The following is a 72,089-nucleotide window of genomic DNA, read 5'->3' as shown; positions in this document are numbered from 1 at the left end:
GAAATTTGGTTGCAATGAATCGCTGTGAATTGATGTCAAGAATGTGGGGCAGCTATCAATTGCCCGTCCATCGCTGGCGGCAATTGACAGCTGCCCCGACAGCAAAAACTGCTGGTAAAATCAAAGGGATGGTCCATCAGTGCTATAAACATTGTTCCAAAAAGCGTGTTACAAAATGTTCTGTAAGAAGAGGAGAAGAGACATATGAGTCAGAGTGCAAAAAAAAAATATTCTCAAATGTGTTTCCAAAAGTGTAAAATGTGTGCTTATCTAAATAAGTGTTTTGAAAAGTATTCTCAGAAACGATTTGAAAGCTGTTCCAAAGAGTGCTTCAAAGTGTTCTAAAAAAGAAACAATTTTGTATGAGTTCAAAAAGTATTCAAAAAGTGCCGAAAAGTGTCTGAGGATTACTCTGCAAAATTGAACACTGAAACTGTCTATACTCTAAACCTGGTTGGTGTTCCACTCCTGCAGCCAAAAATTAAACCCAATATAGTAAAATTGTGCCAGTTAAGCCAACCTCACTCTTAGCATTAATTCGATGTTTCATTTTGAATTTTCATTGTTCTGTTAGTAATTGATTTCTGTCTGATAAATTTGATTTTTGTATTTCAGAATTTGTAAAGAAACTTAAGCATTGTAAACTGCCTTCCGAGGGGCAGTCCGCAAAAGTCCAGCTTTGAGAAGGAGGGGGTGTGCGAAATCGTTTTAGTTAGTGACAAGGGAAAGGAGGGGTAAAGCTTGACCACGGAGACATGGCGGATGACCTTGAAGCGAAATATCATTTGTAGTAAGTAGAATCTGCCAGAAAGCGACGAATAGTACGAGGCACGGTCTCGCTTATCCTATCTATTACAAAATAATAGCAAACAACCCATTACAAACGATCCAAATGATGTTTTTGCTTCAAGGTCATCCGCCTTCTCTCCGTGGTCAAGCTTTAACAAGAAGAGGGACATCACGTATCTTTTTATGAAAATATTCTTGTGAAAAACAGCGTGACATGTAACAAGGAGAGGGGAGGGATCAAGGTGAAGTATGACACTTTGTGTCACGGGGGGGGGGGAGTCAAGCGTGTTGAAAAATATTGTGACATCATTTATGGAAGTACCTAAAGAGCTTTTTTTAAGGGGGGTCCGCGCTAAATATTGGTCTACGAAAGGGGTCTGCTGGCGATAAAATTTGGGAAGCCTTGCGCCACGTCATTACAAAACTTTACTGAGAAAGTAAGATACTGTGGAGAACAATATTTTTCTAAACAAAAACGTAGCAAATAAGGTAAACACACCAGTAGTGGCCAGTGCTTCAGTAGTGGCCACTTCAAGGCTTATATTTGAGAAAATAGGATTCCAGGTCTCCCAATGCAGTCAAAAGGGCATCAAATGTGCAAAAAGGTATTACACCCTGCACGTTTGAATCCATTGGGAAACATGGAATCCGATTTTTTCAAACATAAACCTTGAAGTGACCACTACTGAAACACTACTAAGCACCGGCCACTACTGGTATGTTTACCTTACGTGTCTTTCTTTCTTTTCTTCTTTTTTTTTAAATTACGGAGAACTTTACCTTCTTCAGAACTTACATTTATTTGTTAATAGCTTTAAAATCCGCGTAACCTGTAAAAGTTCACCGAAAAAGTGAGCTAAAAAGTGAGCTTCCGTGAGCTAAAATACAAATAAAGCTTCAGTTAAACAAATATTGAATTCGAAGTGTAACTCTTCAAGTTAAATTCAATTTGATGCAACTCTATTAGACTTAACATCTGAAAAACAATTAACAACAATCCGTTGGAGAAAATTAATTATTTTAATAGCATTTCGATCTGCTTTGTTAAAGCAAAAAATTCCACATAACCTAATTGCTCGTAATCAACTTAATGTAAATTAATGAAACGTTATCCCTACAATTACACAGTTGTTTACACTAAATTAGCAACTTAAAAACTGAAAAAAGCTTCCTAAAGTTTTCTTCATCGTCGAATGAAAGGCTGTAAATTTTATTTTCAAATGGGATTTACCTAACATAATGAAGTTAACTGTCGCTCAGAAACTATGCAGCTAAATAATGACAAAATTGTTGCGAAAAAATACTATAGTTGAAAGAAAACTTAACAAACACGATTAACATGCATTGTTAATGCATGAATGCTGTCAAGTCATTAGTCGTTTAATTAGTGTATAATTATTACGCACGGGTAAAGTTAATCAATTTAAGCACCGTAATTTCCTGTCTTACCAACATTCTGTACATAATCCGCAACGAAAATATTTGCTTGAAAAAGGCAACTTTCCTAAAAGTCGTAGCTACGCTTTCGTGTAGATTAACGTCCTTATGTTGAATAGTCGTTTTCCCCGGAACAAAGTTTCACACTCAGAAAAACTAAGCTTATAATTGGAAGCCCCCCCCCCCCCCCCCCCGTTAAATAAAACCTAATTTTATTTTGACGAGTAAAAGGGAGAATATTTGCAATAAATAGTTCATTACCGCAATGAAATGTTGTACTGTAGTTTTCAATTGTTTATATTTCATTTCGTATAATCAATGAAAAGCTCAACTGTTTAGTTTTTGTATTTCAAATCGTTTTGTTTTATTTTATTTTCAGCGCAACAAAACGAAAAGGCTTTAAAAATGACAAATTGCGGTTGAAACTATGTATCGCTAATAAAATATTTTTGTACATATTTTAAGCAATGTAGTCAAAAGCTCTTGGAACGAAACTTTAATAAGAATAAGTTGCAATATTCGTCTCGAAACTTTTTTTTTTTTTTTAAAGAAAACTGAGTAGGAGTTTAAAATATTAGGAGTAAATTATTTATTTTTTAAATCTTTTTTTAAAGTTGCAATTTGAAAATTACTATGCATAAAGAAAGAACAATGTATAATAAAACGTGCATTGAATAGTAATTTTATATCTTTGCCAGTAAATTTGTACTTGAAAAAAAAGTAGAAGTTTTTCTTTTTCTATTTTTTAAACAGACAAAGCCAAAAAGAAAATACTTTATTTGAAGCATTTTCCATTTAAGTATCTTTTTTTTTTTCATCAAATGAATGAGGAGTTTAAAAAATGACCAAATAAAGGAATAGACATAAAACAATAAACGAAGACATAAATAAATAAATATATGAGAAGAAATAAATGAACGAATAAAATAGTGAATGAATAACAAATTAGGTAAATGAATGAATATGAATAAATCAGTGCATTATTAAATAAAAAAATACAAATGAATAAATTAATAAATGAATACACAAGTGTTTGGATAAATGATTGAATAAGTAAACAAAATGAACTACTTTACATTGCCTCATTCACTTTGCCTCGCATGCACTTGATAGATAGTATTAAACATTTAAAATCAAAATATTCACTAAATAAGTACTGCAGTGGACATCAGTCGACATCAATTAATACTTAAATTTTTAATTGCAAAAACTTTATCATTTTATAATGACAAAAATAATTTTTGACTAGCAACTAAACATTGCAATATGTGCATCAATATTTAAAGATTGCTCATATTATCATATGATTTGATCTTCAGAAGTAACTTCTCCCAAATTGGAATAGTGTCACAACTTAGTTAAAATATTACCAGACAGGTGGCGCTAAAAACAGAGTAATATGCATGTAACCCCAACATTATGCTTCACATGCACCCCACGAAATTTAGCAAAATTATGTAAGAAAATTTCCAATGATAATTACATTATTTATTTAGATGAATGCAGAAATACAGCTGAAACCGTACCGTAAGTGACATACATGTACATATAAAGGCATCTATCGTCGCCTCAAAGCAAAAGTAAGACATCTAATCTCAGGATAATTAAAGATATCCTACTGTCACTTTGATGATATGTAAATGTTACAAAACGTTTCAATTCAGAAGTTCAATTCTTCTGGGCTATTTGAGAACCCGCTAGTGCAGCCAGAATAACCTTCTTGGGGGGGGGGGGAGGAGTCAAAACAATCCTTACATGTGCAATAACATTTTTTTACCAATGCCTCTGGGGATCTTTTTACCTCCCCCCCCCCCCTCCAACTCGCTACGCCACAGATCACACCCCCGATCTCACCAGTTAACCCTTTAATGCATCGTGTTGCCATTTGGCAACATATCCAATTCTGTCTCCTAAAATAAAAGAATAAAATTTAAACTTTGTATTTGCCAATAACCCAGAAGAAGAATCCCCCTCACTGAAGAAGCTATTAAATCAATTTTAAACTTGTAAATGCATTAACCTGATGGAAAACGAAAGTCGATTTCTTTTTTCGGCATTCTCAAATGTATGACTTTTTTTTAGTTTACTGTGCTTAAATATGCCTAATGACGAATAAAGTTTTATTACTACTTAAATAACAAGGCATTTTTACAATTTTTATCAATGTTTTGGGACATTTGATGGTAAGTTATTTGTTGTTTTATCAGTTTAATTCCGATTTTAGCAGGTGGCTGTTTAACCATGAACCATACATAAATTAAACTAAGGTTTTAAAAGCATTTTTCAAATGTAGGACTCTCTCTTTTTTTTAGTTTAGTGTGCTTGAAAATGCTTAATGACGAATCAAGTTTTATTGCTACTTAAATAACAAGGCATTTTTACAATTTTTATCAATGTTTTGGGACATTTGATGGTAAGTTATTTGTTGTTTTATCAGTTTAACTCCGATGTTACCGGGTGGCTGTTTAACCATGAACCATACATAAATTAAACTAAGGTTTTTAAAGTATTTTTCTCCTGATTTTGATGCTTAAAGCCAAAGAATATATTTTTAAGTGTTTTTGAAAAATCATATATTTAATTGTTAAGGATTTACTTACACGCAGGAACCACAGTTATTAGTCATGTGGTATGAGCTTATATATAAGAGTATTTTAATATTGAATGTTAACTATTCCTTTCAACATGCTCGCAAACATTAACTAGAAAATTGCCGGTCAAGGTATGACGGATGAAAATTGCTTCTACATTTGAGCGAAGCAATTACCTGTTTCGTGATATTTTTATGGTTAAAACTTTAACCCTAACTCCAGTGAATTAACCCTACACTCCAGCAGATAGCGTTCATTTTGTTTACCACATTTTCGTTTCTTCATTCTCTTAAAATTACAGTCTTACCAGTAAAACAGTTACGTTACCGGTTCCAGTACAGCCTTGTAAAAATAAAGCATTTCCCTGCTTCTCAAACATTACCAAAAATATTATCAAATTATCATGCTATGGCACGAGTTTCATTGTTGATGACGTCAGCGTTACGCGATCAGTTAATTCGCTATTATGTATATGAGGATAAATAAATTGTGTTGGGATATGTTTTATCAATTTTTTTAAATGTATTTTTCAGTGTTATTAAGTACATATGGCATAAGGTGAACTCCACAAAATCAAGTCAAAATAACTAACATCGCAGATTCCAAGAGAACTAATAATATAAATGAATTTTAATGCCTATTTTTTATTTAACAGCAGAAAACTTTCTCCTAAATAGTGAGTTGTTCCAAAAATATGTTTCAGCTTTCCTTTTCATTCATAAGTTACTATATGTACCTTTGGATGGTACGTGTGTGCATTGAATTGTAGCTAATGGTTTACTCGAAGCAATTTTGCTTTAAAAGTTTTGAAAAGTTATTGATCTTGTAATAAAGCTGCATTTGGGTTCAATCAATATCTGCTCTAAGCGAACAGCGTTACAATAGTAAAATAATCTTTTATGCCTAGGGATACTTCTGAAACTGTTATCAAAGTGTTAATCGACAGAGTACAGGATATTTTAATATTTAAATAAGTTTTGAGTCTCAACATTTTCTCGTTAGTGGTCTGTATGAATAGCACTGCTTAGTTCCATGCATCTCACTATGGTTTGAAAAAAAATTACGGATACCGAAGAGTACATCATTCTAAGAACGTAAAAAATAGTTTAAAAAAAATAATAATTTGAATTTTGACATCTTGAATTCAAATTATGTTTTTTGTTATCACGAGTGTGTGTATGTAGGCGTGTGTGTTTGTGTGTGGGGGTATGTGTGTTTCTGTGTAGGGGGTATGTGTATGTGTGTGTAGGCATGCGTCTTTGTGTCTGTGTGCTGGCATAAGTGTGTGGGTGGTTGTGTGTATGAATGTGTGTGGGGGGGTATGTGTATGTGTGTGTAGGCATATATGTTTGTGATTGTGTGCAGGCATGAATGTGTAGGTAGTTGTGTGTATGTGTGTGTGTTTTTTGTGTGTGTATGTGTAGGTGTCTGTATGTATGCGTGTGTGTATGTGTTTGTATGTGAGTATGTGTTTGTGTATGTGTGTGTATGTGTGCTTGTGTGTGTGTAGTTGTGTATGTATGCGCGTGTGAGTAGGACATGGATGCAACCTGGAGACGACTTTCGCTATAGGAGCAGCATCGTGAAGAGCCGGTCGACGGTGATGGTGCGGAGGGTGGAGGTGGGAAAATAAAATCATAGGACGCCAAAAACAGTCAAATGAAAGCAATAAGCAATCGTGATTGCTCAAAAAATTACAGCGTTAATACGATAATGTATTGAAACAAAACTGATTGTTATAAACATTAAACTACAAATCATTTATAGGTATTCTAAATTCTCTAACACAAAAGTGCTTCGAAACAGAGTTTGATCTTAAATTCATAAAAAAAAATTCAAAAAAAAAAAAAAAACTATTTCTATATGTGTCCTATCTTTAAAACATTACAAAATGCAAACAAAATATCCACACGTGCATAATAATGAACACGTGCAACATGATTAGCGATTGACTGAACTTTAGTTAGTGAAATCGCATCAGTACTTCCATCTATTAGAGAGAAGTTGAGCAATATTTGCTAATTGAAATGTTGAAAAATAGAAGCAATCGCTGAAACCTGTTTTTGTGCCGTCTTTTTTTATTCGATTTCAATCAGATTGGGATTCAATTCAGGAAATTATTTTTAAAACGAGTGAGAGGTATTATTTTCAAGTGACAGCATAGGAACCCCGATGGGAAGTCACTGTGATCTCCCAAAAATGTCCTTATTCGGGAAATTTTGTCCGAGTACTCGGCAAAAATTATCACTTGGTTAATTTTCATTTCGTTTAAATACTACAATTAGTAAGTTTTTGGATCATTTTCTGTGTGAGACTTTTTTTATGCGGTCCCTATCCACTGCATAAAAAAAAATATTTTTTTAAAACTTTGTTGCGGAAACAACTTTTCAAAGCTACTCGTGAAGTTTCGAACAACTTTTTCATGCGATTTTTTTATGCGGTCCCTATCCACCGCATAAAAACAGTTTTGGGTGTATGGGCTTTTGTTTGTTACACAGATGCAACAATTAAAGGGTTAAGCTCATTTAAAGAATTTCTAAGTCTAAGGGATACATCAACAAAACACAGGTAGAGTTGCACAATATTTTTCTATCCGTAATGTTCTTCGTCCGCCCAGTAATACAGCCTGGTTCTACTAAGATGACTTCCGATCAGCTGAAGCTTCATTGATTCCATTTGTAAAATAGGGGTGGGGAAAGCAGGTTTCAGTGGGTGATAGCGGTTATTGACGTTGTGCCAACATGAATTTCGCTTCTTTTCACCCAACCGAAAATGGCTTCTTTGAAAGTCTTAGACTATGAAACCAAAATATATTTGAATTTACAACACAAATATTCATTAAGCAAAATAATAATCTTTATGCATGAGTAAAAAATAAATTCCTTATCATTACAATACCTCAAAACATTGTCCGTAAAATATTTCTTCCAATGTTTATCTCTTCAAATATATTCTTGAAATATTTTTTATACTGCTAAATATGTACTGTACATGCTTTATACGGATAAAAGTTGCTTTTTTCTTATGTTCTTAACATTTAGTTATATTCATATGCATAACATTTGACTTGTTGATCTAAGTTGTAAAGACAGCTGATGAGGTCGCATCATCTACTATTTTAGAAGGCGCCGTCACAGCGAACCCATCTCTTCATACATTTTTACATTATTTTGCTGATTGTGTAATAAAACTTTCTGTATTTTTTAACGATCATCATTATATTTCGAACATGATAGTCTCTTCATCCCGGTTTGTGTAAGAAAAGAAAAGTTTTTCCTTTGCGAAATTTTACACATGCAGAATCTTGTAATGCAGAGTGGTTATAAACGAAACACAGTCGGATCTACCAAGGGCTCGTTCTAATCGACGTAAGAAATCGAAAGTTGATACAGAAGAACGTGGTATAAAGATAAATTACGGGGCAAAGTGAAGTGGTAAAATATCTTCACTTTACTGCGCCACCTATCTGTGTTCTAAAACCTATAGCTGATTCCAGCTAAGAAATAAATAGCTTTACAGATCAAGGTATATAAATAATGCAAGTCATTTTCAAAATTTGTTACACATATTGTAATATTTTGTGGTTTGTAAAAATAATTTTGTTATAATAAAATGTACAGATTTTTCAATTAGCATTTTAAGTATTAATTGAGATCAACTGAGTTTAGTACTTACTTAGTTAAGGTTAGGTATGTTTTTGGATTTGAATATTTAATTCAACTTGTCAAGTACAAGCGGGACAAAGTGAAATAAGTCCTTTCGTTTACTTATTCATGAGTTTATTGAATCACTTATGTTTTTATCATAACTTAAATTATGTACATTCCTTCAGTTATTATTTTACTTATTTGTTCATTCACTCACTTATTTTTTATTTATTCCTCGGATTTTTCTCGTGTATTAATTGTTTAATTTATTTATGTGTTCGTTTATTGTTTATTTGTTCATCTACTTACTCATTATTTTATTTATTCATTTATTTGATCAAAGTATTTTTAGTAATCAAAGAAAAAATATGTCCTTAGAAAAATATTTTATTTTTCACTTTTCCCCGCGGATAATAAAGGGAAATTTTCTACTTTTTTGAAGGAAAAAAATACTGCCATAAATGAAAAATAATATTCCAATGGTAGTTTTATTGCGAAAGACATTGTTCTTTCTTTACGCACTTTAATTTTCAACATAAATTTCGAATTTGTTCATTTTGAAAAAGATAAATTATCTATTCTATTTTTCCCACATTCCCCTACGGAAAATTAAAGCTGAAATAAGAAAGTACTAGTTCAAGTTTTCTCTGCCAGGTGAGAGGAGGCATGTAGGGGAAAAAAACAATCGAAGAGAATAAAACTTGATTTCATCACTAAATGTATTTATCGCGCCACTTTATTCACTTATTTATTTTTTCTCGTGTATTAATTGTTTAGCTTATTTTTTTATTCATTTATTGTTTCATTATTTGTCCATTTATTTATTCATTCTCTTATTTATTCATTCATTTGATCAAAGTATTTTTAGTAATCAAACAAAAAGTATTTCCTTAGAATAATATTTTATTTTTTACCTTGCCCTACAGATAATTAATTCTACTTTACTTTCATCGCATGTTCGAAACGTGCTATAGCTTGTTCAACCACAGTGAGAAAGATTTGTCTATATATTGCAGTAACTTTGAGAGGAAAATTGCCATTGATAAAGACGCCAAACAGCTTTTGTTCGTACATAACAGTTTTAACTCGTATTTCCTCATTGCATATTTCTTTTCTTTTGTTTCATATAACATATTTCAAACCTACGACAATAATGACTTACTTCAAATATATTTTAAAACGTAATAATTGTTGGTTTACGTAGTTTAATGCTTTTTATGGCCACAAAACTCGCGCTGCATTTGTCTACATAACTAGTGTGTAGTGGCGTGGTGGGCAGTGGCGCACACGGGAATTTCTCAAAGTCCAGGATCGAAGACCCACCATTCTCATATCATACTCTAACACGCATCCAAACATATCATTTTGATTTTATCGATTGTCGGGATCGGGGGCAAAAACCATTTTTAAAAAAATACTGAAAAATTTCTTAACATTAGTTAATATAATACATTTATGAATAGCAAATACTTAGTTAAAATACCAGAAAACGCAAGAGTGATTGTATTTACTTTTATCATGGTTAAGAATAAAACCAGAGAAGTAAAATTATCGTTCTAGAACAATTTATGTTCACAAAGAGTTCGATTTTGTGGGGGGAGAAAGAGAGAAAGAACTTTTCTTTTACACTTTTTTTTAAATTATTTAAACTGAAATTGTTGTTACCTTTTCTTGTAATTATTTTACGTACTACGTACATAGGACTATAGTCAATTTAAAAAATCAGGGGCCATGGGAGGGGTATAACCAATAATGTCACAAAACTACAGTTACATAATTTAAAAGAAAACTTTTCAAACTTTAACTACACACTATTAATTTATATTTAAAAAACCAACCTGTAAACAAACATTACATCATAGATGTTTTAAGCGTATTTCAATACTCGAGAAGAAACCAGTTAAAAGTACATAATAGTACTGAGTAAAACCAGAGTCGCCAGTGAGTGATGTGTGCCAAGTTTCAATGGCAAAATTTATTACAACCCAAATTCAAAATAATAGAATACTTTACTTTTTTTGAAAAAAAGTTTATTTTAACCAAATATAAGTGCAAATTAGGTATTTAAATGAACGTGCCACTTTTCTTAGATCTTAAAGTGTACATTTCATTTCAAATATACTTAATTAAAAAATAATCTTAGACAGAATAATCCAAAAGTTTATAGTGATGTGGGTTTACATTGAGTCAAAAAAAATAGAATGTTTTCATCTAAAAGTAGAAAAACATTTTCAAAAGAAACAATACCAATACTTGAATGCGTTATTTTTGCTGGATTCAATGCTTTAATCCTTTCACACACGGATTCAACCATTTATTTACATTCATCGTTACTGAAAACGTTTCCATTCACTCGTCAGTGCGGCAACGAGTTCAATTTTGTTAGCGGGCATTCGGTCTTGAACTATTTTCTGCGCAATGATATGACTGTATAGCAAATTCTTGATCGTAATCGGTAGAGTTGCTTGACCAGTTTAATACCGAAATTCCTCTTTCTGTTTTAAAACTAACTAGTCGATTTAGAGATGTGACATGGAGTAGAATCTTGCCGAAAGATAACATGTGTCAATAAATGTGTCACTGCTGTGCCTCAGATGAAGTATCATGCAATATTATTGATTAACAACGGAAGTCACACATTGTTTTATTATAAGATACATACAATTGCCTCATGGCACTCACATGTCATAAAGGATGTCTCAAATTTGAGAGAACGTCTTACATAAGATCTCTCATACAATTTACTTTTAAAAATGTCAAACCAGAACACCTTTTTCGTTTACAGATATTTCAGAAAAAAATTCATCACTGCGTATAATATATTTTCAACCTTGTTGTCGTTTTATGAGCTTCCATTTGCTCCAGGCGAGTCGTGCACGTTTCTGCTTCATGTTTCTCTTTGGTTTTACTTCGTAGATTCGCATTTGGAACTGCAGTTTATGCAACCATCCAAGTGTAGTTGGCGTAATTACGATAAATATAGATTCTTTACAACACTTTTGGACGTAAGAAGCATTTTTCAACGTTTATTTTGGACGATTCACTTTAATTTGGGTTCATCTCTGCCAGTTGTTACAATTTTTCTATCTTATTTATTTCGGTTACTTTTTAGTTGGTCAGTCCTTCTATATTCCTTTAAAATCTTACATACCGTAGATAGTAAAACGTCAATTTGAATTGAGTTGGATTATTTTTTTTTTCTAACTTCAAGCAATGATGCAATATGGAACTTCGTTTTTTCCTATTTATCACCTTGACGACTCATTTTGAGCAATAAAAGGCTTTTAAAGAGGCGCGAAATTATCCGAGCACAAACTTCATACTTATGACAGGCTATCTATTAACAGGTATGCAAAATTTTTACTACTTTTTAAAAAAAAAAATTTTAATTCACAATAAATGAATAGGTTATTCTAATTTTTTGACCCATATAAAAAATCAATATAATTTTCCAATGATTTAATGATCCATAAGTTGTTAAAATAATATCTGAAATGGTGTTGAAATTGGTTTACCTACTCATAAACAACGTGTTTAACTCTTTTTGATTTGCATGCGTTCATTTTTCCCGACTCAGGGACAAGTTTTGTTCAAACAGTTCTGATATTCTATTATTTTGAATTTGGGTTGTAGAACTAGTTCGGTTACGTAGACCTAAGTAGGGTAAATTTAACTAGAACCACCTTGTACATTTTCTCCGAATAAGATAAAACCGCACATGATTAAATACTTCTTTAAAAACAAGATTCATACAACTAAACTGTGAGTTCTTTTTAAAGATTTCATCATTTCAAAATAAAAGAACATACACATGAAAATTTCAATGTTATCGCTCTGATTTATTGCTTTTGATTTTTCTGATGCGCTGAAGCTCTTTATTATTCATATTCTTGCAAAATAAAATAACAATTTTCAAACTGACTCCTAGTTTCCTGGCGAAGTTCCCTCTTATAAACAACCCTCCGAAACGCAATATCTTGTTTGAAATATTACTTTATTATTCAGCTTAAGATAATATTTTGTACATCGAGAAAGTCGGTGTCACAATTTCGACGTAAACAAACATTAAATGTGAGTCATAAACCATTTCGCTCCAGTTCAATATTTTAACGATGTATGTTACGTGCATGTTACCGTTTTATATGAGCTCAAGATATTTTAAGTGACGTCGTAACTCTGCATCATGTCGGTCATAAAAGAAAAAGCCTGTTACTTTTATTTCATGATGAAAGTTTTACGAAATGTAAAAGACTTAATTGTGCGCAATTTATTTAAAATTCATTTAACTATCATGATGGTATTATTAAAGAGTACCTAGACTGAAAATAAATTCTGTAAAAAAATCAAGCTTTATACTCCTGGACTGTTGATTCCATATAGAGATATTGAATTCCATATCAAAGGATATAATTAAATTTTTCTATCTTTTTTTAAGTAAAACTTGTGGATTATTGAAAATATTTATAAATACTTAAGTAATAAATGATATTATTATGAGCTTTCTTTTCTTATAGAGCTATTGAATTCCATACAAATAGATCAATCTGAATTATCATATCATTTTTTTAAGTACAAATTGGATTATAGAAAATATTTGTAAATACTCAAGTAATGAATGATATTATTATAAGCTTTTCCCATATAGAGCCATTGAGTTCCGTATCAATGGAACTAATATAATTTCCATTACACTTTTTAAACGTTGATTTTTGTGCATTGAAAATATTCATGAATACTTAAGTTATGAATGAGACAAGAGTTGAAGGGGGCACTCAGCAATTAAAAGGGGCACTCAGCAATTAAAAGGGGCATCCATGAATTATTTTTTTTTTTTACCAATAAATGGCTTTACTGCAGTTTAAATCGCCAACAGAAAGAAAACTGAAATTCTCTTATGAAGCGTAAACATTGAAAATTATAATACATAGCATAAACGTATAATTGCACAAAAATTTCAGATTATTGCATACACGTGTTTCGGGGTTCAAGGAAATCTTTTTTTTTTCTACTAATGCAAAGTAAGAGAGTTTTTTGATGAAAAACATCCGACAAAAGAGCTTTTGTCAAAAACCAAAAATACAATAAACCAAATAGTTTCTAAACCCATTTGGTTAGTAAAAACCATTTACAAAACTAAAAATATAAATATACATTAATTCTATATTATAATCACAGATTTCATTTCCAATCCTAAATGCATCTGTGAATGTTAACTTCTTTGCTAAAGCTGTGTGATACGATTCGTATTCAACAGTTGACGCTTCCAAGATTTTTTTTCCCCAATATTTTTACTACGTGAACATATTTTCGGACTTGGAGCTCTTACAAGTGAGGCCGATGCTCTGGTTAAACACTGAAAAATTATTGAAAAACATTGTGCAAAATATAAGAAAAAAAGGGTGCCCCAAAAAAACGAAAGTCGGACTTCAAGTCGCACACCCTCTTATATTTTTTCTTTTAGGTCAACCCATGCGACCCGTTCCGACTTGCGCCTGAAAATGTAAACCAGCCCTGTGTACTAGGCCGAATGAGAAACAATTTTGTTTTGTAAGTTCGAAATTTCATGTTCATAAAACGTTGCCCCTATAGCCCCACATGTACCACAAAAATATTTAATCAAATTAAAAAATATTTAGGTGTCCAGCAAAAGGTCTTAAAATTTATAATTTTCTTCAAAAATTTTGATTTTTTTTTATGTATCTTTTTAAAAAATACGTATGCATTTAAATAAATATCAAGTTCATAAATTATTAGCGAAAACATTTTCAAATCAACATTTTCAAATGAATAAAAAAATAATAATATTTCTATAATGAAAAATTGAACTAAAGATTGAAAAAAATCCATATTTTGATTATCATGTAGGAGACTTCAATATTGCAAGAGAGCAAAAATTGATATTTTGCACTAATTATTGACTTTACTGTTTATATTTTTCTGCTTGATAACTTCTTAAACTTTAACCTTACTCCTTACATTTGTTTAAAAATATCTAGAAAAAAAATCATTTTTCTTAAGAAAATTACAAATTTTATACCTCCTGCTAGACGCTTACGTATTTTTTTATTTTTATAAATATTTTTGTGGTACATGTGGGGCTATAACAGGGACAACGTTTTATCAACGTGAAGTTTCGAACTTCCAAAAATATTTTTTTTTCCCCAATCGGTCTAGTACACAGAGCTGGTTCACACACAGTGCGTTGTTCAAACAGGGGCGGATCTAGAGGGGGGCCATGGGGGCCGTGGTCCCTCCCAAAGCCTTGTGATTGTAGGAATTTAAAAAAAAAAAGAAAAAATATTATGAGAAGATAACGAAATTTAACACATGTGTTTTACTGAAAAAGAAGTATAGACCTTAATTGGGAGATAAATTATATCCCTATCCTCAAAACAAAATTTTTATTTCCAAAATTTTTCTCCATCTTTTACATCATTTCTTGATTCCAACTACAGACACTTGGACGATCTCTAAATGCTGCTGTTCTCAGAGTATACATATTGTTCATAAGACAAAAGAGAGCCTAAATTTTCGTTTTTATGGCTTTAATTTCGAAACTAGGGGGAGAACCCCCTTTTCCCATGCATTTTCACAAATGCCTTAATAGGTAGCAAAGAATTGCATTTTAAGACTTTTTATTTGGAAAAAATGTCAACGGAAACTAGCTTATCCAGCCCTTATCACTTAACTTGCTTAAAAGCAACGTAAATGAAATTTTTTGGAACTTCAATTACAAACGATTTTTGATAGGACCCCCTCCCTCGATAGTTTATATCGTGATTATAGCTTTAAAAGGAGGTTTTTAGAGGAGCTCACGAATCTTCCATCCCTTTCTAAAACATGTATAAATATAGTTAAAAATCAACTTTTTAGAACCTCAAAGGCAAAATATTTCCAGGAAGAAAGGATTCTAAGCACCTTCACACTTTCTTTAATGTAAGCAAACATTACCTAAAGGTGCATTTTTAGGCTGAAGAGTTGAAGAGTTAGAGAAGAGCACCCCTCCTCTTCTAACTTCTCAATATATAATGACAAAATATTTTGGTTTCTAAGCTTTATTTTCAAAAAGTGTTTTGGGGCCAGCGCTCGAAACCTGACCTTTCTCCGTACATCATCAAAAATAGACAAAATGCATTTTTAGCTTCCTAATTTTCAAAAACTACTCGGAAATTTAAATTTTGAAACATTTTCGATGGAGATTCCTAAATCCACCCCCTCACCTAATGTCTCGATATCCCGAAAATTGAGTTTTTAAAACTTCATTTTAATAAAATTTCTGGGGAGTTCGAAGTTTGTTCAAAAATTTCGAATGGCCCCTCCCAAAACAATCGGCTGGATCCGCCACTGTGTTCAAATAGTATGAAACTTTGTTACAATTGTTGTCCCCAGTCTAAATCAAAATGTGTAATCGGAATGAAATTGTGGGAAACTGAAACAAATAGTGGCGCCATTTCTAAATTCCTTTTTTTTTTTAAATAGAAAAAAGGATTTGTTTTCGTTAAAATTATAAATTTTAGGCACCGTGCGGCATACCTAAATAGTTTTTGATTTAAATGCAATTTTAGTGTTACATGTAGTATGTGGGTTTGTAGGAGTAACTTTTTGTTTTAACTTGAAATTGAATTTCCAAAAGAAGTCTTTTTCGATGCACCCCAATGCGCAAGAACAAACTTTATGAAATCTACTAACAGATCAAAAGTATACGTGGCGCCATCTATTTCGTTCACAAAGAGTGCAGGTAAAAATTAACGGTTCTTTCTGATTAAAAATAACGTAATCACACACTTTAATGCTAAAAAATAATTTTGATGCTTCTTTCTTCAGAAATTTTTTTGACAATCTACGTGTGGCTCATTTGTGGTAAAATTGTTCAAAAATTCATTTTTATCAAGAATGCATTTGTCCGAATAATATTCATCAAAACTCGTTCTTCGTAATAACGTTTCTCAAGTCGAAATTTTTTGATGAAAATAAAATTTCTGAGCGTCTAATGTAAAATCTGTTGATCCGTCCAAAACACATTTATAACTTGTTCAAATCAAACGATGAAACGGGAGAGAAAACGCCTAATTTTTGCTCCTAAAGTGGTCCTTCAGAATACGTTAAGTGAACAAGAGATGAAAGAAGGACAACCGAAATAATATGCTTGATATGTTGCAGTTTACTTTTAATTTTTTATATTTTTATTTAATTTATTATTCTGTGTTTTTTCTCCTTCAATTTATCTAAAATTATTTTTTCCGTGTAACTTCTGCATAGTTTTCTTTTTTCGTATGGTAAATATTTCGTATAGTAAAGGTCAAAGGTGTTTTCATCATAACAATAGATCCTTCTTTGTGCATCCCTCGTTTAGCCGAATCTCCAAATAATCCAAATCAAATTTGATTTTTTTTTTTTAAATCCTATGTTCACAGGTAATTATTTTAACTTATAAAAGCAAGAACATTTTACTGTAAGTACGCTCGCAGATTCGCTTTTTATTTCGATCTATTAATGTTTTTTTCAGTTGCAGTGACGTTGTTTCAGTCAAACGTCACTCGTGTCTGAATCAAGCAACAGGAATCAATTTTTCACTAAGAAACGATATGAAAAATTATTTATACATGTGTATCTTTATGACGATTAGGATAAATGATAAGTTATGTGCATAGTTAAGGGTTTAATTTGTATAGTTGTTGAGCTGTGATGTTGCATTTCTAGTTCATGGAAAAAACTAATTCTCATATGGTTAGAACTAAGAAATTGTACTTTTGTAGAAGTGAAAACAGGGGTGCCCTCCGGGGGGATTATGGCGCAAGTTACGCCATCAAAATTTCTGGGGGAGATTTTTAAAATTTATTTTTTATTTAAATTATTTATTTCATTTTTTTCTTTTTATATTCTATTTCATTTATTTATTCAGTTTGTGTGTGTGTGTATGTGGTCTATCATTGGCACAGCACAGAACTTTTCCAATAAAATAATAATAATAACAAATATTAAAAATAAATACATAAATAAATAATATTTAAAATAATAAATAAATAAATGAAAGAGAACTAAAGTATAAAAAAAGGTAAAGAGGGTTGAGATTTTTTTTAGGGGGGAGGGAGATTTGTGCTATTGAGCTTGGGAGGGATGGGCATCCTTGAGTGAAAATGTAATTCAATTTCTCAACGATGATTTTTATTTAATATATTTGACATAAATTGGAACACACTGGTTTGACCACTTGTGGTCCCAATCGCTTAGTTACGTGCATATTCAAAACTAATAATGATCGTGCTTGCTGCATTCAATTATTTTCAGGAAGAACAGAAAAGAAGTATTCAACAATATTAAAACACTTATTTATTATACAATATGATCAAATTTAAAGTATCTTGACTTACTAGTTCGAGTAACATTAAAATTAAAACATGGATTATTGATTAATCGCTTTTGAAAGTTTCGTCTCAACAACAACAACAAAAATAAATTAAGAAATAAAAAATAAATAGAGTTATTCTGATGCTTCATTTTAATTTATCGTTTGTCAGATTATGCTTCCGTTTTATCCTCGATTTAAAGTAATAATTTGAGTAAAAATGGCCAAAATATTAATTATAGTCATTAATGTGCGCATTACTAAAATACCTTTAAGTGACTAGTTATTCGCAAATTATCTGGACAAGATCTTAAAAATGTAAATTAATGGCAAAAATACACGCATACGATCGAAAAAAATCTAGGATGAATAGGTTGCTCCAAGTCCTGGAGTCCAGAAACCTTGCCACATTTTCAAAGGGCACAGGCCCACTCGATTGCTGAGTGCGACCCGACCCAATAAAGCCGCTAAATCAGTTTCGATGCGATCCCGGGACTCCGCTAAAGGAAGGAGGCGGCAGGAGCCCATTTGCAATCTGTTTTTTTTTTTTTTTTAATAGCAGCGATCTCAAGTCTGCAAGAAAGAAACCCATCAAAAACTTAAATGCAAAGAAAACGCACTAGTGGTGAATGAGAAGCATTAAAAAGAAAATCAGGTGCTTAAAAAGAAACCCTTCAAAAACTTAAATGCAAAGAAATTTCACTATTGGTAAGCGAGAAGCACTGACATAATAAATCACACTATAGATACAAACTTACGTTTTGAAAAAATATGGTGGTTCTTGAAAGATGCCTTTTTTTTTTTTTTTTTTTTTTTCAGATTCCACTGATGGGGAATTCCATTGGGGTATCGTTTATAAACTGGATATTGACAACTGACGACAAGCCTGCCCACCACTGATGGTAGGTTACCCATACCTAATCATTTACCCTATATCTATTTTTGTTACAATTCAGGGATACAATACAGGATAAGACATCCAAGTGTTTTTTAATGCATAAGTTCAATTCGTTTGCTTTGAAAAAGGAGTTCCTTGTAACGCCAAAACACAAGCCTGCAGTAATATGCAATTCGTGCAATTAAAGTTGTTATTGCTTATTTAGATTTTCAAGCACCAAGGTATTTACGTACTTTGAGAAAGAGGCGGAAGAACTTTCCTTTTTTTTTTTTAAACTAAAAAAAAGTTTTTTTAATACCTTTCTGGCAACTCTATTATGATTGATTGAGCTATGTGCACCAAATTTTATGAAAATGATGTGAAATCATCAGCTAAAAAATGAGATTATTTTAATGCTATGTTATTATCTGAGTACTTCAGAAAATCAAACAAAAATTCAATTGCTCTGAGAAAATACACCAGAAAAATCATCTGTTTCTTGATAGGAGTAAGGATAGATAATGAAAGTTGTAACTGTAAGAAATTAAACAAGCGAAGATCTTGGAAAGCAACAGGTTTAGTTTACTCAGTTTATATCAGACGAGATGAATAACTATTGTTTTGTAGCTTTACTGTCCTTCTGCCTATTTGGGTAATGTAGTTTATGTGTTTAAGTATTATAATAATTTACACTTAGAGCAGTATCTTGAAAAAATATGTATCTTATTTAGCTGCTGGTTTTAAACCGTCATTTGTATTGATTGAACGAAACTGAACAAGACACGGTAATCCCATTAAGGAAATTATTTGAACCCCATTAAATTAATTAAATTGAATTAAAACCCCATTAAGAAAATTTTAAATTCCGCAGTAATTTAAAACCGTTTAGTTTACAGAATTTTAATCCATGTTTTCTATGTAGCAGTAAGTTACCACCCCTAAGCCAGGGCTCAGGCAGAACTACATGCAATATACCAGCCCGGTTATCACATCCTGAGACAGCAGTTTCGTTCTTATTAGAACTCCGAAGTCAGGAATAGTGAATAACCGAGCTGGAGGCATATGTCATCTCATTGAAGCTGAGAGTGCCAACAAACTGGTAGATAAAGTGAAGTTATCTTCAGTGAGATGACATATCGTTATATTCACTATTCCTGACTGAGGAGTTCTAATAAGAAGGAAACTACAGCCTCAGGATGTGATAACAGGGCTGTCTGGTATATAGCATGTTTTCTATGGTTCCGCGAAAACGTGATTAACAATAGCAGTTTGATGTTTTTTTCTTTCTTTTTTTAGAGTATTGGATAGACCGACCAGTAAATGAATAAATTACACGGTTTATAAAGTTTTTCTCAAAAAAGATATATTAGCAGTAGTAACTTGTTTTTACACATTTCCTAAAAGAAAACGACTAAAAACATTGTGTTTGTGCACTGGTTGCGGCTGTTCATTCATTGGTTTATGCACTTTTTTTTTCATTTCTACCCCCCCCCCCCCTCCAAAAAAAATCTAATGCAAGATGCGGTATTATGGCAGTTTTTCCAATTATTAAAAAATAGTTACATGTATCAATTAAAATGCTTTTACTGTCATGCGTCAAATGATACAGTGTTAACGATGTTATAAATTTTTGAAAATGAAACTGCACATTAGTATTCGTTCACGTGCATAAACTTTAAAGTGACTAACAATTCATCAGTGAATTCGTAAAGTGCTGAAGAAATATTGTCTGTAAATATTTCTTCAGACCGAAAGATAATTTAATAGGATGAAAATATGTATTGTAAAAAATTTAGAAACATTTCTGAAACTATGGGGCAGCTTCGGTGCACGTACTTTTCAGAAACGTTTCCAAATAGGTCAGATGTCACTTTCTGTACTGTAGTTTTAAAATACGCTTCTAAATATTTTGTAAACCTTTTTCTGAATTATTCAGAAACTTTTCCAAGTATTTCAGAAAGCTCTCAAAAACTTGTTTAAAATTTAGAAGCACCGTATTCATATCTCATAAAAGTTTTTGAACTATTTTCCCACTGTGGGACCTTCAGCGACCCTTCGCATTCGGTTCGCTTAGCCAAATAATGGTGCTCAAGGACAGAACTACTCCTTGTGCCCCAATATTTGGCTACGCTCTGAAGTTATTAGTCAAACAACTACTAAGAAGAAAAAAATCGCCTGAATGTTTGTTTTTATCAAAAAAAAAAATATCAAAACATATAAAAAGAAGATACACAGATGAAACAGTATTATATTATTTTTAATAGAAACAGTATATGAATAGATAAAACATATTAAAATACTATTAAACATTTGCATCATCAGATTTTTAACGAATATTTTGACTCAAAATTTTGGAGGAATTAAAAAAATATGCATATGTATATTAATATATATATATATATATATATATATATATATATATATATATATATATATATATATATATATATATTAATATACATATAGTAAGTAATGCTTTTACTATAGAAAATTTAGTTAGTACTTACTAAATTTAACAAGTTCCTACTTCGGCCAAACACGAACATTCTCAATTCCCTGTGATTTAAAATCGACTGAACTTTTTCCAGCTTTGTTAAAAATATTAATTTGATCGTTTAAAATTATAAATAAATTTAACAAAGCTGGAAAAAGTTCAGTCGATTTTAAATCACAGGGAATTGAGAATGTTCGTGTTTGGCCGAAGTAGGAACTTGTTAAACTTAGTAAGTACTAACTAAATTTCTATAGTAAAAGCATTACTTACTATACTTGTGTTTGGTAAATTTAGGAAGTACTTACTTCGGCCAAACGAGCAAAATGACTTGAAGATCGGAATGTTATAGAAACGGAATGTTGAAATTAAGCATTAAGCAAAATACAATTTTGTATGTACATTTTATTCATCTAAGCTTTAACTATAGTTCTTAATCAATGACTTCTCACAAAATATACTAAATAATTTGATAAGCTATAAAACGGAATTTTATAAATAAGGTAGATAACATTGATTTCGAACTATTGTTTCGATTTTTTTAAATTATTAAATTTGAAAATTATCTTTGTACTAATTTGTTCACAATATTTTTGGTCAAACTGTAATTTGCTAACACGAATATATTTGACGGTTTTTCCACTCGTGAGCAGGTGACATGTAATTGCCCATGGGGGAAAAGCCTATTTTCATAGTCCAAACAGGCATTGTTTGCCTTGAGATTTATTTTTGGTTATCGCGAAAACTAAGCGAAGCGGAAAATGAAGTCTTCTAAACTATATTGGAGATTCTGAGGATATTAATGCAGCAGGATGATTTCTCATTTAAACTTCCCCGTCAAAATTGTTGCTTCAAGAACATTTCCGGTGATCCTATTGATGACTATACGTGTATATTTGCAAAAGCTAGATGGCTTTAAATTTCGGAGAAGATTAATCGGCGAACCAATTTTTAACTGGAGATTGTGTGGTGTAATTTCTGGTATATCCAGAGAATTTAAAATTCAGTTGGAAACATTATGGATTCGTTCTCATCCACAATTCTATCGATTGATTTAAATGACTTCAAATTACCGGGCAACAACTGTTGTATCTAAAAGTTAATTGAATCTGCATCAACGTCTTTTGCTACCAAAACAACGCGATTACAAAAGCAATTATGATTTAAAAAAATAAATTCATCCGGGCATACACTCTCAATTAATTCACTTTTCCTCTCAACGGCAGTGTAGAAACTGTCTGGCTATTTGTTGTACTGTATATTTTGAAACAGTTCAATTTCACCGTTTACATCACGCAGCAATTGCTTAGAAAATACTTTTGCGAATAGATCATTTTGCGTTTATACTCGCATGTTCATGGTCAATTGCATTATCTCGACATTACGATATAAAAACGATTGTTTTAAACATGCGTTGATTTCATCGGAATAACTGGCAATGTCTGCCGGATGTCCCGAGACAGAATTCAGATAATTTCACTTAAAAGTTTACCGTTCCCTTTCAAATCTTGCATAATCCTATGATGTGCTTCGAATGAATGCTTTTACTCATGGACCATAGTACACTTATCCCAAATTATAACTGCACTCTTTTGCAACACTACAGCCATTCCGCGTTTTTTTTCTTTAATGTTACACATTGCGTTTGGTTTGTTATGAATATCTAATAGGCAGCTTTAAAGCTGAATGTGCTGTTCGTCTACCATATAAAAAAAAGTAGCAGCAATGCCTGACGATGCAATTGCCAGTGCAATTTTCTGTTGCGAACGTATCTTTGCAAGAATTAATGATATTAAAAAGCTCTTGGGGGAAAAAAGAAAGAAAATACATGTTTTTCGCTTAAATTCAGTCGTTTTCCACAAATTCTCCTAGAAAATTTTCGAAGAATTCAGTAGTCTTCTTGATTAAAGCCAGTTATGATTCTGGCACCTTCACAGAAGCCTAACGTAGGTTTCATATAATAACCTGGAACCTTTCTGCTTTTCCAAGAAAGCTCTCAAAGCAGTACTGCAAGCATCGCCAACGCTAAGACAGACTCTCAAGCAAGTAGCTTGAATGCAACTCGTCGGCAGTTCTTGCAAAGCTTCGTATCGAGATATCTTTTCGCTCTCATTGGGAGGAGTCAACCTGAACGGAACGTAATCGAACTAGAAACCGATAGACCTATTAAATACGTTCAGTTAATCTTGATACTGGTGGATAAAAATATTTTTCACAAGGGTGTGAAATCTGTAATTTGTAGCAATTCAGGACATTTTTGACAAATATAGTTGATTTTCTCAGGAAGTGATTAAAAACCTGTAAAATCCTGAAACGTTATTTGGAAATAATAAGCAACGTTTTGGAGTTTTTTTATTATAGTGTTTTTAGAAGTAGGTCAAACAATGTTAGAGCTAATATCGATTAATTAACTTACACCGTCATCTATTAAGAATTTTTAGTAATTTACAATAAAAATTATAAAAACTATCCTATCTGTCAAGTTAGACCAAATGACACATAGGTATGAAATTTGATAAAAATCGGTTGAGTAGTTTCGGAGTTTACCCCGAACAAACATCGTGACACGATATATATATATATATATATACATCATAAATACCAAAGTATCTCCTAAATTTAAACATGGCCTGATACATTTCTTGAAGCACGCAGTGTAAACTAGGTCTGGGATTTCATACAGTTTGAAGGAAAAAGAAATCTAACTCTAAATTATGAAAAGTACGTATTGAACGTGGTATCGACCATTTCTTGAATGACGCACTTCAAATAAAGAAAAGAAAAGTTCCAAAAATAATCCTAATTTCTCTTTAATGTGTTTTCTTTCTTTTTTTTTTTTTTTTTTTGCTTCAATTGATCGTACCGCCAATGTTTCGATAGTGTCATCACATTTGAAGCCCTGAAAATCATATGATTATTTAATCCTATAAGATCTCATAATACCTTATAGGATTAAGGGTTCGTATACACACAGCTGCAGCAAAGTAGCACTAAGGTGGATGAACCAGGAAAGGCCACTCTAAGGAAAAAACAGTTTTAATGAGTTCAATTACTGCATAAATGAAAGAAACAAACTTAATTAATACTTTGTTTTATTGTATATCATATAAATAACTTTTTAATTCTAGATATAATCACTACTTTTTAAGCTTAACTTTTGTTAAGCTCTTCCAAACGGCTTTGTAAAGAACCAATCATACAAGGCCAATAATGTAACTCAGTCGTTCAACTTAAAACTACAGTTGTAATAATCAAAATTTCCGCTTTTACTAAAACTACATTAAAAGCTCTATCATTTAAATGAAACATTAAATACTTAACATATTATAATCACAACAAACTTAACAAAACTCAACAAACGTTTCTTGAACACTATCGTATAAATAAGAATATATTAAAGGAAATTATTTAAAAATTACAGTAATGAGTATTATTTCGATAACAAATAAGTTTCCAATACGATTTAGAATGAAATTATTTTTAAAAAATTTAACCCATAATGGCCTTCTTATGGGTCCGTTCATTGTAAGGCCAAAATGTTCCTAAAAAGGCCAAACTAAGAATTGGCATCCATGACAGGTACTGTTATCGCTTAATAAATGGTTTCTAAGAGTGCGCTTTAATTTCATCGCTGCAGCATTTGTATTAAACTGAATATTTTGTACTGTTTCATGGCGCGTCTTTTGAAGTATCTTCATCTCATGTGCTCCCTCTTTTTCTAGGTTTTGATCCTGACATTCTCTTGAAATCTGAAATTATGCGGATAAAATTTAATCATCTATACTGTTATCGACTTATTCTTATAACCATATTTACAGAAATAACCTTTCCAGAAAAGAAATTTAGAGCTAATCACTAATAAAATAGTTTAAAAAGAAATATCTATTCAGTCTGAGTTAACAAGTTGAATAACGCTGACAAATAATAATATTATAAACATAAAACTTTTTTTCAACTTTCCGGGTACGTATTTATAATGAAAAGCTAAGTGTTCATACTTCCACGATTTGTAAATGTTCCTTGTAAGGCTCATGTATCCTAGCAAGGTCAACCGTCAATTTTGATTGGCCTTACAAGGAACCGCCGATTTTCATAGGGAACACTACCAATAATTTAACTAAAATTGAAACAAAATTATTGTTTTTTTTTTCAGTACGATAGCAAATCCTTACATGACAATTTACAGAAAAAAAAATAATTAAGATAGTAATAGGTAATTTACATTAAAAAAAAACAAACCTTTTGCTGAGTGTGCGAATTACAATTTTAACGTCGACAACTGAAGCCTACGAAACGAGGGCCCGCACCGACAAAATAGCGACGGGAGTGACTCTCCCCGCGACTGTATCCTTGAGTTTGATGAAGCTAGGTGTGAGTGGAAGGAATTTGTCATCACATGACAATAACTATGATTTTCTACAGTTGGCTTTCAAAGGAGCATGGCCTTTCATGTTCCATCCACCTTATGTACAAACGTGGTTTTCAAAGGTTAAATTTTCCTTAGAATTACAATGCATTTAATGCGTTTTAACTAGATAAACAAATTCAAATTTTACAAACAAAATATTAACAGTCGATGCATTTCGCTAATGAAACATATTTATTTATGTTGAAAAGTATTAACAACCATTAAAATGATCTAAGTTCACAATAAACTAATCTTTATGTTATATTCATAAAATTAAAACTAGATTTCATTGAAAGTATGTTTGATTAATACGGTTGTGAAATTATTTTCGTCATGTACTATCCTTCAACATGTTTTTAAAGTACATTTTTTATACTTTAGGCTGACTTCCCAAGCTGAAACATGCAATTGCTTTAGTTATTTAATAGCAGAAAACGGCCTATCAAGTGAAAATGTAATAACGCAAACTGAGTATAAGCTTGAGAAGCCTAAATGCGATGGAGATGGTTTGATGGAATGCAAAAATTTTTGCATTAATTTGGTAAGCAACATAGAAACAAAACTCTTCTTTATACAAAAAAGGAAATTTTAATTACACACACACACATATATACACTCATGTTTGTAAAAATTGCAACAACATGAAGGACTTATTGGAAAGGAATGAAATTCATTGCACATAATTACTCATAGTGCTGCAAATAAACGATCAAAATTACAGATCAATGAAATAAAAATAACAGGCGTAAGTTAATATCGAATTTGGCTACTCCGCGCAGCTAAGCGAGCCTGAACACATTTTGGTATCGAACCATAGAGATACTGAATGTTAAACTGGGAATAGCATCACATATGTCTTCAATCTGAAGCCAAAGTTCATCCGTACCAACTGCCGAACGAGACACATTTGTGAGTCTCCGACCAACGCAATCCGAGACAAGCTCGATGGGCGCCATATCCGGAGAACGGGCAGACCAAGGAAGTAGCGTAACCTGTCGTGCACCGAAGAGCACTTGTACGTTATGTGCGACATGTGGACGTGCATTGTCCTACTGAAACACTGCACCAGGAATGCTCTAAAGAAAGGGTAGTACCTCCGACATTGCAGAGCGTCCCTGAAGCATAGCTCACTATTGAGGTTTCCCGTAATTCGGATTAGATGGGACTGCCTTTGATATTCAATAGTGTTCTAGACCATGACGCCTGGAGCCAGCACGGTATGACGTCGGATTACACTCTGGGAGGTGATACGTTCCTATGTGTAACTTCTGGCGCGTAGACGTCCATCGTTATATTGCAGATTAAATCTGGATTCATCCGAGAAGGCGACCTGTTACTAGTCTGCATGCCATTGAACGTGTTGGTGGGCCCATTGAAGCCGGAAGTAACGATTGTTGAGGGTGAAGGGAATCCTGTATAGGGATAATTCTTACATGCAGGCTCTTGCGCAGCAGATGTCGACGAACCGTGGATGCAGCAAGTGTGACACCTGTATCCATAATTCTTACATGCAGGCTCTTGCGCAGCAGATGTCGACGAACCGTGGATGCAGCAAGTGTGACACCTGTAGCCATAGTCCAACATTGTGCTAGCGTAGGAGAGGGCCCTATACGATCCATCACAGCTAGGCGGGTGAGGTGTCGATAACTTCGTGGCGTCGTTCAGTTGCGTGAGCTGGGCGAGCCCTTCGGCTCTAATTTCATCGTCTCCTATGCATCTTTTACAAATACGCAACCGAGTTGAGGCATTACGCACGGAAGTAAATAATCACGCATGCTGATCATGCAACCCCATTCAAACTCCGTTGCTCGTTGGTATGGACGCTCTGCGTTTCGGACGAGGCATATTGAGTACTAGAGAAGCATCTACCATTTACAGATGATGATTTCAAAGAACCTTTACAGCCCTTTATATACATAGTTTACGCCGCAGTTCAGAGGGCATTTCTCGGTCCACGCATGTGCGACGTCTCTGTAATTCTATTCATTTGCATATCTTACCCTGCTATACATTTCCTGCGAATTTTGGTTCGTTTGCAAAATTACTTCTTGGTGTTGCAATTTTCACAAACGCATGAGTCTATATATATATATATATAAAAGGCTTGGAGTAAATTACGAGAAATTGTAATCGATTACGATTATGATTACAAGCATGAAAAATAGAAGATTGTGATTATGGTAACCGTGAGTATGTACAAACGTACAGAATACTTTATTTTTCGTCAAAAAATGTTTGGATTTCGGCGACCTCTGTTTTGATAATCTTAACAATGCAGAAACTTTCAGGCTTCTCAATTGTATTTTAAGATTTTCATTTTTTTTTTTTTTGTAATTTTAGGGAAAAAAAATACTTCTTGTCACTTTTGTTCTAATTGTTATACATAGGGTCGCCGAGAACAAAGGCGGGTCCGATGTTATTTTTTTCACAGGGTCCCTTCTACACTTTTTACCATTAAGATATTTTACTCTCTGCACAAGTTCAGTTCCGAAACGGGCCCCTGCTCTCCAACTAAGCTGATATGACCTCTCGTCGGCCCTTGTTGTAAGCATTTTATAGTAATTGTGAATGGTCATTCATAAATAAAAGCGTCAAAGGGACCAAACGTATTTTAACATTTAAGGACCACTATTTTTTCCCTCTTGTTTTTAAAATTTATTCATTTGTTTATTCATTTTTTATTGCATCACTAAAAGAACATAGGCGGCCCCATTTCAGAAGTTCCCCCCTCCCTTCTTGGCGATGGCCCTGCCTCTCTCCACCTTCAAGCCCATGCGTAAAAAGGAGCTGAAACTGGTGTTTTGCGAATTTTCGTCATTACAAACACATGCGCGCAAAATTTACATTTTGCTGTTAGTATAGAGGCCCGAAAGACTTTGCTGTTAGTTGATCGGCTCGAAACATGACCGGCCCACCGGGCAAATGCCCGGTCGCCAGCCGGCTGTATCCGCCACTGCATGCATACACGTTTTTTTACTCAAATATCAATAACATTGCAAAACTTGAACATTAAGCAAAGACAATCACGTAGTCGGTTATTTGCCCTTCGTGATCTCATGTAATACTTTGAAACTACAGTAGAAGATCATTATAAGGCACACCTCGGGATCAAAGTCTTTGCATTACACTGGATTTTGCGTTATATAGATCAATTCACAAATTTTGAAACATGTATTCAGAACATATCTCTATGTTTGTACTTTAAAATAAGTTTTAACTGCAATGAGTATTAAAGCACTAATTATACAAAATAATATGTGATTGTATTGTCATTCACAAATAAATGTGTTTCACTATCAAAAGAAAGTGTATTATCCTGCACTTCTGCTAGCTTCTTGGTTTGCATAACAGCTGCATTTGCAAGAACAATATGATACTTTTTTACTGTGAATACTAATCAAGATTTGAAAGAAGATGGAAAGGTGAAAAACTGTTTCAAAATTTAACTTGCTTTACTATTTTTATCTTTACAAGGCAGAACAGAGGACTTTTTTGAACTGCCAAACTGCTGTTAACTTCTGAAAAGTTGTGCGGTTTGTAGAGAATTGCGTTATATATATAGGTTGGCGTTATAAAGGTATTCTAATGCATTACTACTATTTTTTCAATCCTTACTAAACAATCTAGCATAAACTTAGTCCATTGATTTCTAAAAAAAATACGAAAAAACAAGACTTCCCACAGTGAAGAAATTGTGCTGAATTTTAAAATTTTCTTTAAAAAGCAAATCATTTCAATTATTTTGATCAACTTGTCATTGCTAAATGGAATTATTAACCTGATTGTTTATAATTACTGTTTTATAGTACAAAGATTTAACTGATAATGGGAAAACATGTGTGAAGATGACTGGATCTTCAAAGTTGGTTGCTGACTGGATGTGTGAAGCTTTGAAAAGAAGTGTGTGCAATGCAAGAGTAGGCGTTTTCATTCAAGGTTGTGGAAGTGATATTATAGACACAGGTTTTAGATTTCAAGAAGCAATTTGCTGCAAGGGTCTTAAAAGTATTCATTGCTGAACGTGTTCTAAAATCTTCAAACTACTTCTGTTATAAAGTATGAAAAGTACTTTAGTTAAAGAACATTTTTAATCAAGCAGTTATTACTAAAGCTAGAATAAAGGGTTCTCCATAGACGTCACTTTTTTTTTTCATCATATTTGACCCCATCCCTCTTTTATCACAAAATGTCACATTTCATCGTAATCCCTCCCCTGCTCTTGTCACATCATGCTATATCACATAAACATATTATCATAAAAAATGTGTGATGTCCCACAACGTTCCTCTTTTGTTTTATAGGGTTCAAAAAATGTCATATTTCTGATTTTTGAAGGACTGTAATCAATAAAGGGTAAGCAAACACACAACAACAGTTACTTTTTCTTATTAGCGTGATTCCAGTGATTAGTTTTTACCATATTTTATTTTGCGTTTTCGTCCCCTAAGTGTGCCCCTTTCAAGTGAGTAAAAATTTTACATTTCATCTTGAACTTGAACCGGTTGCTATTATTTTAATTATTAAAATATGGCTACTTAACTCAGCATGTAAGATTATCAGTTTATGTATGTCAAAATCAAAGTAAAATTAACTGCTATAAATGTAATTCATATAGGTTTTTGGCAAAATGCAAAGGTCTAAAAGTTCCAATTTTGACTACGAAAACAACTTTTGGTGACCTCTAAAAAAACCAAAGTTCAAGATGAGAGAACAAATAAAAGTGGTTTTTAACATCTTTCATATGCACCTTTTAGGGATATGAGTTTCAAAAAAATTTTAAAACAGTCGAGCACAGTCATTCATCGAATCTGTATGAATTGATCATGATTTGAACGATTTTACCAGTGGTACAGCGAGGGGGATGATCACCCCCCCCCCACACTGAAGTAGATCTTGGTGTTCGCTAGCCTTGAAAAGTAGACTGGCAGTTAGTTTAGGCTTCCAATCACAGGTTTTCACAGGTTAGAAAAAATATTCATGGTTAGAACCCCTGCCATAGAAGCAACCCAAGCTCAGCATGGGTGCCCATACCCCCAAACTCAACAGCAGCAATCCCTCCTCCCCCACAATTAATCTCAACTCTCTTATTTTAAATCTGTGATCTTTTATCATATTTTGGATAGCTAGATAATTTCATCAATATAAAACTATTGTGGTTTATCGGCAAAAAACTTGGCCAAGTGATCTTCTCTGGCTGTTTGGTCTGATAGTTTTATTACCATCAAGAGAATTTTGAAGAAACTGAAACAAAGAGCACTCAAACAGTGCAAGGTCCAGGTTATATTCTGGATGCATCAAAACTTCCCAACTAACCAACTAAGTTCCATCAGTTTGTTCTGAGTCATCAAAGATATGTGTGGCCTACGTTATCATAATGGAACACAACTCCTTTTCTGTTGGCCAATTCCAGTCGCTTTTTCTTTATAATTCTCATATTCTAAACGGTGGAGTTGTGCATGGTAGAAGATGGAATTTAACTTTTTGCCAGACTGATTTCACGTGAAACCCAAATGTTAATTCATGTGCACCCCAAGCATTAAGTTTCTTCGAGTAGCCTGCTCTTTTTAGATTATTCCAAACCGTTTCATGATGGATAATTAGTACCACCCCTATCTCCTGACAGCTTGCATATCCTGCTAAACCAGTTGAAACATTTTCATCGACTTTTTCAGTGATTGGCTGACCAGAGTGAGGCGCATCTTTGATAATGGAATTTTCGGAAGGGGATCAAGCAAACCACTCTTGAGTCTGACGTTCACTCACAGTATTCTTTCAGTAAACTTTACAAGTTTTTGCAGGGTTATCATCTTGTTTTCAATAAATACCATTACATAACATATTTCTTCAGTAATTTCACTCATTTTAAAATTGATATAACTTTTTACACAATTGATGAATTACATAAATGAGTTCACAAAAAAGTAGCCTGAAATATTACCTTTCAAGCAAATATTCATCTGACGCAATCAGATTAGCGTTGCCTGATATATATACATCAACGCTATCTAGTGACAAGAAACTGTGAAATTTTATATTGACCCAACAATGATAATTAAAATTGTTTTTTTAAATAAGCTTTGTGCTCCATCAATAAAAGTCACTTTATCATGACTTCAAAAATTGAATTACCCTCAGAAAGAATAAATTGAATCTTACTAATATTATATATGCGAAAGTTTGTCTGTATGGATGTATGGATGTTTGTTACTCTTTCACGCAAAAACTACTGAACGGATTTTGATGAAACTTTACAATAATATAGCTTATGCATCAGAATAACACATAGGGTAGTTTTTGTCCCGTTATGGGGGGCAAAACCCCCTTAGGGGGGCAATAAAACACAATTTTTGTATAAATTCTCTAATATTGGGATGAAAAAATACTTGCACATATTTACATTATATGTCCATCGAAAGCTCTGATTTTTCTGCTGAAGATGGCACCTGTTCGAAATTTCTAAGTAGAATAAAAAACGAGTTATGAGCTTTTTAGATCCATGTTCGAAGGCTTTCCTCAACTCAATACAGTATTTAGTGTATCATCTCAACTCCCTGTCGATAGCGACAATTGTTGTATTGTTGAATTTCTTTGCTTTTCGTGATTGTTCAAGGCTTTTCTCAAGTCAAATCTTCAAGTAAGATTTTTGCACAAGATTGGCAAATAATACATGATTTGGCTGATGATTTTCCATTTAAACGGAACTTTAATGTAATTAATGGTTTTTATTATTATTTATGCTGATTGAACACTTACTAATTATCCAAACAACCAGCAAATTGCCAAAATTTTTGCAGGCAGATTTCCGTAGCTGATGCATTTGGCAGTTTTTTTCAACTCGCTGTTTTTGAAACCGAAGACAACGTCATAATGTTTCTCAGCTTTCACCATGTAAACAAAATATCGCCAATCAAAGAATTTTCAAAAGACTTTTTTTACTGTGTTAAATAATCCAGCAACTAAATTAGGCAAATCCATAAACAGCACAAAAACTTCCAGTAATTTTTCTTTTTGCACAATTTCAAACAATCACCAAATTTTATTACTTATTTGGGTAACATTTCAGATGAAACTGTTTAGCGCCATTTTATGGTGACCAAAAATATCTCAGCATCTGGCGACGATATCTCTGTAACGAAAATTAATATCATATTGTTTTACAAAGTAAGGAAAGAATGGGGGAGCATCATCGAAGGTAACCCGAAACGACTTTCGCAAATTCGGTAAAATCGCACCAAGAGCCACAATGATTGAAATTTCCCGAAATAACTAAAGCAAGTATAAGGGGATTACGAGCGCAGCTACTTTTTTTTAATCACTTCGTACTTCATTAGCCATACAGAGAAGGTTTTAGACTCCATGTTAAAAAAAAAAAGTATCAACAGATTAATCTTTTTAAACATGAGAAGATTAATTTCATGTTTTTTAAATTTGTATATGCTTAAATATAGTGCTTTCGTTTCTAAATCAATACTACTTTGTTCTTTATACTTATTGCTATTTTAGTTTTATGGGTAAGGAAGAAACTCGATTTTTAATCACGTCAAAAAGATGTGTTTTAAATTCTTTCACTTAAAACAAAACAAAAGCAAGTAACGATTTTTTCTAATAATTATTACCGACTCAGGCAACGCCGGGTATTTTTGCTAGTTTAATAATAATAATCAAATGATTATCACGTAATATTTATCCCACCTAAACAATTTTTTTTTGGAACCTCAACTTTCTAGTTGAATTCATGAAAAAGTTCTCATTTTACATTTTTAATGCTTCAGAATTAAAAAAAAAAAAAAAAAAAAAAAACAGTAGTAAATTTGGATGTTATCTCATACAAATTCCAATAGAATCAGAACAGCTAATTACATTATTAGATACAGGTAGTTATCAAAATAATGGAAACACCTGTGAATAAAAGTGAAATTTTTGAATGCGCTTTGTAAGTAATAAAGAATAAAACTAGATATCTATTTTTTTTATAAATAGCAATGTATATGATCTGGTAGTATTTGGTAGTTTAACGGAAGTTCTGGAAGTTTTGGATTTTTTTCAAGCACGTCTCAATTTTTTAAAGAGGCCAAATTGTTGGAGCGTGTCTAGCTGGAGCAAATGTAACTGAAACATCTCAAATTTTTGGCGTTTCTAGAGGTACAGTATCTAAAGTCATGTTAGTATACACACATCACGGTAAGACAAGCTTGGCAAAGCAAAACAGTGGAAGGAAAGAAAAGCTCACTAAAAGAAACCGACGGGTGTTGAAGAGGATTGTAGTGTCTAAAAAGTGAACAACAGCAGCAAAAGTGACCACAGAACTCAATCACGATCTGGGTTCACCAGTGTGAGTGATTATAATTAGCAGGGCTCCTTTATAAACAGAACATTTACGGCAGAGTAGCGATTCCGAAATTTATTTTCCAAGTGTTTCCATTATTTGATAACTACCTGTAATATGTATAACAACAGAAAAAAATTAATGCATTGATGTTCTTTATGCCATGGAAATGAAAATGACTATAAGATGGTAAGAATGATTACTTTTGAAGTTTATGAGTGGGACATAAATAAGGCAATCATTTTCTACTGACTTTCTATATTGGAATCTATATTTTATAGTAGAAAAATATGTTCTGGTTTTCTCTCCTCCTTCAACAAATTGGAGACAAAATGAAATCATCACTTGTACCCCTTAAGGTCTACCTATGGATCATTAATTGTCAGAATCCTCACAATACTTTTTGAGCAGTGCAAAATAGCATAAATATTTACAAGAAAAAACAATCAATTACCACCCTCTTGGAGGAATTGGTGCCAAAAACTATTCAGTACCAATTCACATTAGGGAGAACCCTGATTCACTCTCTTGATACCATTCCCCCTCTTAAGTCCAATTCAAAAAGGACATCAGGGAAAAAACGATCACGAAAGTAAAAGTATTGCTGTATGTATCAGAGGAAAGAGACAAAGGGGAAAAAAATTAAAAACTGCCTCTTACACCACCGAAAGAAAAGTTGTTCAAACTACAAAAGGGGGCCCCATACCTGAAACAGCTTAGGGCCCCGTTAAGTCTAAATCCGGCACAGGCACAACTTGTGCATTAATCACTCCCCCTTCCACCTTCCTGAAGAGAGCAAGTCTCTGCAATGTGGAAAGACAAAGTAGCAGGTTTCTTTTCAGGTCAACTATTCTTGCTAATAAAATAGATAAAAGAATATACTTTTCCATGGAATTTTCGCTACTGCCTTTTCTGGCTTTTATTGAATAGTAATATTAACTTCAAGAGCCATCCAACAAAAATATCAATAAAGGGATTCTTTTGAGTTGTTCTAGCTAACTTTACAATGACTCTAAAAGTCTTAACAAAACTTTTTTCTAAAAAAAATGATGATTACTAATATACAGATAAACAATATTAAAGCTGAGGAACAAAAACTAAATTATTATAATTGAAAATAAACAAGAAACTCCCTTGTTATTGTTTAAGATTTGCTGCATTTCTATGCTCAAAAATAATTGAAGTTGGCGTGTTCAGAGATCGTTGATAGTTAGTATTATACTGAAATTCAGATGGATCTCAAACTTGACATGCCTTAATATTACGCAAAAAATGTGGATCAAAGTACATTTTTAGACAAAAAATTTATAACTATCAAATAAATATATTGTAAATACTTTATTAAAACTTCATGAACATTTAACGCCAACAACATTCATATTTTTTATGCCACCTTGATATTTATAAACTTCAAAATGCTTGTTTCATTTTTTTTTTTTTTTTGCAACATTCATTAAATTTACATTTTATCCAAAGTTAACAGTAGCAATAAACTTTTGCAGGTAAATTTTTGGCAAAAATAAACTTCTTCACTATTAGACATTTCAGTAAAATTAAAAATATATTTAATAGACTTAACAGTGTAGTCACAACATTGCAAATACAGTGAACAATTATGTTTCTTTGAAAATAAGACATTGAATAATACAAAAAAAAAAAGACATTCAAAACATCAGGTACAATATTCTAACAAATGTAACATTTATGTTTCAAAATGATGAGAAATTAGACTAAACTATTGTAATAAACTTAACCACTTCATCTTCAAAAAAAAAAAAAAAAACCTTTGATGCATGCAAATAATTTTTTCATAAAATACAAAATTTTTTATACTATTCTCAAAATTATATTTTTAATGAGGAAGCATATGATAGTTAAAATCGCTTACTGCCCATTATAGGTACACATGGGTAAAAATATGCTCATGCATTTACAAATGTTTCTGCAATTGTTCTTTATAAATAAAGTCTTTTAAGAAAGGAACTTTAACAACGTATCTCAATCTATGCATTTCTTCTCTCAATCTGTAGTTTCAGAACTGGCAGGTACAACAGAATTATAATGTGCACCAAGTCCATATATATGCTTATGATAACTAAAACAATAAACATGTTATTAACTTGTTGTTAATGCTTACATTTATTTGAAACAAAAATTTTTCAAATAATAAATCAATAAAAATACTATACTTAGAAATGCTTCTTTAAAAAAAAGCTGTGCAACAAATTAAACAAAAAAGGAAACAAACAAAGGGACTAATAAAAGGATTCAACTGTAGAAAATGAATTGATAGATATATCTGGCTACATATCCCTTAAAAGTTAAGTTGATAAATGAATATGTCATACTCTATCTCTTGATGCTGAGTAAACTAAATTATTACTTAACCACCGGAAAGAGATTCACAGCTACAGATACCAAAACAGTCAACTACAACTCACTGCAAAGATCTAGCTCCATATCCATTTTTCACATAAAAGCATAGAAATTGAAAAGCCATGGGCCATGCACATCATTTTAATTCCTGTGATGCTTTCAAGCTGAAGCAAACAACATATTGTATGTTGTTTGAGATTTAAGACAAGAGGGTGTTAACAGTTGCAGCACAACTATCCATTCAAGCAAAGTTCTCTTGGATGATCATCAGGAAAATAAATTGTCATACATGATATAAACGAAGTTTATAGAAACTGCATCATTTGAGAAAAAATGAATAGCAGGTTCAATTTCAAAATCACTTTACAGACAACTGACAGCAGCATTTGTTGGTCAAAATGTGGGGACTTCAACTACATACACTTTACTGATTACTTTCTATTCAAGTGAAAAAATGTATGTATACACTCAATTTTTAGTTGGTAATATTGGAAAGAAATCAATAGGGTAAATTCCTCAAATATGTTATTACCTGCTAATATGGGGTGCCTATGTTTTTTATACATGCATCTGACATCTACTGAAAATGTTGAAACTAATTGCCTGAGAGTCTGATGCTTTGAGTTGCAACCAGAAACAGTGATCTGAGTGGCAGTTGTGGAAGTTATTAATATTTGCATATTTCAGAGTTCTGAATTTTTTTTACAGTGCTACAATAATCAAGTTGCACTGTTTTTATAAATTGAAAATCAAAATTGTATAAGCAATTATTACTTCTGTATTAACATTAAGTATACATGATTTTTCAGTCTCTATTCAATTTTAAGCCTGAATAATTAACACGTGCAATTAAGAATGATAATTGAACTGGAAAAGTGCAAAATATAGCGTAGGGCGCAATATAAAGCAGAATACCCAATATGGGGAGAAGCAAATTTCGTTTTCTTTAAAAGGAAGAATTGAGAAGTAAAAGTGATGATGAAAATTTAAAAAAATGAAGATTAAATGATGCTATGCATGGCAACTGAGCAGAGTCTTTTTTAAATGTTCAGGGAATTGAACATTGAGTTTGGTTTCAAAAATGCCTCAAAAAAGCTCATATAGACTGCATTGATAATTAAAAAAAAAAAACATCACTTGTTTCAAGTATAAATAATTGACTAAAAAATGCATAAAGTTGCTTTTAAGTGTTATTTGTATGGTATAACCTCATATAAACAAAAATGTTCTGCAACTTTTTTAAAGATTGAAATTTACAGCTACAATTATTTGTTGAAGCATTTAAACTTAAATGATGCTAATCTCAGAATCCAGAATTTCACAATCAATACTTTAATTTTTTCTTTAATCATATTGGTTATATATAACAAAAGCAAAAGTTACCCCATGTTCAGTGCTTTAAAGTGCTATTATTTTTCATTCGTGTCTTAGAATCATGCAAAAGTTATGCAATCAAAAATAAGGAAATAGGAGTTATAGCAGAAGATAGAGAACATATCTGGCTTCAAAAAACATATTACCTTATAATTAATCTAGAATTCTTCATTTCTTCCCCAATAATAACACTAGGTCCAGTTGCCTGAATTATCTCAATAGGAGAACCACAGATATTAGAGAGTGCTTGTATCTACATGCAAAAGTCAAACACAATGTACTTTATATAGATAATTTCATGACAAGTGTAAATATAATAATCCAATACTTGTAAACAGCTAAATGCATTAAAGATATTTTATTTGTTGTTGTATCTTATAGCATCATTTACACTATACAAAAAATTGGTGTAATTTTTAACCTCATTTACAGTAGATCTCCAACAATAGGAATCAGTTGAGACCCCATTTGGATGATCCATAATTTGAAAAGAATTGGACTTTCTGTTTAAAAGGGTCGTTAAAGGGGTGAGGATAGGGTTAAAATTTTATTTAATTACTGTATGTATGTTTAATCACTTAATGCATTTGCTCGTGCCTGAGGGGGGCGAAGGTTAAATGGCAAATTTAAACAGGCCAGTGTCTCACACGGCCAACTTTTATCATGCATTATTTTATTTCTAATGCCTGTTTGAGATCTGTTTTGATAAAAATGGATAGGGTACATTATATATAAACTTATTTACCATAAATGGCATCACTTAAACAGTATTTTCTAGCATAAAACACATGGTGCATTTTGATGACTAACCAAAAGCTTGTTCTGAATACTTTGTTATAAAGGAGTTGTGTGGTGTGGAAAAAGTGATCTATAAATTTTTATTCAATGTTCAGCCATTCTTATGCTTGTAAGTATAGCAACTTGATTTAGTTTCATTTTGATATTTTCAAATTCAAAATAAACATGTATTCAAACTACACTGGTGTCCAAAAGTTAAGCATAATTGTTATTTATGTGAGTAATATGAGAAATATACATCGAAATAGGGGGAAACGTGATATGCGAGTGCAACACGGTTACAAAATAAGGAAACTACTCAAAAAAACGGTAATATTTACTTTTATCATCCCAAAAATAGTTCAAATGAAAATTAGGCATATGAGGAGTTTACTCTTTCTACAAAAATTTTTCTTTAAAAGATGATGCTGAAGTTCAATAGTAAGTATGGCCACCTCTGACTGCCAGGCACGCTGCACAACGATTACTCATGCTTTCTATGAGGTGATGGATGAGTTGTGGGCTTAAACAGTTCCAAGCATGCTGGAGAGCTCTTTTTAGCTCCGGAGCGGAGCTTGGCGGGGGCGAACGGGCTGCAAGTTGTCTCCCGAGCCTATCCCAGACATGCTCGATAGGGTTCAGATCAGGGGAGTTCGCAGGCCACGTCATTCACTGGATATTTTCTGATTCGAGGAAGTCATCGACCACAGCTGTTCGGTGACATGGCGCGTTATCGTCCATGAATATGAACTCAGGACCAACAGCACCTCGAAACAAGTGAACATAAGGCTCAAGAACCTTGTCTCTGTATCTTTGACCAGTTACTGAGCCTGTCTCAAAAATATGAAGGTCGGTGCGGCCATCCAACATAATGCCCGCCCACACCATTACTCCTGCTGACGCAAAGTGATGTCTTTCTCTTATGTTTTGCGCTTGGAAACGAGTCCCCTTTTCTCTCCAGATTGTTACCTGACGAGAATCACTCTGTAGAGTAAAGTGAGACTCATCACTGAACATCACATTAGCCCACTGTACCAGACTCCAATGCCGATGTTGCAAGCTCCAGTTTAAACGAGCGCGTTTATACGCTGATGTGAGAGGAATGCAAACTGCTGGTCTTTTGGCATACAGACTGACATGATTGAGTCTCCTGTAAACAGTTTGCCTCGAAATTGTTATTCCTGTGACCGGCACTGAGCGCCGAACCCAGTTCTCTGGCACAGCTGTCCCTATGACGTCTGTGCAGAAATTGCCAGAAAACGATCTTGGCTTGCGGTTGTGACTCTTGGTCGACCTGGTACTGGTCGGCGGGTAACATCTCTCGTATTTGAAAACCTCTGCCACAGTCTCGAGATTACACACTGAGGCACATTAAGAATACGAGACACTTCAGTTTGTGATCGTCCAGATTCTAGCATTCCAACGATTCTTCCTTTCGCAAACATGTCCAATTGGCGTCTTTGTGCCATTATTAGTTCTGTTTCACCAGATCCAATGTTTCTTAAGACAGCAATTGCATGAAACGCGCCTGAACTCTCTAAAGCGTGCGAGCTGTTTTATCCGCATTCCGAAACGCGCACCTAATTCGCGCATTACACCATCGACTATACTATTTTGCATAAACATATTGTTTCTTCTTCAACCAATGAATCTCCATAAGTAACTTTATATAATTTTACGAAAATTTACAGATTTTTCTCGCATTTTATGAATTATGCTTAACTTTTGGACACCAGTGTATTTACACTTTGTATATTTTTTCTTAACAACTTTTACTTTGCCACCCTAAAAATCCTCCTTCCCCACACAACTAAAATAATTTTAAAGAAAAACTCACACTATACTATGCCTATATGGGTGATTTTCTCAACATGTGAACTTTTGCCAGTGAGAAGTAAGAAAAATTCATCTCGAAACGAATTGATATTTACTTATTTTTACATAAAGACAAGACTGATTGATATTTACATAAGGGAACAAATTAATGATCAGCAATGAAAAAAAAAATAAAATAAACTAAAATTTAAAGAGTTTAAAATTTAAGTTGCATGGAAAATGTAATTGCAGTTCCCTTAACTTAAATACTTCAAAAACTTATAAAGATGATTCTAAACTTTTATTTAATTAATTAATAATGAAAAAGAAAGAAAATACATCATTAAAAATAATTTTTCATAAAAATGTTAATAAATTTTTTTTAAAAAAAATTATGTTAGAATTTTGAAGAAATATTTCTATTTTCACAAGAATTTTTACTTTTTCACATTACAAACATTTATGTATCACTCATGCTTTTTTATTGCCTGAAGTAGGACAACATTTTGAAAATACACACTAAGTATTTTTAAGTAAAAATAATATTTGTTAGTTCAAATGCAATTTTTGGATTCAATGACAGATTACGTAAAGGGAGAAAAATGACGCGAACAGGAAATAACACATGGAAAGTGAATGTATATCGAGGGGCGTTAGGTGAAACAGGATTTTTAATGCGCAAAGATAAACTTTGATTTCTCAAAAAATGCTCTTAAAATAGCCAAATTTAAATAATTTTTCTGTTACATTTCCTTGGTCAAGAGCTCCCTTCAAAAAGTATTGTTCAAAAAAAAAAACTGTCTATTAGTTCACAATTTATATGTTGCTCAAGCCATTTGCATAAATAAGAAATTGTTACTGATATATTTGCCCTTTATGTCTGGGATTTTAAGGTTTGACTATTAGTTATAACATATTCGAATATAATGAAACATTGTGTATCACATTAAGTAGCAACTTTATAAAGTTTACCTGCATTCAAAAAATCATGAATTGTAAATCACAATTAAAAGGAAAAGTTTAAAATTCCGGAAATAAAGAGCAAATGTATTGCGTAAAACATCACACCACTGCAAATGGATTGAGCACTGAGCAATACGTCTTTTTTGATAGGATGGGTCATTCTGTCAGCAAAATTTTATTTTTGCTAGAAAAGTGGCAAAAACTAGGGAAAACCTACGAAAACTAAAAAATTGCCAGTTATAAAAAGTTACAAAAAAGAACAACATAATTTCGTACGTAATTTAATTGAAACTTGAATCGAAGAAGACAATTAAGACTTAACTAGGTTTTTCATTAATAAATTTATAATTAAAACAATTTGAAGTAATGTTAGGGGAAATAGGAATGTTATAAAACTTGACTATTGTAATGCAATGTTTAAAAAAAAAATGTCCTGCTGTACAGAATTCAATTGAATTTAAATGTGCTTGAATGATTTCATGAGTAAATTTCAATAACAAAAATATTATTTAGCATGAGTTATGCATTTTTTCATATTTTTGTTTCACACCACATATTATCATAGTTTACTTCTTCTATTTTTTTTACTCTGATGGAATTGCAAAATTTGCACTACTTATCTGCCAAAAATTGACTAAAAGATAAGTATTTCTCATTTAATAATTTAAACCAAAATCAGTGAGTTATTTTATTATTATTTACTGCTTTATTCTATAACTGCACGATTGAAATGGACAGCAGGGTTTTCTAATGGACATTCTCCAAAAGAATGACTGTTTAAACTTTGAAACAAGGGAGCATTTAACTGAGCACAATACCTTGGCTTCAGTCTCCAAAATACCAAGTTTTTTAAGCAAACATTTCCCTCCATCTGCTTGGATATTTTTTCTAAAAACTGATTCTGTAGTTCAACAATTCTGAACACAACACATCAACAGATGGAAGCACCAATCCACCTCTAGTTTTGAAGGAAATTAAAGACTTAAAAAATTAGGAATCAGTGGTAATAACATCATCAGCATATAACAAGTACTTTAGAGTCTGCGAGAACTTTCTGGAAACAAACCCTGCAATATCATACACTATGTGTTCAGCAAATGTAGTCAAAGATTCGGATCAAAGATGTAATCATGATAAGAAATAATGAATAGAAAACATTCACCATTAAACATAGCATTACACTACTATTTCTGAGCAAACACCACTATTAAAGCCCTTTAAAGCCGGATGTTTTTGGTAGATTTTTTACCGTGCGAGTTAAAACCGATTACGGTTTTGGCTACAAGTTTCCACGCGATGGGCGTCTCCCCTTCTTTCTATCCTCATTGGTTGGCACAAGCCGCTGAAGGCAGGGAGGTTGAGCTGGGTGCCGAAGGTGGCTAGTAAGTTGCCAAATAATGAAATTAATATTTAGTTGAAAGATATGGAATTGGGACACAAAGGTTAAAGAATTGAGAAAATAACCCATACATTTATTTTCTGCTGAAAAAAAAATATTTTTTCTTTTTGGTTAGTTTTTTTGACAAGCATTTCTGTGTTAAGGGGTTAAAAGAGGAGAGAAAAAACACTTTCAAAGAAAAGTAGCTTTTTATTAATATTAGGATTGACAACATTTTTACATTTTAAACATATTTTCAAGTGCTACACATTAAAAGCCAATAATGGAACTGCCCTACACATATCTGACAACATCTACTGGAAAGAAATCCAGCAGATGATTGAGACACACAGCAAATATCACATTTTTCATTATTATTTAGGGAAAAATAGAACCTTTTTAATATCAATCCAAGTTCAATTAAATGTGAGTTCCTTACATTCAATACATAATCCAGAAATGCTCAAAATGAAGGTACCCCCCCCCCCCAAAAAAAAAAAAAAAAAACTAGTTGAGATGGCAGGTATGCCTTTGTGTGACTCATCATCCCAATAAAATTAGCACTACACCTACACTAGCTTGGAAGAGGAGAAGACAATAGTGCATCTAGACAAAATCATTATTTTGCAAATTGCAGTATGTTAACCTCTTTTTTTCTGAAACCTTCTCTCCGAAAAGCAAATTTGGATAATTGGAAATTTGGAGTGTTGAAGTTTGGGTAATTGGAGTTTCGAAATCAATAAACTTTAGTTAGTCATAAAGTTTCAAACAACCATACGAAGTTATTACGTAATAAAGCATATTCATTTCAAATGAGTAAAAGGTATGAGAAGACTGAAACTTTCACTGTTTTTTAAAACTATCTCCCCAGGGGTTGGAGTGGGGATTTGGGAAAAAATTAGGACATGATTTTAGTAAAATTTTAGGACAACAAATATCATTATTTCCAGTTTTTGCTATGTTGTTGTTGTTAATTTAGTTGCACACTGCACCCACTTCCCTTCCGAAGAAAGCTACAGCTTTTTTTTTCTTCCTTAAATGAAAATCAAGAGTGAATCATAAGTTTGTTTTAACACACAATATGCATGTATTGTAAATAGTTTCTAAAAACACACACAGTTCCAACATTTTACAGCAGTATTTATTCTTTACATAAGATTGAACGAAATAATTGTGCATGAATCTTGCATATCAAACATTCTTGGGCATAAATTGAGACCACTAGAGAATCAACCGCTAATTTTGAACTCTAGCACCCCCCCCCTTTTCCAATTTAAATTTCACAAAACATCATCATTCAAGGGGAAATATTTCTTTTAAATTAAAACTTTCAACATCAGGCTGATGTTCACTTTTATAAGCAGACTGTTTCGCGAAGCGGAAAAAGGCTTAAATATTGAGTAAAAATAAATCTAAAAACAAAAGACTGAAAAATAATATAATAAAACAATAAAACTAGCTACAAATTAAAAACTAAATAAATCTAGTAAGTGGTTAGGAGATGGAGATTGTTTCAATTACAATAGACATATGTTACCAACATTGCGTTTTGTGAATTTCTACAAACTCTTAGCCACTTACAGAAAATGGTACTGAAAATTAATACTGCAAAGTAATTTATTGCTCACAAAATGTATTTAAACCAAAAGAAAAAGAATGGTAATCGCAATAACTGAAGGAAATATAATGCAGAAGTCATGACAGTAGCTCTGATGGTAATTAAACAGAAATATTTAATCATGTGATGTTTTCTGCCCTCTTGCACATCCTATGATACTATAAGAATTAATTTAATTAAGGATTAAAAGATATGGTAATTGTAACATAATGTAGCAGTCTTTTATTGTAACATTGTATTAAATAAGATAGATATGACTTTATATTCCCTTTATCTACAGATACTAACTCATTGATGGTTTTGGGCGTCTTATCACGCCCTATTGAGCATGTTTCAAAAGCATTTTACTTATTTTTCTGATGCTAAATGTTGTTTATCAAGCAGTCAGAGGCGCAGGGCAGTAGCTAGTCATCGATAGATGGTAGCGCACTTGATTTACATGGCAAGTTACTTCAAAAAAAAAAAATTCACGGGGAAGAATTTCACACATCTCACTCATGACCTAGAACTGTCCCCAGAGAGTTAAAACCAAATATATACTTATAAAGTGAAACATCGCACAAAATGTTAGCGTTAACTAAATTCAAAAGTATACTACATAATAGGCTAAAACATTTAAATTTATATTGACTAACATTGGTTTCAAACAGTGATTTTAAATATACATTTGATTTTTCAAGAAAATGTTTCCCTAATAACAATTTAAAAAAAAGTTAAATCACAAGCAAAAAAGAACGATGTTGTTTAGAAGAAACCAAATTGTAACTCACTTCAACATGACCACCCCACACAGAAGTATTTGCTACATCCTCACAATACTTAATATATTCATCTACAAATAGAAAAATTTGAAATATGTAAAAGATATCTAAATAACACTAAACAGCATAAAATATTTAAATATTTCATCATTATTTTAGCATACATTTACAGGCTGTGCAAAGCTTGATAATTATTTAAATACCATGTATAAATGTATAGGCTGCTACTCTACAGACAAACAAGTCAGTCCTTTATTGCTCATTCATTTCCTTAGAATTTTTAACTTCTTTAGCTATAACCCATACTGTTAAAATTAGTGCACATGTGTCTCTCTAAAGCCTCATGTCCTTGAGAACAACCACAAAGAGTTGAGAGTCAAACAAGGTACCAAAAAATTTGAAATTTTATAAGGAACCTATTTCGTCAGATATCATCTTTGTATGACTTCAAATAAGAGTGATACTAATTAAAATATCAGTCAATATTCCTTCACTAACTTACGAGTTAAGTTGTCATAAAATGTTCAGTTGTTGCAACATATCACATAGTCAGAGCAGTTCAAAGGAGGCAAGGCGAGGCAAAGCTCCTGAAGTACGTTGGGTTTCTAAGTCCCTCTTGCCAAAAGTAATGATGTTTTGCAATGCACTTAAACTATTTTTCTATCTCATACATACCAGTTGCATGTGTACAAATAAAGTTTAGCTTCATATTTTTCTCCCTTATTTTTTGGGCTCAATTAATAATTCTTATTCATTTTAATTTTGAAGGTAATAGAAATTTTTTTCATTTATTCATGTTTAAAATGCATGTAGGAAAGAAGTTTTTTTTTTTTTTTTCATATTCAAAAAGTAAAACCATCCTATCTTTGAAAACTTGCAACTATGCACCAAATTTATTATAGCTAAACTAGTAGGCCCCCTGCTTGGTTTACTTACCTACTCCTCTCGCCTTCTATAACAGTTTGTAAAACAATGAAGGGTAGAGGACGTACAATTTCAAGATATTTTTTGAGCAGTAAAATAATCCACTATTTTAAAAGCTCCACAGGTCACAATTTTAACAGATTTCCAATCAGTCTAAACATTACCATTCTTTAATCCTTCTTTGCAAAAAACCCAGGTTGTGACCGCCTTGTTTAGTGGTAAGAGCACTCTGACTGCGGATGAGGAGGTTGTGGGTTCAAATCCCAGGCTTGGATGTATTTTCTCTCTTCTGTCTCTTCTGTCCTTGTCATTTCTTTGTGTGAATGTGTTGTTTTACAGTGAATGGTTGCCTACCCTATAAACCGATCCCTATTGCATGTGAGTACAGTGGAAGTTGGACTTCACACCAAACTACGGTACAGTTGGAAAAGTGAAGTAGGGCACCCTTAATTGCCAGCCTAGCTAGCACAAGACAACAACAACAACAAAAAGCACAAGTGTAACAACCTCAAACAAGTGAAAAAAAATGCACTAAAATAAACTTATTTATTCAAGACTTCCTGAAGACTTACATTTGAGGTACACCTGGATGAATTTAATCTTTTCATTGCTGTGACAGCCATAGCAGTTTGCACAAGTTGGGGATCATTTTTTCATATCTAACAAGTAACCTTACCCAAGTGTGAATCACCAATTTTAATGAAACTTTGCACCTCGATAGAGTGCTTAAAACATTGAAACCATGTTTTTTTTTTTTTTTTTTGATCGGCAACAAACGCCTTTAATGGGGTTTAATTTACCCCTAAGAATTGGATAATGGGGATATTTGAGGGTAAAAAACAGTCTTTTATTTAAAATTTTCATCTTTAAAAATATTCCGCCCCCCCCCCCCCCCCCACATATATGTATTTTCCTGTATGTTATCCCAGCGACCTAAAAACGTGAAGAAGTAATAACTTTTAAGTATATTTAAAACTAATACAAAAAATAATCTAAAAAATAATGATTTCTTCTCTAAATTGTCATTATAGTACGCTAATTATTTGAAGACAAAGAGTCAAGAAAGAAAGAAATGGTCTTATCTTGTGCCTGAATCTCCTATTCAGAAAATTCAAGCTATGTAAAATGAACAACATACAGGCAGGGTAACGGTCTCGGCAGATCCTGAAAATTGAGGTTCAATGCCTTGATGTTGAGGGGGAAAGCGCAGATAATCCGCAGCAGCCTATAATCCACACATCATTAATTTTATACTTTTTAAACAGATAATCAGTGGATTATATGCAGAAAAATACAGTACAATCCTTTTTTTTAATTTCAATCATGTACATACAAAAAAAAAAAAAGTTAAAAATTGTTGTCTTAAAAAAGTGAAGGAGTCCTCACACCCTCTGGCCCCTCCCATGAGCCGCCACCGACTTCACAGGAATTCTACACCTTTTTCAAACAATGGATTTTTTTTTCCTGGGCTTACAGGCTGTGATAAATCTAGGACGTTTGTGAATGATATTTCCTTTTACATGTGTCTCAGACTTTCTTGCTTTCTAAAAAATCCTATTTTTAAAATAATAAAACTATAGGAAAAAATTACCTTCTGATAGCACATCTCCAGTTTCAGAAGAAGTAAGAAATGGAATATAATCATCTTTGTGACACAGCAAAAACTTAGACGTTTGTTCACGAAGTTCTTTCACGGTTAATTGCTAGGAAGATAATGTGATTTTAGTCATATGCTTAGGAGTTAAATATTTTATCATTAATATAATTAGGTTAAAAAACTAAGATGGTTTTAGAAAGAGAAATAAAGAACTTTTAAGAAGTAGAAATTTAAGCTCCAATTAGAATTAAAAAAAAAAAAAAAAACTAACAATAGTGTCCATAGAATGTAACCAAGTTGTTTAAAATCTGTAGAAGCGTAGTGGTTAGAACTTCCCAACTTAATTGCTCAATAAATTTAAAAATACACGTTGCACTCAGTTTCCCACAAAATTATTTTTAGCAAAACTAAAGTAAATGTAAAGTTTCAAATATCCTAAAACAAAAATTCAGCAAACCACTAGAAACTAATCTACAATTACCATTATTTATTTATGTAATTGCTAAAAAACATTACCTTTTCATAATTCCTAAAATTCTCACAATTTTGCAAATATAGTATTCTAGTTGAAAGACTTTTGTGGGATTTTCTGTTCTTTAATTAAAGTCCCTCATCATTGCTGAGTTTAATTTGGTGCTAATTAATTTTTAAAATTCATGAAATGGTAAAAACAAATGACTATAAAAATTTCACTAACATTCAAGATTCTCTAAAACTAGCATGAACAATTGATATCCAACATTCTAACTCTTCTAGAGTCAAAGGACAACTTTTAACAGTATTGTCTATTGTGAGCTAATACCAGATACAAATTCAAAACTAAAAAGAAAGGTCTCAAAATTTTTTTGGATATTACACTGTTATCTGATGAATTAGATAAATAGTTAATGTTGACACTCAAAAGAACTTGGGCACAACATAACCCAAAATTATAAAATGAATGTTGAAGAATGTTTAAAATGATGAAAAGCATAGCACTGAATGAAAAGAAAAGTTTTAGAATCATTTTGGAGTAGTCATACAGTAGTTGTCATACAAACTAGATGAATTTCTCATATAAATTACAACAGCCGAGATATGTATGAGAACCAAGTAACCTAAAATTTTTTAATCTTTAATTTGATTCTACAAATAAAATGAAGTAATTATTTTAAAAAAAAACATCATTTTAAGAATATAAAGAATACTAAAAAAAATAAATGCATGAAAAGAAAACTTACTTGTAGTTTTGACACTGCAAGTTGGTGTGCAATAGCTGTGTACAGACTAAATATGAAAAAAAAAATAAATAAATAAATAAAAAATAAGCTAACAAGTATGGTACAAAAATCTGGTTACAAAAACATAGAAATACAATTAATAAATTACACATATTCACAGGGTTTTGTATCCTATATAAAATAGAGTTTATGTAATTTTGTTCGCTAATTTCAAAAATACAATCACTTTGTGCTTAGGACCCTCACATTTTTAGATATTGGCAATAAATTACTCAAAATATTTAAATATTATATTTTTCCCATGCATAATAATGATAAAAAATTTATGTCATAATAACAGAGATATTAAATGGAAAACATAAATTTATCATAATGTGCATGTGGAACTTTGTATGCTAATTTAGCTTTCAAAACATGAATTAAGTCGCCACAAGGTTGCGCTTTGTTGTTGTGAGAGTCATCACTTCCGTTAAAGCTGTCAGTGCATTACGGTTTTTATTTATCTTATGCATGACTTATACCCCATTGTTTGCTTTTATTAATTTCAATATCATAAATTTATCGTGCGTTTTGGTTTGTGATTGTGGAGTAATGGCAACTAGCAGTAGGTGTGTAAATTCACTTGATTCTTTCTGTTACATATGTGGTAAGTACACTTTGAAATCTCAGAAACGAATAATGATGGCTTTGATAAAATATGCTTATGAACATTTTGGTTGCAAAATAGGGGACCTGATTAAAAACTGGACTCCCATATTTGCTGTGGTACGTGTGCTGTATTACTTAGCTGCTGGTTAAACAGAGAGAACAGATGCATGCCTTTTGCAGTTCCTATGGGTTTAGAGAGTTCCAGTAGATCATGTAACGGCTTGCTACTTTTGCATGACACATATTTCGGGTATAAAAGGAAAGCAAAAGAAAACAATAGCATACCCAGATCTTCCTTCTGCAAGAAAGCCAATACCACATGATGAAACTTTGCCTATTCCCATACTACCTGAAACCGTAGGAGATATTGAGGAAATGCCAGTGGACGATACAACTAATGTAAACTATGAACCATACACATTTCAAGATGAACCTCACATGATCAATTAACCAGAATTGAATGATCTTGCTAGAGACTTGGGACTATCTAAAGAAAAATCTGAATTGCTTGCTTCTCGTTTACAAGGCTGGAACTTGTTGGCTTCAGGTATCCATGTTACTTATTTTTATAATCGTCATGAGACATTCATGCAATATTTTGAAATGACAGAATCATTTAGTTACTGCAGAAATATTGATGGATTGATGCTAGCCATGAGCCACAAACACAAGCCAGAAGAGTGGAGACTGTTGATGCATCAGTCTTAAGTTTAAAGGCTGTAGTACTACACGTTGGTAACATTTACCCATCTATTCCCATTGCACATGCAGTGCAAATGAAAGAGACATGTGAAAGTATGGATTTGCTTTTGGATAAAATTCAATACTTAAAATACAAGTGGAAAATTTGCGGTGATTGTAAAGTCATTGGACTTATGTTAGGTTTACAATTGGGTTACACAAAAGTATCCATTTTTTTGTGTGAGAAGGACAGCCATAATAAGGATGAACATTATATGAGAAAGGTTTGGGCACCTTGTGTACATTTCATCACCAGTCAAAAAAAAAATGTTAAATGCAAACAGCTAGTTGCTCCTAAGGATAGACCTCACATGATCAATTAACCAGAATTGAATGATCTTGCTAGAGACTTGGGACTATCTAAAGAAAAATCTGAATTGCTTGCTTCTCGTTTACAAGGCTGGAACTTGTTGGCTTCAGGTATCCATGTTACTTATTTTTATAATCGTCATGAGACATTCATGCAATATTTTGAAATGACAGAATCATTTAGTTACTGCAGAAATATTGATGGATTGATGCAAGCCATGAGCCACAAACACAAGCCAGAAGAGTGGAGACTGTTGATGCATCAGTCTTAAGTTTAAAGGCTGTACTACTACACGTTGGTAACATTTACCCATCTATTCCCATTGCACATGCAGTGCAAATGAAAGAGACATGTGAAAGCATGGATTTGCTTTTGGATAAAATTCAATACTTAAAATACAAGTGGAAAATTTGCGGTGATTGTAAAGTCATTGGACTTATGTTAGGTTTACAATTGGGTTACACAAAAGTATCCATGTTTTTGTGTGAGAAGGACAGCCAGAATAAGGATGAACATTATATGAGAAAGGTTTGGGCACCTTGTGTACATTTCATCACCAGTCAAAAAAAAAATGTTAAATGCAAACAGCTAGTTGCTCCTAAGGATGTACTTCTCCCTCCTCTTCACATAAAACTTGGGCTTATCAAGAATTTTATTAAAAGTATGGACAAAAAAGGCAAAGGGTTCAAATACATTCTGCATAAATTCCCTCGAATAAGTGATTTTAAAATTAAGGAAAGTGTTATTGCTGGACCTCAAATTTGAAACCTCAATGTCTAAACCGAACAGAATTAGCCGACTGCTTTGCATTCAAAGATGTAGCCACAAACTTTCTTGGATCTCACAGAAAGCCACATTACAAGTCCCTGGTTGACACCTTACTGTCAACATACAAAGCTCCAGGCTGTAACATGTCTCTTAAAATACACTTTTTTGACTCTCACTTTGATTTCTTTCCTGTAAATTTAGGCGCTGTTAGTGATGAGCACAGCGAGAGGTTTCATCAAGACATAGCGAGAATAGAGAAATGATATCAAGGTAGATGGAATCCAAATATGCTGGCAAACTACTGTTGGGGACTCATTAGGGAAGCACCACAGGACATTTACAAACATAAATCAAAAGCTGTAGTGTTCCCATAAATATATTTATGAACATAATATGTTACGTTATGAAATATAATATGTTATGTTATGTAATATAATGTTATCTTTGGTTATATTATGTTATGTTTCACTGTCAAAGTGCAAATGGATACAATAAATGTACATATACTTATGTTGTTCAGAACAGTAAACACCATTATGAGAATATAAATAAATAGCAAATATCTCGACATCTGTTGGTCCCAGAGAAAAATTATAAGTATATTTGAAATCAGCAGTTAAAAATGCGATAAAAAATGTGTTTTGAAACCGGTACAAAAATTTAGTTAAATTTTGTAAATATGTGTTATCAAACTATTGTTCTGGCATAAAACAAAAAGTATTATTTAAGTTTCATTTTCTTAACCAAAATCTGCTTTGCATCACTAAATTAGCCCTTTTTTAGAAATAACCATAACACTAAAACAACATGACATACACGTACAACAAAAGTATTCACTATCTAATATTGAATTTTCGAATAAGATACATACCAGTCACCATCAGATGGAATCTGAAAGTCAATGAATGGGAAAAATTTTATATTAGAAGAGTATATTGTGAAATTGTGATTTAATGAAAAGTTTGCAATTGAACAGTTCAAGAAAATTTCACCTCATGTATAATCAGTTTCCTGTCAGATAATTTCTGTTTTATTTCTTCTGCTTCCACGTTACGCATACCACTCAAATTAGCAACCTCTTGTTCTTCAATTGCTTTAATTCTTTGGCGCTCCATCTCTGCCTTTTTGTTCTAAAAACATAAATACATATTACTCACATGCATCAGTATAAATAAATATACATGCATATATATGTATTGATGTGAAGGTCAAGGAATAAATTGAAACTTGCATTGAAATAGTAACAAGAAAAAAATCATTAACTGTTTAATTACAGTGACTATAATTTTTTTTTTCTTACTACCCAGAAAAAACCCACTTTGCTGCAAGAAAATGGAGATAAGAATGGGTCTATTTAGATTATATTAGGGACATAGTAGCAATTAAACACTTTCGGGTTTACAAGCAGATACTAATGTAAGTCATAAATGTGTCTAACGTATGCTAATCCGAAATAAAGGAAACAAGTTTGTTTTTGAAAATTTACCAGTTACTTACCATATAAACATGCACTGAAACATGATACACATATCAATCCAGAAAAAATTTCTTTTTGGAGCTACAAATACAGCAGCAAGAAGAAGCAAAGCAGTTGTACATAAAGCAGAATATAACTGTTTTTTTTCTTTCTAGTTTTTAAAAACATTTATAGACTGAAAAAGGTTTAGTACATTATTTTTTGCATAAAACAGTAGATGCTATTTTCTGCCCGCCATATTTACTCACACTCATATACACAAGTACTACCCTGGACAGATAAATAGTAATGCTTACAAATTTTCCTTTTTTTTCCCCTTTGTATTTTTAAGTTCTATGTTATTTCAGTTTTATAGTAAATATGCTTATTTAGTTTCCACTGAAATAAAGCATTTGTTTTACTAATGGCCAAACTTCAAAATTCAATATTTTATTGATGTTGCGGGAAATCAAAAATTTTTTCTAAAATACATTTTTTGTAAATATTGCCTTTAACATGCCAAAGCAGTACAAAGATACACTCATGTTTGTGAAAATTGCAACAACATGAAGGACTCATTGGAAAGGAATAAAATTTACTGTATATATTACTCATTGTGCTATAAATAAATGATAAAAATTACAGATCAATGAAGTGAAAATAACAAACGGAAATATAATATTGAATGTAGCTACCCAACGCTGCTATGCGAGCTTGTACACGTTTTGGCATTGAATCATGGAGGTGCTGAATGTCACGATTGGGAATAGCATCCCATATGGCTTCAACCTGTAGCCAAAATTCATCCATACTAACTGCTGGACGAGACACATGGCCGAGTTTCCTATCAACGCAATCTGCGGCATGCTTGACGGGCGTCATATCCGGAGAACGGACATGCCAAGGAAGTAGTGTAACCTGTCGTGCACTGAAGAACACTTGTACGTTACGTAAGACATGTGGAGGTGCATTGTCCTGCTGAAACACTGCACCAGGAATGCTCTGAAGAAACGGTAATACCTCCGGTGTCACAGTATCCCTGAAGTAGCGCTCGCTATTCAGGTTACCCGCAATTCGGACTAGATGGAACTGCCTTTGATATTCAATGGTGCTTCAGACCATGACGCCTGGCATTATGCCGGTATGACGTCGGATTACACATTCAGGGAGGTGAGGTTCCCATGTGTAACGTCTGTCACGTAAACGTCCATCGTTGTAGTGCAGATTAAATCTGGACTCATCCGAGAAGGTGACCTGTTGCTAGTTTGCACGCCATTGGGTGGGTTGGTGGGCACATTGAAGCTGGAAGTGACAATGGTTGAAGGTCAAGAGAATCATTGCATGCCGGCCCTGGAGCAGCAGACGTCGATTAACTGTGGATGCAGCAAGTGTGACACCTGTAGCCATACTCCAACTTTGTACTAGTGTACGAGAGGGCGCTATGCGATTCCTCACAGCTAGGTGGGTGAGGTGTCAAGAATCCTGTGGCGTCGTTCAGTTGTGTGGGCTGGGGTGAGCCATTCAGCTAATTTCATCGTCCTATGCCCATCTTTGACCAATACGCATCACAGTTGAGGCATTACGCCACGTGCGGGCACTGATTTCTCTATATGTAAGTCCACCCTCACGCATGCAGACCATGCGGCCCCATTCAAACTCCATTACTCGTTCATTGTGTTTTGGACGAGGCATATTGAGTACCAAAGAAACATTTACCATCAGCAGGAAATCATACAATGATTCCAAAAAACCTTTGCAGCCCTTTACATACAGAGACTGTGCCGCAGTTCGGAAGGCCTAACTCAGTCCACACATGCGCGACGTCTCTGTTATTCTAATCATTTGCATTTCTTATCCTGCTACAGATTACCTGTGAATTTCAGTTCATTTGCATAATTACTTCTTGGTGTTGTAATTTTCACAAACATGAGTGTAAATGCGCTTGTCATCCAAAAAAATTCAGAAATAACAGAAAAATCATTTTTTTTTAAATTTCGGGTTCTTTTACCATGACTCGAAAAACAAATCTTTTTTTTTATCCAGAACAAACCTATTCAGCTGTTTTTTACCCATGTGAAAGAGGAAGAGAGATGGATATAAGAATTGACCTACTTTTTAGGATCTATTACCAACTAGAAACCTTAAAGTCAGGGCAGTCCGAAGAACTGACGGTGTAAAATGGATTTTTGTTTGATATTTTAGTAACATATTTTAACTGTGGGGTTTTTCCTACCAGCCGCAATTAACCCAGAAAGGAATCGAGGGAAAAAAGGTCAACTTTGAAGTCACTTTCAGAAAAAGGAAACTGTTCTCTCTTACCATACTCAAACTCGGGAAAGAAAGGATGGGAAGCAAGAAAAAAACCCGGGATTCCACTCAAAAATATTTGCATTTGCTGAAAAAAAGAAAATACAAAAAGACAGGAAAGTTGCCACAAAGAACAAGATCTTTTCATTGATGAGTCAGCATATCTTTATTTTTTTCTTTTTTTCTTTTAAACATAAGTATTTTAAGAACGAAGAGGTTCAGCTAATTTCTTTACATAGCTATCTTAGTTATTTATTTCAAATCACAGAACAAATCTGTAAAAAGAGTTCTTTCAATCAGAATACAATTTTCGACACAGAATATTTTGTTGGTGTTTTTCAGAAATACTTCTTTCAATCAGAATACATTTTCGACACAGAATATTTTGTTGGTGTTTTCGGAAATACTTTTTTCAATAAGAATACAATTATTGTATTCTGATTGAAAGAAGTATTTCTGAAAACACCAATTTTTTTCTCATTCCACTACTTAATGGAATACTTTATTGAGACATATTTGAAAGCTAAATCCTTTGAGCAGAACACAATGGGAAAGTATATGTGATTGGAGCATTAGAGCCATTAAGATAATTAGACTACATATTCGACACTTTATTACGAGGCCAGCAAAGATTTAAACGTAGATGCTTTTCATAGGCAGCTCATATGAGAAGAGGGGGGGGGGGGGGGCAACTGCCTTCTTACTTCCAAAAGTAAAGGAGACTTTCCCCCTCACTTTCCAGAGTTATAACTTAATGATTGACTTCCAAATACACTTTTTGATATTCAAATTCTCCTAACATTACTTTTTTCCAGTCACTACTGGCAAAAAATGCGTTTCAAAATTAAAGTCAAGCAAGACTTTCAAGCCACAATTTGAGAGATAAGGCCATGAGATATGTCTAGCCAGTTTGTCTATCAAGAAAGAAATTTGATGACATAGTAGTAGATACAGTATTTTAAGCAATTTTGCAAAGATTAAAGCAAGAATAATTCCAAATTAATATTCGAGTTCAATTTTAGAGATTTGCTTTAATTTTTTAGTCAAATCATGTGTACCTTCTCAATGATGTCACATTCATTGAAGTACCATAGCTACCTGGTTCTGAAAAAGGGAAGAAGGGGTACCAAATTATAATCTATTTGTATGGAATCTTTAGGTTAGATTGGTTCTGATTGGTACAAATGGTAAATAGTAATCTTGAATCTTACCCTCCTTTTTTGGGCTTTACTCAACTTTTGTTTTGGTTCAACTTTTGTAGCTAAATCTGTATCATCTTCATCTGTAACATCAATGTTTGACTTTGTAGGTTCCTCTACAGAAAGGCTCTCTTTATTGCCATCTTTAAAATCTTCCACTTTCTCAATATTTTCTGAAGCAGCAGCCTGCTATAGACAGATATATTTTGAGATTTTAAAAAAAAACTATGCACACAGTAAAAATTAATTTTTCATCATAACAAAGATAATTTAAAATAAATTGTATTAGACTACATAAAATTACTAGTATTACAAATAGTAAATCTTAAGAATTAAGTTTTTCTAACATACACAAAGAGGAGTCCAAAAAGAACTCTACAGAAACATAGTTTTTGTTGTTGTTTAAGCCTTTTTTTGTCATGCAAAATAAAATGACACTTAACTTTTAGATTCCAATAATTTTGAAACTAGGAAAAATTATTACTTCAACAGGGTTATAGGTAATTGGAATAGTTTGCTGAAAGCAGCTGTTACTTAGGGTGAATAGTTTTGAGAAGACTCTTGATCATCATTGAAGGTTGGAAAATCAACTTGGACCATCCTAGCTGGACCCAAAACCTGTTTCAGGTCTAAGTCCTGATAAGACAGACATGAGAACCAGAACAGTTCTGAAATGAAATGAAAGAAGTAGCACACTAAACTGCACAAACCAAGCACTGCGACTGGAAGTCTACCTGACGTAACTCTTAACTAATGTCTCTAACACCAGAATTTGCTGACTAGTTTTTTCAAAATATCAGTTTTTTTTTTTTTTTTTTTTTTAAACCTGAATCTCTTTACATTACAAGCTCAAAAAGAAAAAAGGAAAATAAATTAATTACTTCAAATACTTTTAGTTCTTCCTCATGCTTAAGGTCTAAATCCGCAAGCATTTGAGCAATTTGTGCAGTTATTTCCTTCTTTTTCTTCTTATCTCCTTTTGGAACAGAATGCTTCATGTTTTGTGTTAAGGCTACAAAATAGAAAAGAATAGTGTGAATAAAATTGACAACATAAATGAGTACATATTGACAAATAATAGATAGTTATAAATCTTTCATTCAAATTTTAAGAAAAGAATTTATGTAACACCAAACCAATAATTTTTAATCATTGTAAAATATACGCCTTTTAAAATTTTGTTATGAGAAATAAGACTATGATGCATAAGTCAATATCAACAGAAAATAAATTATTTTCGAATAAAAAAAAGAACCAACTTCAAAAAACAAAGAAGGACTAAAAAGTAAAAAATTAATAGTCATAATTACATACGATTTCCTACTCAAATGTATAAATCAAATTTATTTTACAATTCCATTACAAAAATCAACTAAACACCCAATTATAAAATAAACACTGATTTTAATACTATACGATAAATTATTTTAATACATAACTAATTATATATGATCTCTTAATTTTTAATAACCATTTGAAGTTGGGGCCTTCTATAAACTACTACCTAATGTAATTGAGTAGGTTTAGTTTTAAAGACTTTTGCATTTTGTTAAATTAGGGTTTAACTCAGGATTTGGTAGTTTGTCAGTTACGATAGGTAGTAGTTTATAGGTGGCCCAGACTTCAAATGGTTATTAAAAATTAAGAGATTGCATATAATTAGTTAGGCATTAAAAAAAATTTCGTATAGTAATTAAAATCAGTGTTTATTTTATAATTGGGTGTTCAGTTTAGTTGATTTTTGTAATGGAATTGTAAAATAAGTTTGATTTATACGTTTGAGTAGGAAATTGTATGTAAGTATGATCAATTATTTTTTACTTTTTAGTCCTTCTCTGTTTTTTGAAGTCGGTTCTTTTTTTTTAATCGAAAATACATTATTTTTTGCTTTTTAGTGGTGTAAATATAAAAATAAAAAATAAGTACGTAGAGTACAGTATGTACTACACTTCTTACGTACAACTCGAGTGAGAAAGCGTCAAGCACAGGAGTCTGAAAACAGCTAAGATGAGTAAAATAGAGAAAGAAATAGAACACAGCCTCTCGGAGACTTCCGAAGACTGTGGAGAAAGGCTTTTTCAAATGCGCAATTATTTACATAGAAAATTGTCTTCATCATCAGTTTGATTTTATCAAAGTATACTTTCCGGGAAAAAATCACAAGTCACTAAAAAGCAACAGAAATTGCTTTAACTTTGCTTATAGAATTTGAAGAATTTTCTTGATTTTTCAAGGATTCCATCTTCAGATACTGACCTGATGACCATGGGATCATCTGGGAAGTATGTAGCTTTTCAAACGAGAAAAAAAAAAGAATTTTCTAAATTGGTCTATGCCTGTTTGAGTTTACGGGGGGAGGGGGGGATATACATAAAAATATTCCCACACATTTAAAACGTTTTTTTTTTTTTTGAAGTCGGTTAAAAAAAAAAATCTTAATGTGTATTACATTTTATATGATTGGCACTAAAAACCGATCTTTGTTCCTCTCCAAGATTTATTTGTGCGCTAATTTAAATAGAATCGTTTAAATGTCAATGGTTTTTCTAACTATTTTACATTTCATAATAATACGTGTCAAGTAACTCGTGAAAAAAGTCCGATTTCTCTTTACTTGGCCCTGTTATAGATCAACACAAGAAACAGAGTATCTACTGTGATTAGGGTTGCCAGACGTCCCGGATTTCAAGGGACAGTCCCGTGTTTGGAAAAATTGTCCCGTGTCTCGGGGAACTTCCATACGGGACGGCTAAAGTCCCGTATTCTAGCTAATAACAATATTTTACAAAACGAGACATTCATTTAAGGGAAAAAAACAAAGTAAAACAAAAAATGTGAAATAAAGAACAATAAGAAAAATCATGTAGCAGCAAACGGAAAAAATATTTTCGTTTTAATTTAGTTTTTGTTTTGGCGGCAGACCACGAGGAGCCGAATGATTGCTTCCTTTTTGCTCATTGACTAATGTTGGAAACATATCTCTGCGCATGCGTTGTCAATCGTAATGAAAATGATTTTTATACTTTGATCGGCGACATTTTGTAAGATTTAATGCTCTGTTACGGTTGAATTTTTCAGATTTATCATGAATAGATGTTCTACGGCAGAGAGCACCCCTTAAAAATGCACCATATTGAGTAATTGCCCTTAACCTCAAAAATATCCCCCCCCCCCCATTCGCTTCTAGAAGACTGTCCCGTATTTACTGTTCTTAAATCTGGCAACCCTGACTGTGATGTTGTATATATGAAGTCTAAAAATACTATTAGAGCAATAATATTAAATGAATTTCCTGTTTGCTTCAGAGGAGTCTTTATTCAAAATTTGCAACATGACTACTAATGATTAACACAGAGGGAATATTTAGGGGGGAACTCCCTCAAAGCAAGAACTCCCTGAAAAGGAAAAATACCCCTCAAAACATCCCCCTCGCCCTTAAGGGGGCACTCCTGATTAATATTAATGTTTTATGGTACTTTCTTTAACACTGAGTAAAGAAAATACCTTTGTTTTATGTCACTTTCGTTAACACAGGATTTTATATTTAATCGTTTAAAATTGAAACTAAATGAAGTTTACTGTTTTTCGCCCATAACTTTTTTCTAAAGAACAAATATGGTGAAGCAAAGGTTTGGGACCTAAGTTAGATCACGCCTATCCATTAAATTAAAAAAACCACAAAAATTGTTTCACTAAGTGAGACGTAATGAGTTTACGAACAACAAAGCGAGAGTATGAAATTTAATGAGTTCCCTCAATTTCTACAGGATCCCTCATGCCCGGACTTAAAGACCAGTAGACGACCTCGAGAAGTATACCGTTTTAAACAGAAAAAGAATTTTTCTAATCAGTCCAGGCGTCTTCCAGTAATCGGGGAGCATAGTACATAAAAAAACTCCAACGAAGTCTGTTAATTAGTATTGCCAAAACTGTAAATTAATCTGATGGCGTCATGAAACATTAAATCTAGAATATTTGTTAAACTTCACATATTGGACACCAGTTACGGTACATTTATTAAGGAATATAAATTTAATCGTCGGCGACGGCGGGGGAGGGGGATTTTTGTCTTCAATTCCCCTTGAACTTAACACTAAATATTTTTCAAAACTGAAAGATAAAAAAAAAACCTTTAATGACTAAATGTAGTTATTTATTAGCAAAAAAGATTTTGGAACTGATGTGATATACCCCACCCTTGGCGACTTTTTCCTGTTGGCGCCAAGAAAGCGTCGCCGAGAAAACGATGTATGACGACATATGTCATACATCGTTCTTAGCGATGCTTTTTTAGCGCCAACAGGAAAAAATCAGATAAAAAAACATGATCAAAGCACTTCAGAACACAATATATATAAAAACAACATAAAAGCACAACAAAAAATATCATGAATATATGCTTCAAAAATGTACAGGGCCGGGGTTTTGTGTAAACATATTAAAATACAATGAAATAAATTATTGTATTAATTACAAGTCGAAATTAATGCATTAATTTTTTTTCATCATTTCTCAGGGATACGAGCCCTCGGTCTCATAGTACTTTCGTAATGAGACCTCGGCTCGCCGGCCCTGCCTCGGTCTCATTACGAAAGTACTATGAGACCTCTGGCTCGCCAGGACCTCGCTCCGCTCGGTCCGTTATCCCTCCGACTGTTAATATACATTACAGTCGGAGTATGGTCACAATTATGTATATTTATGTATATTATGCATATTCATGTGTATGTACACCCAAGGGTGGCTCCTTCCGTTCAGTGTACAATAATGACACAGTTTTAAGTGTGAAATATGCAACATTATTGTGCAGATTTATTAATAAAATTCAGCATTTTTAAGAGTACAACCGAAAGAACTTTCAATTTTTAACATAAAATTCAGTACCGAAAGGAGGCACGTTAATGTCTAAATAATTCGTGGCATCGATAAGAATTAACTTTTAAAACAAAATAACCGTACTATTTCTGTAAAATTAATTTACATACAGTAAAAATAAAGTTAAAAACTACAAGAACCCCTCAAGGATTGTAAAAACAAAGAATTTTGGAAGTGAGAGGTTTTTTTTTGAATTCTAAAATAAAGAACTTACCTTTTTATATGGTATAAATATTCACATTCAGTCTAAAACAATACATCATATGACAATGGCACGTTACAGATACACACCACGTTGGAGTTAACTTTTAATTAACCTTCAAGTTTGAAGAAACTGGCATTTTCTAATGTTTTTACTTCAAAACACAACTACTGAATTTAAACTAACACAAAATAAGCATTCCTGTAAGGTATATTGCACGAAACAACACCACGTATCTCTCCTGCGTGAAACCCAAACAACCCAAGTAAACAAGTTTGAACAGATCTGTAAGATTGCCTTCGGGTAGCTAAACACAGGTTAGTTTGGCCAGGGATGCCATGCATAAAAAATTATCGCCTCATTGGCGAGAAAAATATTTTAATTTTGTGCAAAAAAATCGAATGTCGCCAAATGGGGGTGTATATCACATCTGTACCAAGATTTTATATTAAACAAATTAATTCAACTATTTTCGTAGCAAAATACATTTAATTTACTGATTTGCCACATGAGTAATAAGGGGCCATTCATTAATTATGTAAGGATGAATTTGGAAATTTTTGGCCCCCCCTCCTCTCATGTAAAGGTAAGGAAGATCCCTGCCCCCCCCCCCCAGTCTTACGTAAGATTCCATTTCGGTTTTCAAAAATAACGAATCTTACATCACCAAAATCGTTGTTAAATTCACTATTATTGAATTAAACCTTTTTGTGTAAAGAAATATTTCCTAGGATCTAAACTGAATGTTTTTTCCACATTTCTTTGTATATGATGCAATACTAATTAAAAATAAAACATGCCGTACATAGTGTGAATCTTTTATCATATTTTACACTAATTCATTCTTTGTAAAACAAATAAAAAACAGCTCATCCTAATATGTTTTTTACCTTCCAGACGCAAATGAAATATGATCCCTGCCAAACCCTTGACCCAGTGATTTCTAATATAAAATAGCGACTTGGAAAATATTACGTAAGAATGGGTTTTACTCCCCCCCCCCCAAAGTAAGGGTATGTAGAGATTTTTTCAACCCCCTCCCCATCGGGACCCTTACGTAATTAATGAATGGTCCCCTAAATGCATTACTAAGACTATAATTAAAATTAACAGCGGGGCCGTGAAAATCAAACATCCGATGTGTGAGAATTAAATGTTGTTCAAGGCAAGATTCCTCTGTCAAAAAATGCACCGTTCACGCCAAAACCACGTGACCTGTGTGTGACTTATCGCTCAGCTGACGAAAGCTTGTCTACGTAGCCACAACGTATGAAATTTAAAGTTTTTTAGATTTCTCCGGAACCCTTCATCAGATCCAGACAAAATTAACATGGGACCATTTGGAAAGTACACCCTTCCAAACAAAAAAAGAATTTTTCAAATCGATCCAGTATAATTGGAGTAAAATGAAAACATACATAAAAAGCTGAAAGACGAAATCATAACCTCTTTTTTTGAAGTTAATTAACAAGCAAATTACATCTAAGTTATCACATACTATAATGTAATATTTCTTCAGAAATCACTATAAAATAGTGCATGGGATGCTCATTGATCAAAAACTTAATCAGTATTTTAACTATGAATAACACATACATAATGTTTAAAGATTTGTCTACTTATAACAGGGGTGGAAATTGAGAAAAATAAGTCAGTGGCAGACCGGGGCCCCTCAATGCATTAAGGTTATCTTGGCCCTCCCATAGTTAGTGCTGGACTAGGCCTTTATTCAAACAAAATCTGATAAAATGAAAAATGCTGTGTGCTGTGGGAAAATAGAATTTACTTACAGAAATTTCAAAAATAAATTCCTAGTTCCAAAAAGAAAAATAAATAAAAATATTCATATGTTGTGACACAATCAAGTTCGGAACCCTCATACAATAGTCAACCCCAGTGGCGTGCATGGGGGGGGGGGGGGAAAGGGACACCTGCTGGCCCGTTCCCAATATTTTTAAAACTAGGGGTTAAATATAGGGGTAAACAATATAGAAGGGGGCCCGGAAAAGTCATTTGTAACAGGCCCAAAAATTTCTGTGCACACCCCTGGTCAATCCCCATTTCTTCAGTACTAAGTGCTATTAAAGCTTTAAAAAATAAAAATAAAATAAAAAATATAAGATAAGTTTTCTTGACTTTTCCTTTGTAATTTTCCCCCCTTCTCACATCAATAAGAATTGGGAATCAGGGTATATTGGTCAGCTTTTCTACTTTTTACCTCTTATCTCATTGAAACATTAAACAAGCAATTTGATTAGCTACCATGTGAGTTTCATTAAATATTTCTCATCATCCCAAACATTTTTTTTAAATGTTCAGATTAACTTTTTTGTGTCTTTATTTTTTAACAGAACTTTTTGAAATGAACCATAGCCCCAGACCCAGGTTATGTTGGTCCACATTATAAAAAGAACTACTGTTACAATTTCAATGACTGATTGGATAATTATTTCAGGCAGAAAGAGCCCTTTAATGCCATTTTGGGGTCTTCAAACTTAAACTTGAACACTTCAGTATTTTTTTGGCGTTCAAAAACCTCCCTATGTTCCCTCTTGGTTTCTCCCCCAAGTTTTCTCGAGATCTGACGTTAACTTTGGATTTGTATATGGTACATCTATACATACACATATATTCTGTTATTCATCATAAAAAAATTGTAGGGTAAATAATGCAACATACATTATATCAGAGTTTCCCAAACTGTGGTTTGCTGACCCCTGGGGGTCCGCGGTGCTATCCAGCTAAAATGTTAAACATAATTAAGATTGAAGGATAATTACGATATATTTTAATTCAAAAAGAAAGCTCGTTTATGATAAAAAAGTTCTTGTTTAAATACATGCAGGATGCAGCAGCCCAGAAATAAGGTGATTAATTTTTGGTCCTAATTGAATTTCAAATAGAAACTTACATCCATAACTCAAAATAATAATGTAAAATATGAAAACCAGACAGGAGCTCTGAAAAATATACAGAACAATAAATAAATAAATTTAAAGGAAAAAAGCATAAAAATATACAGTTGGCTCTCCGTTTAACGACTTTCAAGGGACCACAAAAAATTGTCCTTAAGTAGAAAGCGTCCTTAAATAGAATGCTTTTAACACTATAGTGGACCATCTGGGACCGTGAAAAGCCGGCGTTAAATAGAGAAAGTCATTAAATAGAATGTCATTAAACAGAGAACCAACTGTATTTTAAAAAAAAGACTTAACTGTGAATTTAACTTAACTGAATTTAATTTAACTTAACTGATAATTACAAATTTGAGAAAAAAAACTAGTTTATCTGAACTTAAATCTTCTATCTGAACCTCAATTTATCTGGGAAATTCATTCAGATTATCTCGTATCTTTTGAATTTCATCTTGTCCCGTCTCACTCCACTTCAAAAACCTTTTAACACGATGGAACTCCCTTAACAGACGGAAAATTTTCACTCCTGTTTTTAACAAGGCAATATTCATGAATTTGAATTCTTCAGAAATTAAAATTTTGTGTGTTCCTCTTCGAATTCAAATTATTGAGAGTCGACTATAAGTATTCTTACCTTGCAAATCCTTTTTTTCTTTCCGCTGATTAGCTACAATATCTTCATAACTTTTATTCTCTGCCATTTTCCAATACTTTTTAAGCAATAACTATATTGAAACGCAGATATTAACCAACTGAAGAAAAATTTACTCCTGTTGTATCAATCTTTCAACGCAATCCCGCCTTCAAACCAAAACGAAATTAACTAAGTATGGAATAAATCAAGAGAATAGAGTTTCAAGATCAATATTGATAAATTTGCAGCAGAAAATTGTAAATGTTTCCCATACTTTCTGTTTCTCTAATAGGAAAAATATAAAATTTAAGTACTTAGAAAATTCCACCGAAAGCCGGTCTTTTCATACATAAACTAAACAATACTATATTACACTACTTTCCACGTTTACGCACGTGAAAAAAAGCAGAGCTTTTAGTTGTGAGCTTCTCCTTTTCGTTTATTTTCCGATTTCCGATTCCGAGTCACAACTGACTACAACTAGCCCGATTGGTAGAGTGTCGGATTCGGAGCCGGAGGGTCCTGAGTTCGAACCTCGATGGTCGAAGATCCACCGTCGTCATTAAAGGGGACTGGGCAACGTTAAATATGCTCGTGGTCTCAATGTCCTCCAAGTCAAACGATACCTCTGGGGTTGCTAGCACCAGGTAGCTATTAGCTCCTGGACTAGTTCTAAATTCTCATTAACTGTTCGATCCGGTGATGGTGCTGCCACCTATCGGTACATAAAATAATGGAGGCATGGCACTTAGTATGCAGTCCTCGACATAAATACAGTTGTAGTCAGTTGTGACTTTGAATAGGAATAGGAATAGGAACTGACTACAACTGTATTTATGTCGAGGACTGCATAATAAGTGCCTTGCCTCCATTATTTTTATACCGATACATGGCAGCACCATCACGACCGGATCGAACAGTTAATGAGAATTTGGAACTAGTCCAGGAGCTAATAGCTACCTGGTGCTAGCATCCCCAGAGGTATCTTTTCACTTGGAGGACATTGAGACCACGAGCATATTTAACGTCGCCCAGTCCCCTTTAATGACGACGGTGGATCTTCGACCATCGAGGTTCGAACTCAGGACCCTCCGGCCCCGAATCCGACACTCTACCGATCGGGCTACCACGGCCCCATTTTCGTTTATTTTAATGTTTTATGACAACGCTGTGCTACATTTTTTCATATCGAAACTCAAGAAAAACTAACTTATGCAAATGATAAGGATAAGGCTGCTATGAATTTGCCTACGGCTCATATATCCTACCATTTGGGCTACATTCGGAAACACGCACCGGTCACACCGGTGCCAACGCTGGCGTTCGGAATCGATCGAGTCCCAATACGTTTTCACGACCGCTTGCGGTGGCAGCACATCATGAAGGTTGCGTTCGATGAGCACGACCGAGAGCGACCGGTTAGTTAATCACGTGACAACTATGGATCACGTGCTCCAATCAACCAATCAACTGCTTAGAATGGTAACCAGTGAGGTAACCGGTTGATCATAGAACGCTGCGGTAAGTAACCAGTTACTTACTGGTTAACCGGTGAGGTTCGTCGAACGCACCCAATGATTTTCCCTTTTTTCCCTTTTCTAACAAGAGCCAGAAGCCAGTTTTCCCTACCCGGCGATAAGGAGCGACGACGAACAAGCATGCATTTGTTTACTTTTACTGAGAGCATAGAACGTCTTCCGTTTGCAATTGATTATAGTTAGATTACGTTTATCAGTTGCTTTCACAAATATTCTTTATTTATCAAACAAAAATGAACGTTTTTAGATGCATCATTAAAGTTGCTGTAGGTATGTTAAGAGTCAAATATTTAAAAAAAACTTTAAACTTAAACATTCAACTGATGCTATCGGACGTGTGAGCTGAAATTGAAAAATGAGACTTGCAAAGCAAAAATCTAAAGATTCAGGTCAATGGTTGAATCTACAACATTTCTACTAATTTCTGCCTAACAGCAATGATAAAATATTAATAACTTATACAGTGGCTCCCAAAAGTGTTCGTACACCTACGACTTTCAATGAAATATGTCCTTATCCATTGGTTAGAACTAATATTTCGAAATAGGTATTTTATTATAAGATCAATGATCTATTTTTAACAACACTACATGAAAATTTTTAATAAAACATTAAAATTTAATTTTTTAAAAATCAAAAACCAAAAAGTGCCGGAAATTTTATCCCACAAAAGTCTTTGTACACTTTTAAAAAATGTCAAAAAATTAGTAAATAATCTAACCTTTTACAAAGTTATTATTTAGTAGAATATCATGCAGTAGAAACAACAGCTTTTAAATGTCTGGGAATAGATTTCATTGTTTTTCCTTTATTTTTTTGTGCAATTTCTTAGTAAGTGTTCAGCCGCACTTCGAGTCTTACTGTTTCTAGTTCGCTTTTCGTTTCAATGTGTATTTTCGTAATCTAGCCACCAGATATCTCCAAATATGTTCCATTAAGTTCAAATCTGGTTATTGAGGAGATATTTATAATCTTCTGAGGACAAATTTTGAGGCACCAAACGCAAACGTGTGCTTCTTATCGTTATCTTGATAAAAAACAAAGTTGTTTCCAAAAACCAAATTTTGGGCTTATAGTTTAAAATTATTTTTTAAAATATTTAAATGAACAGCATGATTCATTATTTCGTCAAAAAATTCCGAATTTCCAAGTCTTGATGCTAAGATGCACCCTCACACAAGAATACCTTCACCGTCCTGATTAACTGATCCAACTAAGTTCTTAAGATTAAATTCCTCATTTTTTTCTTCCATTTACAATTATACAACAATTTAACCCAAAATGTTGAATTTATTTTCGTCTATAAGTAAGACGTTATTCCAAAACTTTTTGAGCTTATTTATCATTGATTTTACGACAGAAAGCTTAAGCTTACTGTTTTTCGCACGAACAAGAAAATTTCTGCAGGAAGAGGTCCCATTTAATCCAGCTAATCAGAGAACTTGGCGAACAATTTTAGATGAAAATTAAACGTAAAATGTTTCATTCAATTCTGCAGAAACTTTTTCAGCTCTGAAATGTGTATTGTACCTGTGATCATGCATTGTTAACTTTGCCAGTTGACCTTTTCTTACCTTGTTTTCGATCTGATTCTTGTCTTTAAAGCATTTTATCAAGCACTTCACTATAGAATGATATCAATTAACCAATTTAGAGACATTACAAACCAATTTACAGCTACTGTGAGGGAAAAAAATCAAATTTTGAATCGTGTTTGTTGTTTTCTACGTATACATGCCATTTAAAAATAATAAGCAGAATATTAGGGAATGAATACACAAAAAAATTAAAGGCAAATGACTTTACAGTGTCATTACAGTAAAAAAAAACACATAATGATAATTTTAATTATGAATTTATTCGAAAATATTTCAGTGAACGATGACTTTTGTGGCACATTTTTTCTCTGTCTCTTCGTTTTTTGACAAGTTTCAAAAATAAAATCTGGCAATATTTTGAAAAAAACTACTGGGTTTTATTCAGAATAGCATAGGAATGGTGTGAAAAAAAAATTGGACTTCAAATTCGAATTCAGTTTTTCGTTATTTTGGTTTTACTACAAAATTTCTAGGTGTACGAGCACTTTTGGGAGCCACTGTATGTATTTTTAAAATTTTAGTAAGTTTCCAAATCACTCCGTTGATAGAAAAGTGACACATTTAAAAATTGCATTTCTTCGGTAAGAGCAATTTAAAAGTTTTGTAATGGAACAGCGTATTGATCAGGACAGTGAATATGAATAAAATATTTTTTTTCTGTTATTCTTTCAATTATAATGTATTCTTTAAAAATAAACCTGCTTTAGGGTGCCTTTTCATTATCCTTACTCGAAAATGCAAATTTTTGAATTATGCCACTTTTCTGTCAACGGATCAAAATATGGGTTTTTGTGTTGAAAGTAAACTTGGTGTTGCACGTAACAATTTAATTTTTGTATTAAATCTTGAACAATTTGTTAAACACAGTATAAATGAGATCACATTTCAAAGCCTAATTTTACTGATTTCATTTGATCAAAAGTCATTTTAATAACCAAATAGAAAATGTTTCATTTCAAAAATGTTTTATTTTTCACTGTGCCCCATTAAAATAAAACAATAAGTTTTCCACCTTTTTTTGAAGGTATAAATTTTTTGCCGATAGCAAAAAATAACGTTTCAATTCAAGTGTTAATGTAAAATATATTGTCCTTTCTTTTTGTACTGTAATTTGCAAAACAAATTTCTAATTTGACCATTAAAAAAAATGTAAGTTAGGTATCTTTAATCTATTTCACGTTGTCCTACATTCCCCTACTTGATGCGCACACTTTGATTTTTCTGAAGCAGGGCAAAGACTTGAAACTGCCATCCCAACCCATGTTCTTCCTGGTTTCTATATTCCAAGTCTTAGTGCAAAAAAGGAAAAAAAAAGACATAGTATGAATTTATGAATCATAAGATGAATTTAATGCTGAGTAAATTCAATGTGAATAATTTATTGCTTTACAGAGAAGATAAATACTAAAAGTTGTAACCTAAAATCATAGTTTTACTCTGTCTAATGCTGTTAGAAGATAGACAGAAATAGCAGATGGAGAGATCTTTCACTGCATTGCTGTTGTCCTCCATCCCAACTCTTTAATTAGACAAATTCTGTAATTAAAATGAGGCGTCAATTTTTAAAATCTTGGTGGTAGAGGTAAAAAATTATGTAAGTGCGACACCAAAAGTTTAACAAAAAACTAATTTAAAAAACTTCAATTTGGATTGCACATTTTCAATGGTAATCTATGTTCTGATTTGATGGTAAAATGTTTTGTAAGACATTCCATCCTACTATATATAGCATAAAATGTAATGCATTTTAGTCTAAAACTTAATTTTATCAAAGTGCCTATTAAAAATAAGTTTCTAAAGACAAAAATATACACTTGAGGTCCATTTTTTAGGTGCTTCATTTTTTCTAAAGTGTTATGACAGGCATCTGAATTAGTTAAAATGAAAAAAATGTTATAACTATGATATTCATAATATTACTATGATACTTCATAATATTAAGTCCAACAAGATATTTAAAAAAAAAAAAAAACGTAGGTAGCATGTATGCTTTTACTTAAAGGCTTGTAGCTTTTACAAGCTTGAACTAAATTGTTATTTTTTATTATTTTCATACATTCTATTTTTTTTTTTTTTTTGAGTATAGTTCTCATATTAATAATTGTGAAACAAGGAAACAAAACTTTCTTAACAAAGTGGCTCATAAGTAGTGAAAAATGGACATTGTATTTACCCATGGGCAGAGTTAAGGGAGCTAAGCCCCGTTTGGCAGCTTATTAGCCCCCCTAAATAAAAAAGTACATGAGGTTTAAAAGCTTCTTTCCACTTTTTTTTCCCCCAAAAATTATTCTTTTCTTGCTATTTCAAAGAGAGTAAGATGACTAAAAATAACCTTTCTTAACATCACCAAAGAGAACTTTAACATGTGTTATTAGGATTAGTTCTTTTAGGTCTTCAGAGCCTGCCATTCATTTCCTTAGTATCCCCAAAGATAGCTTTAGAATTGCGTTTTTAGAGCCTCAAATTTTTAAAAATTGTAGGGAGAGCTCCTGAACTTTCCTATCTCTAATCATGATCCATTCCTTAAAAGTAAAGCTCTAGTCTAAAAATTCTGAATAGTAGATCCTAGCACGATATGCAATATGATTTTTAAAAAATAAAAAAACATGTTCGCCACTTCTGGCGACTACGACTTGAATTTTTGGTAGCCATTTTCAACGAAATTGTCACATGATGGCGGATATCGATCAGTAATCTAGAGCTTCAGTTGAAAGTGCCTTTTTAGGCTTTCAATTTCCAAAAATTTCCAACAGAGAGTACTGCTGTGGGAATAAAGCGAAGTATCTGCAGAAATGAGTTTTTGAGTTATTTGAAGAAAAACGCCTTTTTTATATAATATATACTTAGGGAAATAAGATAAATAAATACCTTTGTGCTGAACAGTAAAGTAAGAAATAACAACGTCAAAAAAGCACAAATTGCAGATTACTGCAGACACCTGTTTCGGCATTACAGGGAACGCCTTTTTCAATGCAAAAAGTAATGAGCTTATGAATGAAAAGACATCTGACAAAAACCAATGATGGCCGGATGTCTTTTCATCAATAAGCTCATTGCTTTTTACATTGAAAAACGCGTTCCTTGTAACGCCGAAACACGTGTCTCCAGTAATCTGCAGTTTGTGTTTTTTTGACTTTGTTATTTCTTACTTTACTTTAGGGATTTTACGCTTTTTTCGTGCTTTATTTCCAGAGGAAATTAAAAAAGTGAGGTTGTACAATGAAGCAAAAGTGCAACAGATAAGAAAAATGCAAAAAAGAAATATTTGCAGATGCTGGTCTTTACCTTCCTGCGGCAGAGCACCCATTTACTTCCCTAGCATCTCAAAATATAGCCTAAATTTTCATTTTTTAACTTTCAATATCAAAAAATGAAATAAAATAAAATTCAAGAAGATCCGCCCGACGCCCCCCCCCCCCCCCCTTCTCCTAATAGTATACAGCACAAAATGCATGTTTATAACTTCTTCTTAAAAAACTGCTTAGTACTAAAGAACCCCCGAGTGTAAGATTTTAATTTCAAACATTTTATAAAGAAGCTGCGTATATCTCCCGCTAGAGATGCAACGAATGTTCCGCTTTGGCCGAATACCTAGTTTACTATTCCTCCTCTGCTGAATAATGTACAAAAATGGATTGTATTATCACACACTGAGAGTTTTCTGTATTTTTATTTATGCTAATCATGTTCAATGCATGATTCAAATTTTAAGGAAATCTTGTTATAACTATTCTGCATTGCCAGTATAAAATGTATTCATTCATGAATGACATTTAAAAATTTCTGTATTGAAATATACAAAATTTTCTGTTACAGTCTTCTTCTTTTTTTTGTGGCATATTAAGAAAGTTGCTATTTATCTTGTCTTTTGAAAAAAATTCATATGTATGAAAAATTTCAGTACATAAAATACAACCAAAATCATACATGAGGCAGAGTTTAGTTTTTTCTCTCTCTGAAAAAAATATGTATATAAATTGCAGAGGTGTGCACCTGGGGGAGGGGGGAGGGTCATGACACAGACTGCCCCATTAAAATTTTTAGGAGGATTGGGGATGTTTTGAGGGGAATTATTTTCATTTTTAAGGTGGGGGGATTGTGCTTTGGGGGCGGGGGTCTTCACATAATTTAGGGGGGGGTGCACCCCTAAAAATTTAATACAAAGATATCAATGTACTTTTAT

General features: G+C 32.8%; 3 protein-coding genes across 4 annotated transcripts in view; 2 read left to right on the top strand and 1 right to left on the bottom strand.

Moving 5' to 3' along the window:
- Positions 1–19,233: 19,233 nt before the first annotated feature.
- On the top strand, positions 19,234–29,720 carry LOC129231750 (uncharacterized). Its single transcript, XM_054866109.1, has 3 exons — positions 19,234–19,339; positions 25,968–26,127; positions 29,393–29,720. Exons 1-3 carry the CDS (start codon positions 19,293–19,295, stop codon positions 29,603–29,605), a joined length of 420 nt encoding a protein of 139 aa, XP_054722084.1. The 5' UTR covers positions 19,234–19,292; the 3' UTR covers positions 29,606–29,720.
- A 5,528-nt stretch (positions 29,721–35,248) lies between these two features.
- On the bottom strand, positions 35,249–65,109 carry LOC129231587 (deubiquitinase OTUD6B-like). 2 transcript variants are annotated; one of them, XM_054865945.1, is made up of 10 exons: positions 64,771–65,109; positions 57,026–57,156; positions 56,157–56,333; positions 52,175–52,312; positions 52,054–52,073; positions 48,716–48,761; positions 47,490–47,601; positions 44,984–45,045; positions 37,809–37,915; positions 35,249–36,007 (listed from the first exon to the last, which is right to left on the bottom strand). In XM_054865945.1, exons 1-10 carry the CDS (start codon positions 64,835–64,837, stop codon positions 35,932–35,934), a joined length of 936 nt encoding a protein of 311 aa, XP_054721920.1. In that variant the 5' UTR covers positions 64,838–65,109; the 3' UTR covers positions 35,249–35,931. The 2 variants fall into 2 exon arrangements, with proteins under 2 accessions (XP_054721920.1, XP_054721921.1); XM_054865946.1 differs by having other exon boundaries at positions 56,157–56,330.
- Positions 65,110–66,409: 1,300 nt separating this feature from the next.
- LOC129231106 (alanine--glyoxylate aminotransferase 2, mitochondrial-like) overlaps positions 66,410–72,089 on the top strand; it is a gene marked incomplete at its 3' end in the record, with an annotated part of 37,305 nt that continues 31,625 nt past the window's right edge. The window contains exon 1 of the mRNA XM_054865352.1: positions 66,410–66,578. Within this exon, the coding sequence (XP_054721327.1) occupies positions 66,542–66,578 (37 nt within the window). The remainder of the gene's footprint in view (positions 66,579–72,089) is intronic.

Source organism: Uloborus diversus, chromosome 10 (genome assembly GCF_026930045.1).
Source record: "Uloborus diversus isolate 005 chromosome 10, Udiv.v.3.1, whole genome shotgun sequence".
NCBI lineage: Eukaryota > Metazoa > Arthropoda > Arachnida > Araneae > Uloboridae > Uloborus > Uloborus diversus.
This window is presented reverse-complemented; position numbering and strand designations above follow the sequence as displayed.

Coding starts and splice junctions, on each gene's coding strand:
- LOC129231587 (XM_054865945.1), bottom strand. CDS start 64,837: ATGGCAGAGAATAAAAGTTATGAAGATATTGTAGCTAATCAGCGGAAA. Junction 57,157..64,770: donor AGAAAAAAAGGATTTGCAAG/GTAAGAATACTT, acceptor TCTATTTTGTAG/CCTTAACACAAAACATGAAG. Junction 37,916..44,983: donor TGTGGGGTGGTCATGTTGAA/GTGAGTTACAAT, acceptor TTTTGCATGTAG/ATACAAGCACTCTCTAATAT.
- LOC129231750 (XM_054866109.1), top strand. CDS start 19,293: ATGAATAACTATTGTTTTGTAGCTTTACTGTCCTTCTGCCTATTTGG. Junction 19,340..25,967: donor CTGTCCTTCTGCCTATTTGG/GTAATGTAGTTT, acceptor TTTATACTTTAG/GCTGACTTCCCAAGCTGAAA. Junction 26,128..29,392: donor AAAATTTTTGCATTAATTTG/GTAAGCAACATA, acceptor ACTGTTTTATAG/TACAAAGATTTAACTGATAA.